General features: G+C 39.2%; 1 protein-coding gene across 1 annotated transcript; it reads right to left on the reverse strand.

Annotated features, from left to right (window-relative positions):
• Positions 1–4,425: 4,425 nt before the first annotated feature.
• STT3B (STT3 oligosaccharyltransferase complex catalytic subunit B) lies at positions 4,426–51,684 on the reverse strand. Its single transcript, XM_065753153.1, has 16 exons — positions 51,401–51,684; positions 32,002–32,110; positions 29,977–30,264; positions 28,222–28,287; positions 24,870–24,969; positions 20,773–20,871; positions 19,030–19,176; positions 16,442–16,490; positions 14,677–14,831; positions 12,742–12,953; positions 11,919–12,106; positions 11,256–11,427; positions 8,823–8,996; positions 7,810–7,923; positions 6,883–7,095; positions 4,426–4,953 (listed from the first exon to the last, which is right to left on the reverse strand). The coding sequence occupies exons 1-16, from the start codon at positions 51,637–51,639 to the stop codon at positions 4,873–4,875; spliced, it is 2,406 nt and encodes an 801-aa protein (XP_065609225.1). The 5' UTR covers positions 51,640–51,684; the 3' UTR covers positions 4,426–4,872.
• Between the last annotated feature and the right edge of the window lie 20,405 nt (positions 51,685–72,089).

The raw sequence follows: 72,089 nt of genomic DNA on the forward strand, positions 1-72,089 counted from the left end.
ACCTTTCTTCTTTTTTTGCTTTTTTTTTGCACATTAGAAAGACTCATGTTCTGAGTGATTTAAATTGTATTTTTTTTTTTTAAGAAAAATGTGGACTGATTGAGCTTAGTTTTGTAACTGACAATTTAAAAAAAAGAGAGATCTTATTTTTAGCTATAGTTGATGTTTGTCTGTAACAGCACCGAAGTGATGCAGTTGTGGTAATCACTGAATACCACCACAGGTATTGTCAGGAAAATGCATTCATTGCCGCCTGCCAGCAGTACGCCATCACGGTTCTGCTCTTGTTTTAGAGGTCAGTCTGGTAGGTAACTACAGCTATCAGTGCAGTCTGTAGCATCATCACAAAGACCACTCTAAATGCAGAATGAAACGCATGGAGCATTTCCCCCCAGAACCCTGACTGTCATACACCAAAGAACAAGCCACGCGCTCGCTGGAAATAGCCATTGGAAACCTCTTGGTGAGGTGCCTGGCCTCTCACGGGTTTGATGGCATGACTGTTGCAGCTGCAGAGCTGCTGTAGTCATTCTCTTAGGACATTTGAGTAACTTTATGCTTGTAATTCATTGAAGAATTTTTTCTGTCTGCATGGTTGGTTGGTTGTGCATGCTGAGAACATTCCGCTTGTGTTCTGATAAATGTCTGTTTTGATGCTGAGTCCCCTGATGCCATCACTGCTGCTTCTTTTCCAAAGTAACTTGGGAGAGACCAACATTAAACAGTCTCTTATTTAAAGGTCCCATCAGTAGGAGATTTCAGAATGAGATTCAGAAGTGTCACTTTATTTTTCTGACAGTCACATGTTCAGTGTATTTTACGGGACCGAAAGCTAAGTATTTCTAAGCCTTATTCTGTAGGTTGTTCTGGTAGCTGTCCTGGACTTTCAAGTGATTATTTTCCATTTTAAGTAGCTGATGTATTCACTCAGAAATGTAATGTAATCTGTGTACTTTGGGTTTTTGTTGTGCACACCTGTAGAAGCCCTATGCAACTTTTTTCTCATATTAGAAATGTTCAGAAAGAAAATTTTTACCTCCATCGTTTAAAACATGCTCTGGCAGTCTCTTCTCATTTGCCTTCCTTTCATGATTTGTGAAGTTAAAATGACAATGCTCGTGAATAAAAGCTGTTTCATTTAGTAGTGGGACGCCCTCTCTCTTTCCATTGAAGAATTAGTTACTGAGGAGCATTTATTCACAGGTCCAGGTCTGCTCCAATGCTGAGGGCACGTGATTTGTTTTCGTGGTTCTGATAGGAGGGATTTGTCAGCAGCTTGTGCCTTTTGTTTATGTACTTAAGTGTTTCCTCCCCGTTGTTACTGCTGGACACTGCACAGCTGATGCTGTTTAACTTGGACAATGTTATGCAGAGAACACAGGGCTGGGTAGCATCAGTTTTGGAAAGGCTGGGCAACACAGGCCTTGTTTAGGCAAAGAGAAAGGAAAAAGGTTAAGATGTTCCCGCCGTTCTGAAAATCCTTTCATTTCAATTTCATCATTAACGGAGATTACCTTAAAATGCAACTCTGGATTTGTGCAGCACTGGACACCGGCGTGTTCTGCATTTCTCAGACGCTGGGTAATGTGAGTCTGGCTTATTTTAAACATCCATCCACATTGTTGGGAGGCACTGTGCCAGAGGACTTCGTTTTAATGTGCAACAGAGACCAACCCTGGCTGTAAACGAGACAGGAAATAGTTCAGTCACTCAGTCACGTTCCTCACCTCTCACTGCATTGCTTCAGGGCCATGGCATGTTTTAAGCGCCTTTACTGACAGCTTTAGTCACAGCCAAATGGGATTTCATTTCAGTTTTCACTCCGTGGCATTGATAGGTACAGGGGGCCGAGTCAAAGCATTTAACTGCTTCTTCTGAGAGTAAATCTGTCAAGATAGATACGTAACTAACAAACAGCTTCCCCCTCCTCTTTTGGAATTGCTTCCACAAGTCAAAATGTTTCTGCTGGGACAAACAACAGTAGCGGTGCCCAGGTGAGGCCAAACTTCAGCAGCACCAGCTATGAGAGTGCAGGTGTAGTTCTTCAGCAACTGAAGCCTGGCTCAAACATTTTTTCCCTTCAGATTTTGACTCCTCTGTAGCAATTATGATTCGAACCGTTGCTCTTCTGAGGTCGAGGGCTGTACAGGAGGACGGCTGTGAGTAAGGAAGCGCCCTGGCACGGCAGGTAGGTTTGAGAATGATGCGAACTGAGCTGTTGCCCTTTGCTGGTTCAACTCTTGTAAGAGCGCTGAGAATGGGAGAAGTGGGCACCTGCAACGCGCTGGTTCCTGACAGACCAAGGAAGGTCACGCAATGGCTGCTGGTATGTTGTAAATTCTTTCTTTTCTTGTCTTCTAATGATGTCAAAGCTAGTAGGACTAGTAGTAAAAGCCTTGAAGTTAAATTAGATTTAAAAATGCTCAGGTAAGTGGCAGGGGAACCTGGGTCCAGGCTGGTTGAGATTCCTGGCGTTAGCTACTTGTTTCACGTTGCTTTAAAAATACCATATAATTAGTAGTTATTTCTGTTCTACTGAAGGAAAACACTGACAGCAAAAACAGAAAATGCCTTTTCACAGAACTGTAAAGATACTTGGAGATGGGAGGGTCACCTCTTCTTAAGCCAGGCTGCATTACTGCCAAACAACAGCTGGACCAGCAGCATTTGTTCAGCTGACTTTTGCACATTCTTTTCCATGCCTGACTGCTTGTTTCTTACCACTACTGAGCAGTCAGGGTGTAGATTTGCTTGGCATACTACACGTTATGCATCACCTTTCTGCTTGTAGGATAGCAATAGCGACAGCTCAAGCTTCTTCCCAGTGCAGTGACGGAGCAGTGGCACAGCTGCACAGAGAGGTGGTGAAGTCTCCTTCTCTGGAGACATTCAAGACCCACCTGGACGCCTACCTGTGCAACCTGGGCTAGGGAGCTGCTTTGGCAGGGGGCTGGATGAGATGATCTCTGGAGGTCCCTTCCAAACCCTACAATACTGTGATTCTCCAGCTGTGGCACAGTTCACTGCAGGTTGTGTTCCCTGAAGCTATCACAGCTGCTTTGGATTTCCTCACAGTGGAGGTCCTGTGTTGAACTTAACATCCTTCCAGCTGTAAAAAAAATGCAGCTGCTGTGGATTCACTGCAGCAACTTCCTGAGGTCAGTAACTTTGCATTACCCAGTCTGAATGCCTGAATTTATTGCTAAGACTGTAAGCACCACATTATGGAGTAACCACAACAAAACCGACACGACACCCTTATTAACACAAAACTTGAATTAACTTTATTTTCCCCTACAGTCAACAACTGGTCTGCATTGAGCTTGAAAGCAACGAAATAAAAATGAAATCTCCCACTGCCGGGGCCAGAAATCCAGATTTAATTACCTCTGTGAAAACGCTGCAGCTGTAGTATTGGTCTGTAAAAACCACTGAAGTTGAAAATGAGTTCATAAATCAAAAATATTCTACACCTTGGGAAAGAAGTCAGCAGTAACATTCTCGTAAGAACACTGTAAATTTACATTTTCTTCATGAAAGGTACATACTATTCTGCACTTTACATCAAATTGTTGGTGCAAGTTTTGCTTCTGTAGAAAGTTCCAACCTGCGGCAGGAAAACAAACTGCAAAACCCTTTCTTCCATTTTATCTAAAGAAAATGTTCAAGTCTGTATAAAGTTTTCCTAGAGCTGGAAAGTGAACACGTTCAATCTCTGTTTATATTATTCTAGTGCATTTAATGTGACAGTTTTCACCACCCTTTTTCTTTGAAAAGAAAAACAACAGAAAACAAACAAGAAATCGGTATAAAAGACGGACAAAGCAAATAGCGCTGGAGCGGGGAGCACTTCAGATGATGTGAGCACTAGGTAAAAATGCAGAGGAACAGAATCCCAGAAGAAACTTCTGCCCTCACAGCTGGAGGCAGGGAGAGGGGGGAGAGAGGTGTGCAACCCCCCTAGCACTGGTAGCCACAGGAAAGGGGTCGTATACCTGTCAACCTTTTTCTTTCCTAGCACAGGCTCTGCTTGTTTGAGCGATGTAAACATTTACCTCAAAGAGTTTAGTTTCAGTTCTGAAGCACCAGCCACCGCGCGGTGCTCAGCTGTACGTTTCTATAGCATTCACTGCTGTCGTTTCAGATTTGTCCAGAGGATGCAGGTTTAGCCCTTGTGTCTGTAACGTGCAAGGTCTGCCTCGTCTACCTGATGAAGCGACAGCGTAAGGCCGCAGTACTGCAATCACTGTTAACCAAAAGCAGCTCCTCCGCTCCGCACCGTCCCCCAGTTATCTGTCCTGTCAGCTCTGCTGGGAACTGCAGCTTTGCTTCTTACACCCCAGCTCACAACCAGCCTGCAGCGAGAGGAGAGGACGGCTGAAGAAACCACTGAGTAGCAATTATGGGAGGAACTTACTGTGAAAGTTTAATTTCAAAGACAGCTTTATTTCCTCGTAATTGTCGAAAACAAGTCAATTTAGATTTAACCATTCCAGTTTACATGCTGCTGCTCTTCAGCTGAACGTTTTCCAAAAAAGATTGACAAGTATGCATGTGCCAAGGACCAAATTACAGGGTTCTTTGGTGCAGTCAGTCCAAATTCTCAACCGATTTGAAGGATAGTATGTACCAATAAAAAAAATGCTGCTAGACTTGTATAGCAGCTCTGTCTTGCTTCACATTACAAATCTAAAACAGCTGTTCTCAATAAGCCAATATTTTTAATCAGACATTGCCTGAAAATTTTGTACAATAATCTGGACCAATGATGGTTCTGTACCCTCATGTTGCTGTGAAACATGACTTCAGCTAAAGGCAAAGACCGGTTATCTCAAGGACAACTGCTTCGTATTAGCATTCGGAACAGTGTATTTAAACTGTCTTCCTGTTGGGTCTCTTGCCTTTCTTTAAAATTAGTTTATTCTTAATGTAGCCACGCTTCCTTTTGGAGGTCTAAAAAGAAAAACAGAATACAATGTATTAGTTAACGATTGAATCTTGACTGCGATTTCACTGCCGTGCATTTCAATCTGAGCATTAGATTTATTTTTTAAAGAGCTTAACGGGTAAATCCTCAACTACGTATTTTCTGTTTATTATTTTTAAAACTGGGATTGTTAATTCATGCCCAGCATTGGCTTTTGCACGTGCTGTACTTCTAGAGCACTTCTGAAAGCTTGTGCTGAGGCAGAATTAATAATTAACCGAAGCCATAAAGCTCTGCTAAATAGGCCGAAGAGCAAAGTGAGGAGAGCATTGGTTGTGTTCGGGAATGCACCTTACATCTGTTGCCCTGTTTGGTTCTCTCTGAAGTTAGCAAGGTAGGTAGCAATATTTGTGCAAAAAATTGCTCTTCTAAAGGAAGAAAAATGGCACAGTCCTATTTTAGTCTTCAGTCCTGTGCTGCCTGCAGGCTCGCTAGTGCTTTCTGCTCATGGGTCATTAGCAGTGTGATTCCTCTTTTTGTTTTTTATTTTATTTTTTTTAATAAAGGAGGTAACAGGGAGAAGTATTAGTGTTAGTCCTGGCTCATATTGAATTCAGGATTGCACAAAGAAATGGTTAGCTCCCAGTGAGCAGAACTGCACAGTCAGTGAGCAGCTCCCACACCTGCTGCAACGTGCTGTGCATAGCAGCAGGCTCCATTAAGTCAATTCACTATGACTTTTTACCTTTTTGCTAAAAATAGCAGTGTTTTAAAGAGAGATACAAACACAATACTCAGACTTGCTGCTTCGCTGAGTTTGAGCTTTGTCACCCTTGTCCTGTCACTCCTCCATGGTAAGGACTGGACTGCCAGGAATGAAGCAACCATTTGAAAGCCGTGACTATTCCAGAGCCCTCAGCATGTGCTTAAGCAATCTGAGTTTGGACACTGGCCCCAAGCTCTTTCCTGGTGCACTGATTCCTTAGTAGCTGGTGCTACAACAGCTGGTGCTGGATCAGAGCTGCCTTTAGACAGAACTGGCACACCCACGGCTCTAGCGAGGTCAGTGCATCTACAATTACTATACACAGCCTGGCTTTGTCACCTACAATCAGAAGTTACTGTAAGCATCATAGGCACAGTAAAACTTCTCTTGTCTTTTTAAAGTAAGACTAGCTCCCTTGGCAACTCTCAAATACCTTATTTCACTTTAAATATGCAACTTTTATCTATCTTTTTTTTAAACCAGTCCCCTCTTCTTTGTACTTCTACAGCGCAGCGTATATTTATTGCCTGCACTAATTCACACACATTTGTTTCTGACAGGATTCTGGGACCCCTCTGGCAACTCCTGTCAGTATATACAGGGGTCAGACGCCACGAAGGACAGGGCTGCTGCGATTCTCCCGAGCTCCCTGATAACAAATCCTTCTTACCAGGCTGAAGTAGCGCGCCAAACTAACACTAGGATGACTTCAAACAGTAAGCAGCCAGACACTTAAGTTCCATCAACAAAAGATTCATATTTAATTTATTTCATACAAAAGTGCCATTTTTAAACTTCTAGGCATCACTACTTTCAAACAAAGTCAGAAAGCAACTTCCACATTATTTACTTAGTGAGCCATAGTTACTGAAACATGAATTGGTTTACTTCAGAGATTATACTTCCAGTTACATGAAGACTTAGGAGTTGTAACAGCCAGTGACACGCTCTATTTCCAGTTAGCGTTCTGCCTAAAAAAAATCTAGCCTTGTGTCTTCACATGCTTGTAAGTTAAGCAGACAGTAAAGTAACAATTAATTACCAGCAGGCAGGTCTGGTATTGGACACTAACATGAACAGTATCCGTAACATTCTGGCTAGTGGAAATACATAATTCACCAGCTACATGATTGACTTAAAAATAAACTGCCCTCTCCTGACCCTCTGAGTCACTTCAGTAGGAACCCACCTTCTTTGACAAATACTTCTGTTTCGGTACAATGTTGGTTACTCTAAGTTTATGGTCCAACGTCTCCCTGTTGTCTAGCTGTTTCACCTTGTATATTCTAACCAGCCAGTGCTCTGAGGTAAAGGCTTCCTCCAGATGTTTAAATTTAATGTCTTTGTTTCCAATCTCAGCGTTTCGTGTACGATCAAATCCTGGGGGTGTCCGAAAATCCAGCTACAAAGATTAGAGTTGTGTATTAGTTCAAGACAAAACACCACAAACTGAGGTTCATCATACCACATGGCAACCATTTCCACTGGTCTGGTCAAGAACCATGTGAAGAACACGATCCCTTGGTCTCAAGAGTTACAGCTGAAAAAAGGGTTCCTTGCAGACAGATCAGAACGAGGAGCCCCTGGGGCAAGGAGTAGTGGTGGGAACAGGAGAAAAAAAGCAAACCAGGCAGATTCAGCTACATACATGTTTGATGATCCCAAAGGACAGTTCTCTCTGAGTTGATTCCCTCCCCCCGTTACACAGCATGGTGTTGTTTAATACACCCGTGTGACTTGGACAGAAATTGGGTGGCTTCTGACAGATACTAAATAAAGACAATTATTAATAGTTCCACTTCTGTTTTGCTGTTATAAACAACAAATGCTCCCCACCAGATAAGAATGAAAGCTTCTCAAGTACTCCGCATAATGGAATTAGGACGCTCATCTGAGGCAAAGTGAAGGACAGCACAAAGCTAAGTGCCAGTCTAGGTTAGCAGTACAACTGCTTCTGCTAAAGGCTCTGTGCAGGAAAGTAGTGTTGAGGTGTTATAATAATTGGTGAAGATCACCTTCTTACTAATGATTCTACTGCTGGGAGCAGTACTTACCTTTAACATTTGTATCCTCACATTTTAATTACAATTTGGTAGAAGAGTTAGTTAGCACTGACCTGCATCTCTCCAAATCTGTAATAGGACATCTTATACATCAGGCAGTTGAGCAGTGTTGGAGAACCTGCCTTGTCTACCCGGAATTCTCCCTGAGGAGTGAAGTAATCACTTTCCTTTAAAAGCAAAAGAAGACAGAGTCAATATAAACTAAAGCTCTATGTAAGGTAATTTCTCATTCCTTTCTCCACAAAAACCAATGAAACAAACCACCACCACCACACCAAAAGAACTTATAAAGAATCTCAGTTGACTTCTGCAGGTAAAAAGCTTATTCAAGTCAGTCATGCTGGTGCTCACCGAAGGTAAAATCAGTTACAAACTACCTCACTGTAACCTAAAATGCTGTGGAACAATCTTCCTACGTCCCTATTCTTGTCTCATTACAAATTTTCCCACTTCACTGTAAGCAGTTAGTGGGAAACTGGCTTCAAACCGTACGAATCAGTTGGAGGATATCTACCAAGATTACTCTTAAAATATGAGAAGCACCATACTGTTAACATACAAGATCTGCAGTGTTACCATAGATTTCCTATGTGCAAAGTTGGTCAATGCAATTTTTTTGCCATTTTCACCTCAAGTCTGTGCTGTCTGCAAGTTTTTTGTTAGGCTTAAGCAAATATTAATACAGACTTCTGCAATCGGAGACATTCAAATAACTTACTTCAACTCTACACGAATATTAGCCCTAACTTGTCTCCTGCTATTACAGAGTTTGAAGAAATCTGTAACACCAGCTACTTAAACATTCTGAACTCTTCAACTTTTTTTTTTCTCAGTAATTAGTGGTGTTTAGTGAGACACACACAGAAATGATAGAAGATATCTTGTTCTTTTGTTACAATGCAAAAAAGAAACTGAAAAGCTTTTTGAGGTTACTAACCTTTCATAGCTAAAAGTTAGCATAGCAATAATGTTAATACAGGTGAAAAAGAAAAAAAAAGTGGAAGTAAAAATACGGAACACATTGAGCCAAGAACACTAAAGTTTCGTCGTGTGCGTTTCCACTTACCCGAATATCTTTGGGATGTTCCCCCTCTGCTATTCTCACCATCCACAAGAACTTATTGATATCATCACCAGAGTAGCCAATCACACCCCCAAAAATAATCAGAACGTAATCCACATCCAGACTTCGCATGATCTCGTATGCTGCCGACTCGTTGGAGGACATGGCCTTCCCCACCTGCATCGTAGCAAAAACACCCTCAGTATCTGCACAGCTGCCTACTGATCACAATCTCAGACCAAGCACCTGCAAAACCAACAACAGTTACCAACCAGACCCCACATTCTCCTTCTAGGTAAAGAAAACCAATTGTCTTTATTTAGAAGGCCAAAAGCTCAACCTAAACGGAAACGTCTTCTGAAATAAGCTGTAAAAAGCGTAATAAAAACTGCTTTCCTTTTGTGGCAGCTACAGATTTCTCCAGGGACAGCTGCAATGCCAAAAAGTTAGTGTGGCAGAAAATGCCTAATTGCAAATTATTTTCAAAACAGCCTGACATGAATACATTTTTTGAGATATCAGTGTTCTTGTTTTGCCCCCCTCCTCCCCCGTTTTTTTTTTCTTTCCTTCCTTGAGCTCTGTCCCTCACTACTGAAGCAGCCACGTCACGCTGTCCTCAGTAGCACCCTCGGTGTTGACTTCAAGGAAAGATTATGGAGAGAAAATACCAGAACAGAGCTATCTTTGAGTTAAAAGTGTAGCACTGGCAAGTCAATGTTTTGGCCCTGAAAGTACTTTTAAAGCTGTATCTAAAAATTCTTCCAGAACGTGCATTTTCCACACTTAAAGAATTCACTTAGGTCAGAAACTGGCATCAGTTCAGTAGTCCTGTTTGCCACAGATTCCCTTGTACTTAGAACTATAATAATGTCTCACTGTAGTAGGAGGGCGCAACTACACTATAAGTAATACTGCATCTTAATTTGGTAAAATTCAGTTAAGTCAAGAACTTAATTAGAAAATACTAAGCTTAGGCTGCAGTCTGTCAATAAAGAGCCTCAGTTTCTTGGCCATTATCCTTATCTGTGTGAAGTTATTTGGCAGATTTCCATTTCTGTGCAGGAAAAAGTAATCTGGCAGATATTTCAGGGCCATGCCTCATTGCGAACACAAGTTCAGAGATCTGCCACAAAACACACTTAGTGCTTACTTTCCCCCTTGTTCACAACTGGAAGCTGACAGTACCAACTCTCCAGTCATACTGGAGAGAATTCCTTATTAAAAGCCATTGTTAATAAGTGCTGTAACGTTCCTGTGTGTATGAAATCCAGGTGATTGAGCTACAGTCCATCTATTCACCTGATACATCTCTGTCCTGAAGGAATAGGCAGGTTTGCACACAGTATCTATACTACAGATACTGGCAACTGCAAAACAGAGCTAGCTGTAGAACAGATGAACAGACAGACGTTCAGTTTAGAAAGCTCTGTAACACACTGACTGTCAGGTCAACAGCAAAAAATGTGAAAAGCCTTATTACATGGGAAAGCTTGTTGACCAGTATTAACAGCAACGATTCAATTTCCCAAGCTTTCTTCTGGCTGATGCTAGCTCCCTGCCACTGCCAAAAGCACCTCACCTCACCCATTTTTACAGTAATTTGTATGCTCAAAGCGTAACTCAATTAATTTGTTCATTTTGAACACTGCTTGCCAGCACATCTGGTCCAACTGCTTCACTGGGTACTGACAGAAGACAGAAACTATTTTAACACTTTCCTCAAGCTCTTCCTGGCATTCTGCCCATGTGGCAGAACGTCGGCCTTCTGGGAAGAAGCAGGCACCGAGCGATGGCTGACTGCAGAGCACCTCGTAAGGCCACAAAGCAGAGCACTCCTTTGTTTCTGAAAAAAGGATGGTGCCCCTGTAAACACAGACAATGCCAACAGCCTGCCTTAGTTCCCATACATCAACGCTTACGCTTCAGAACTGGAAGAAATTAAATGCACAGATGTTTAATCAAACTGCAGATTTGAGAAGACAATCACACCAAGGCTGTGACACTTCCATTGCTATGTATAAGCTTTCTCAGATTTCACAGTGCCACTCAAAATCCAGTCAAACACATTGCTGAACTGAAATGATCTGTGTTTGGACAGTGCTGGCAGAGCAGTGGTACCAGCTGAGTTTTCATAGTGCTAATGTCAAGGGGAATGATTACACGACTTGATGCTGTCCATCATCCCTCAAAGACAACAAACAGGTGGAGCTGAAGTTCTGGAAAACCCAAGAACACAAAATGAAGAACCCAAAAGCAAAAGTGATCCCCTCCAGCCCCAAACTAACATAACTGCCAAGATACCTGCTCCTTCCACCTCTGTTTCCCTCTCCATGGAATTTTTCTTTTATTCATACTTTCCTTCAATAAACACCTTTCATATCTGTCCAGAAGTAGACTCTTCGGTGCTGATACTGCTCAGAACATCGCCACACTTACCAGAGCTATGTGGCTGTTGTTCCAAGTGTTGTTGTCAACCAGTGTTGTCCGATTGGCCATCCCTGCGATCTGGTAACCATAGTCCCACCACGACATTACTCTGGCGTGCTCGTCTGTGTTCTGTCTCAGCCAGTAGTAGGCTTCCCTGAAGTCATCCAGGATATTCCGAGTGCTGCAAAACAGAGTTCATTTTATTCACATCAGTACAAATACTGGCAAGAAATGGACTGCATCACGATAAATCCGGGCTCACAAACAAAGTCTTTTTTATGCTTTCCACTTCCTATGAGGCATTCAGTCCCTAGCCAGTACTCAGGAGTTTAAACTCACGGGCAGCTGAAACAGCCAGAAGCTGAAACTGCTTTTGAAGACGTGACTAAATGCATTTCCAGTTGAATATATATTCATTAACAAGTTGTGTGACCCAGATACATATTTTTTTAAACCTTCATGCTTACTGGCTTTGGATAGGATTGTTTTTATGTATTCATATTAAGTATTTCAAAAAAATATTTTGTATTTTTGAAAAGTAAAATATTAAGATTTTTTTTTTAATCAGGTAACAGTTCTTCCTTAATGTAGTTAAAAAAGCAAATTACAAATGCAGAAGAACTAGGAATGCTTTTGCCCTTTAATTATTTTCAAACCTGGTACATTACTTACCCATCATGGTTATAAGAAGCAAGAACAACACTAGGGCTGGAGTATGCATTGCTTGTTACCCACGTACAGTGGACAGCAAACATCATCAACAGCATCAGCATCAGCATCGTAACAATGTTTTTGATGTTGGGACCCAGTCCCTCTTCTGTTTTCTCCTGTTCAGATACATGTTTTCTCACTTTGCCTGCCTGAACAAACACAGACATAGCTGTTAAGGCAACCTCCATCATCCACGGCAATCCAAAAAGCCTTTCTATTCACTATGTGCACCCCATAAAAGCTGTGGGATACTGCAAAAATCAACCAAGTTCTACTGTAAATCAACTCAGTACGCACAAGAATATTGTGACAATGCAGCAACTTGAAAAAATGGGTTATTCTCCAAAATCCTTTCAGAAGAAAGGAAATCTATGATATGTGGGCAAGTACATTGCTTAGTTCAGCTCAGTGTGATGGGGAAGATTCAGGAATATGAGAGTACAGAAGTACCATCTCATAAAATATATTACTCTTTAATTTCACTCTGCCTAGGAGGGAATACAAGAGCTAGATGCCGAGTGACACAGAACTGCTATATTAAAGGAGGGGGAGCAACTGCCTGCCATGACCCATCCAGAAAGCTGAGTCAGTACTGCAGACTTCCTTTGGTTAAAGACTCACTGCTGATCAGCTAGAAGGCACCACTTCTGTACTGACGCCGACTTTCTTCTGGGGCATCACTTACAGCTTATTGGAGAACAGCACCTAGTTACTCTAAATTTCAGACCTTTAGAAAAGCTTTAAAAAATAAAAGCTTATCTTTACTAAACTTCTGCTCCCTCACCTTATCATACAGGTTGCCAGGGTTCCTTTTGTCATCCTCATCGCTGCTGTCCTCTATCGGTGGATTTTCCCTCTTCATATCATCACCCAAGTAACGCTCAAAGACATTAGAGAAAGCAATTGCAGACAGCATACAGACCACAGGAGTCAGAGTGAGCATCAGACGAACCATCACGCCAGCAAAGTAAACGGCACTGATTGCATACAGAGCAACTGCAGAGAAAAAAAGAAACCTACTGATGACATTTAGAAAGTAAGACTCCCTGTGACTGCACGCACGCATGCTCACCAAAAAAACTGCTTTGGGAAGTGGGCTGAGTATCTGTGTGTATAAAGGCCGGAGCGTGTATCTTCTTTTTAATTTACAAAGATAATTAATTAATGCTTATCCCTTGATAAGCCTGAAGTCCTTCCTGAAACTCATCTTGACAGCTATTAACAATAACACGACTCCATTTTCGTATTCATTAATAATGTGTCAGAAGATACATTATTAGTGAAATTTAATATCAAACACCAAAAATACTATTGGAGTAGCAGGTAGTTTCATTTGGTTAGAAAGGCCAAAGAAGTTATTAAATCTGAAAAAACAAAGAGCAAGGATTAGACTCTCATATAAATATCAAATTTAATTTAAATCAGAGACATCCCTGGACAAATTGGAGGCTTGTCTGCATTACAGTGCAGATACAGAAGATACTGCAAGCCCTATTCTGAAACAAGTTTTGCTGGATGATAATACTATCCACTTCTTCCCTTTGCTTCCCCCCATCCCTTCCTCCCCCCAAAACGCCAAAGAAAGCAGTAATAATAACAAACAAACAAACAAACAAACAGGATTTTTGGGATAGGAACATTCACAACACTTCACGGGAGGAAAAACAACAGGAACCCAACCTGCATGCACTGTTAGGAACATCTGCTGTTCATGTAGTAGTGGTTACTGCTAGCTTGCTACAGCTTAACAATACATCTTGTCAATGATTTGTGATTTGCCACAGAAATCATTAAGGGGCACTGCTTTATCAAATTACATTGTATAAACATTTTGCACTGGTAGAACAGTACTCTGCTCCTCTGTTCTCACTCATGGGTGTCTTTATGCTGACTGAGATGATGCAGCAGTAGGAGGCTGAAGGGGGTCTTCGCAGCACTGCTTTTTGCAAGGACTCATGTAAGCAAAGGAGCACAAAAGACTCCCAAACCACAAGACTGAACACAGTAAACGTTCTTTTTGCTCATGGGGTAATCTCAGTAGGCTGCTGTATTGGACTGGAGCCTCCTGCCTCCATAGAAGAGCAACTGAGTGCACTTCCCTCCTCCTTTTCAGCTTCAACTCCAAGTTACATCTTTAGAAGCCTCACTCATAGTCCTAGCAGTCTGCTCTCAAAGTAAAGCTTCATACAAATAAACAACTTGTTGTCACAGGCACAGGGAGACCCCACGCCTCTGCTTAGGCTTGTACCTCATCCACAGTGAGTGACTCAATTCACTAGAATAGCTGAACATCTGGAAAGAAAAGGCATTTTGCATCATCCTCTGTGGTGGGATGACCACCCGGAGAAAAATTGGGTGCCTTCAACCTTTGTTGTGAGGAAGGGTTGCTGCTCTGAGCTCTTCACCTGGATGTGAAACTGCACCTCAAACGTGAGGGGTGTGCAATCTGCACGTGGAAGAGCCACAGAACAGAACCACACAGGCAAACACTTTGAGCACACCTCGCAATAAGGCATTCCATCACTGTCCCACCCATCTCCACATGAACTGCATTTTTATTAACAGTTGTAAATACTACTGGATGCAGGAAACTTTTAACACTCCCCCTGAAACGTTCTAGAAGAGGTTTAAACACGTCATAAACCAACTCTGAGCAAACAAAAACAAAACAGAATCAAGTCAAAACGATTTGAAATGATTTTAAAATATTTTCTCTTACCAAAGACTCTTTCATCGTTGATGTTTTTGATACAGAACCACAGCCCTGCTGGGAAAGTACACACGAGAATATGCAGATCAAAAAAGAAGGAAACCCATGTTGTAGGCTGATGCTCAGACACAGAGGCAATGATCGGGATGTGAATTTTCGCATACCTTTTTTAAAAAAAATTCAGTTCAAATTATTTTGAAGAGAGAAAATTATTAAAACTTGTAAACATTAGGAATTCTGAAACTCATTTAAAAGGAAGCATTTCAATTTCAAATGGTAAATGCTCTATTTAGCAGAAACCTGATGAAACTTCTGTACCAAAAGATGTCCTCATGTCTTCTTGTATTTAGGAAGTATTTGGTGTGCAGAGCTACTTCAAACATCAATATAAAGGATTATTTCCATACTAACTAAAAGAATGAGAATTACAGACAATTTTGTTCTATAATGGATAAATAGGAAAGCCAAATTCACCAGAATGAAAACATCCAGCTATGGAAGCCATTGCTATATACCAAAGTGACAATCCACCGTGACTGTAAACTCCCTAGGATTTCAATACTGTATTTTGGAAGCTTTTTCTTTCTATACAAAACACCTTTGTTTGTTCAGTGCATGAAAGCAAATATTAAATACCAGAGGCCAGTCTGACGTCCCCACATTTTCTCAGATGCTGAAAATCAGGCCTCAACTACACTTGGAAATGCATGTTGACTAAACAACATGTCAAGCACTCAGTGCAGACACTGACAAAATCAGGTTCCACGTTCAAAGACAGCTCTGCATACAGAACTAATCTGATCTGAGAAGCTGTGTGCCCAAAGGGTGAGGTATCAAACGTGTCTTCATCAATATCCAGGTCTCACTTAGAATTGCAGTGATGTGTTTTAAACACGGTATGATTCTCTAATGTAGACAAGCCCTCAAAATTTTAATGCTTTGTATATACATATGTATACGCAGACCACTTCATTTACAGTTATAGGCAAGGAACAACATCTATATGTTTTTCAAATGAATTTGATGCTTTTTTATTGATACCTATTCTACTACATTTATTATAGGGTTGGTACAGAATCCTGTATCAGCTAGCCTTTGAAGCCTGATAAAAAGCTGAACAGCAAATGTTTGAAGTTCTCCTACCCCTGCTTTTAATCTTGAAAACATACCAGTTAAGACCCACCTTAAACACATCTGTCCTTTGGTTTTATTAAGATTGTCCCATTATTTAACCACCTGGCTAAAAAACTGAACACTGGATTTTTAAAGGTTAACTAAACCAGAATATTTATTTACAAAAGCACACATGAATAAAGCAATATAATTCAGAGTAGACATCTGTATACACAAAACAGATGTATGAACAAAACAAGCAGGCACCATGCAAGATCCCATGGAAAAACTCTCATTTCGTGCAATGTTGTGCAATGAGAACAGTGTAAGTTTGAGGTTCTTAGAAATTCTGCCCTCAAGTGCTGCCCTCAAACACTTCTGGTTATCTTATGCGGATAAACACTGATGTTTCATAGACAAACATACAACAGATATATGCAAAGACTTCCAAAAAAGTAAGGAACTTAATAAGTTAGTGATGAAGGTAAAACGGTTGCAAAGATCATGGAGCAGTTACTACCAATGCTCTCTTTAGAGAACCGATCAAAATCAACTGTATTCTCATTTACTGAAATACTAAATGGATTTGATAATGAGGAGAGCAAAAGATTATTAGTTTCCAGTAGAGTGCTATTGATAGCTAACGTTATCCTTTACTTACCCAGTGTCCCACAGTGAATAAAATCTGCCACTCCAAGGAGCGATATAACCTGAAAATGAAAAGAGGAAAAAAACCTTTTGCTGCCTAGGTATTTAAATGCAGTAATTTGTCTACACCTTTGTATTACAGCACAAAACTAAATACCAAAAAGAAATTTCATTACGTGTGTAGAATATGTGAACTAGGCCTACTGCCTTTGGTAGGAAGTCTACCAGTCATGAACCTAGTTTTAGCAATGAGGTCATACTGCACTAGTTCACTATCACTACACACCTCCAGAAGTTAAGGTGATGCAAAATAAAGTATTTCTCAAAGAATGACTGATAGTAACCTATGTTCTGTAAAGAAGTAAAAGAAAAAGAAAACAATAAGAAGTATTTAATTCTTCTCAAATGCCTAACCCAAAACAAAGAGAATGATCATTAGCCAAAGCACTAATACACAAAACACTTGTTTCATACTGTTTCTCTACTGATCTATCAATATGCAATGCATAACATAAAAGTTGGTATTTGACATGCTGATACATTTTACCTATATATATATATATATAATAAAGCTCTAAGATACTTGAGCACCATTAACATGAAAAGAAACAATTTATAAATATAAACATTATAAGATGACAAACATTGAAAGTTAAAAATTTTACTTCTACTTTCCATGCAACCATTTCAGCTCCCTCTACATACAGATAAAGAGAATCCAAAACGAGAACTTTATATCCCTTTTCTTATTAGCTAAGCCTTTGTGCATGATGTGCTAAGTCTTCCCACTGATAAATACAAATAGTATTAAACTGAAATAGTATAAAACTGAGGTTTTTTGCTTAATATTCTGTGTTTAAACACTATGTGTAATGTTCTCTGCCCAGCTATCTTCCCTTTCAGTCTTTGAATGCAAAGCTTGCTCCTAAACCACCACATGCACAAGTAAGAATGAGATGTCAGCAGATCAGGACATCTGCCTATTGTCTTCTCTGGATGCATCCAGAACATAGTATCAGATGGGAATCACCTAATGGTGCTGAAATAACCAGCAGCTGCGATAATTATCCATGATCTTGATCAGGGTGAAAAGGGAAGGCCCTTGCTGCCTGGAAAATGTTTAACGTTACACCTCTTAGAAAGACAAGAATGAATATCTAAGGGGAACTGCTACCCAGCAGCCTCAGTCCCTAGAAAGATCATGAAGGAGAACATCCTGAGTTACATTATCCAATGCCTTTAAACTGTTCTCCTTATTTCTCGACTGTAAGCTGAAGAAGAACAGATTGGACAAACAACAATGTGTTGAAAATTGGCTGCACAAAGTACTCAGTGGTTTGGTGTCCCATGGGTGGCTGGCTAGAAAAATATAAAAATATCAGAGAGGTGAAAACAGTGAATAGTGCTAAATTAAGAAGAGTGACTGATTAGCATTATGGCAGACAGGACTTCCATTCAAAGCATTAATTTTCTTTCAGGTGGTGCACCTGGTCCAGATGTGAGCAGCCTGTTTCAAGAGGACCATTAAGAAAATACAGAGAGAGCTGAGTGCCATGAGATAGATGGTCAGGAGCCTGAAGCATTATTTAAGTTTAGCATGGGTGACATTTATCTAGGACAACAGGTGACTTTTTCTTCATTGGAGGAAGAAAGCATGGTGGTAGATGACCAGGGAAATATGTCACAGAATCAGAAAAGGCAGCGAGGCATCTGAGAAACTCAACCGTGCAAAAACAAGCTTAATTTCATGAGGCTGGGTAGGGTTACCTTGAAAACTGGAGGCTGAACCAATGCAGAACTTACAGGCATACATTAATTTCAGTAATGTAAAAATCAGGTTCAGTTATTTCTTAAAGTAAATAACTTTATTTTGATTTATCAGTGCTATTCAGAACAGCTTAACTATGCTTATCTTCCTAACAGGCTTTTGCTGTAGTTATGTTCCTCATTCCAACCTGACTTCTTGCATCATACTATGCATTATGTAAAAAATTGCAACACCCATACAAAGTTTTGTATCCAAAATATATTCACATGCACACACTTTATTTTCAGTAATGAAATAATCAATCCTACACGTGCATGTTTTATAAGTTCGTCTTCTCCCATTCTTTAATTCTAAATGCACTCTTGGTATTTTGACTCAAAATTGATCTGTGCTCATCAGCTGATGATCTGTTGGATCTCTTGGCTGATTTATAAGTCTAAATATCCCCACTATCCACAAACCTCTGTCTAAATCTTGAATTGTTGTGCACTCAGCTAGCTTAAGTTTCCAGATAAACAGCCCTGTATCTGCTTCTGTGCACAGCGAAGCCCATTCACTTTACAACAAAAATGAAAGAAAAACCAGTTTGAGTGTTCATGATATTTCTGTTTCAACAGAGAAGTTTAGGAACATCACTGACTTTCCCTGGAAACTGACAAAGTTTCCCAGGAATTCTGCAGCCCAGAATGCAGAATGAATTCCAGCACACAGACACGTGAAGTAATACAGATGTTGTTTTGCTCTGGGGTTACCAACATCTACTTCTGATTTAACCAAATTCTGATCACCTCAATTACCTGCTCCAAAAAGAATCTGATTTCATGTTTATTTACCTGTGTACGTCAAATAGATGACACTCAGGAATACAATACCAGCAGCCAGTGAGACACCCAAGAAGAACAACGTTTGAAATTCTTGCTTTGTTAGTCTGTCTCTCAGATACTGCAAAAATGCATATGCCTGCAGCAATGCAAAAACACCTAAAGAAAGGCAAACATTTTTGTTTAAATGGTGAAAAGTGGTAACAGATGTAAAAAGTTGGCAAGCTTACACTTTATTTTAGTTAGAAAAAGGCACACTATGTATATCCTTACATCTGAAAACCAGTACAAAATTATTTTCTGCCAAACTGACTTTAATAATTAATAGAGATGATAGTTCCTCAGTTATTGCAAACATTCTTTGCTTATTAGACATTAAAAGCCACCTTTCTGCTCCCAGATCAACTTGGAGTAAGGGAGAGAAACATCTGAAAAATGAGATTGCATATAGTTCATTGAATTCATATAAATCAACAAAGAACAGTTTAATATACCTAGGCATTATGAAAAAACAAGATGCAGCTTTTGGCTAGTTTGAGTAATGAGTTACAAACAACAGAAAAACTAAGTCCAATAAAGAAACACATGGAAATAAAAGTTACTGAGCAAAACAGTAGGATTTAATGGATGAAAAAAGAAGAAGAAACCAACATCTAAGTGACACAGACAACTGAATTATACAAAGCCAGTGCTGAAACACCAGAATTGGCTGGGTAAGCATCCTGCACCGTCAAAAAGCTAGTTTCAAATCTAATACTGAGCATTTTCTGTTGTTTATTTCAATGTATATCATCACATCACGACCCAAAAGGAATAATTTATCAGTAACTGTCAGAAGGAAAAAAACCCACATGAACTCAAGCATATGGTGTTTCTCTAATCATGAAACTGTGATACATGATGTTGAAATTCACTAGTTTCAAATCTCCAGATAAAAGCAAATATCTCTATTCACTAAACTACCGTAAAATTATTCTGATGCAAACTATGGCATGATAACTTGTACTCTGCCCATTATATGAAGAATGTTTAAAGAATCTCAATACCAAAAATACGCTAAAAATATCTTTTTCTGATGAATTTTAATCAAGTTCCAATTGGTGTCCAAAATACCCTTTAAGTGACAATATATAACTGAAAAAGGAGTCATCTAACAAATTAAGCTGTACCACAGAACCAGTCTACGCTCCTAATAATTAATATGTATGCTTGTAAGTCTAGCAGACTTAGTAAAGGTTACTGCTGTCAAGAAATCAAGATGTCTGAACGCTCAACAGCTACTGAGAATAAACTCAGTTTAAGAAAACAAAGAATCAAAAAGATTAAAATCAGTCATTTAAAAATCAGCCTCCTGTATGTAATATGTCATCTGTAGTTAACTCACTTTGAAAAATTATCAACTCTAAAAACAAATGGCTCAATAAGAACTGTGTTTACCAGTAACGAATGTTTCAATTATGCAACACTTGAAAGCAACATTATATTGCAATACAGCAGAGATTATCAATGTGCAAAATAAGTGCTTGTCAGAATGCATTAGTGACTCAGCGTTACGGAGGCATTTTACTTCCATTAGCTCACACAAAGGAGGATAATGTGTTGATTGGAAGGAAAACTTCCCTACAGACACTAAATTGTACCTATTTTCTTCAACGATTTGGTTTGTTTGTGTTACTTCTAATACATGGAAAATGAATCACAAGGGTTGGAGGGATTTTTTGTGCTGAACAGGCTGTTTGGAAGCAGTTTTCTTACCTGCAGCTGCCATGTGTTCACTTGTTCTAATTGGTTGAAATCCCACAAAAGGTATCTGCATCGATAATATTAACCCAACAATGTAGAAAGTGCTATATGCTAGAAAAAAAGAGGAGAAAAGTACAAGAGAAAAGCATGAGCAAATGAGTATACACATTTCAAAGAGCACTGATTCCACTGATGGTAGAGCCATCTTACTACTTAGAAAATGAAAAAGGTATGCTTGCTCTATTTTTAATACAACAGCATGCCAAGAAACTGAAAAGCAACAGAATTAAAGCTGAATACTGAGTGTCTGTACTAATAGATCCACACCAGTAATGGGAATGCATAATCCCTCAGATGGTTGAGACCAAAAACACAAGAAGTAATAATACCACAAATCATTATTTTAACTAACACTATATTCATGTATCTCACTCTGACAGGATTTGGTTCCTAAATATTCCAAGGTAAGAAGGAGATGGAAAGACAAGAGAGAAATACCAACTATGAACAACCACGAGTCCGCTTACGTTGGAAGCAACTAGCCAGCTTCAAATCCAAATAAGGTTTTCTTCCCTCAGCAGCAACCAGCAATAATGTATATCTGAGATTACAGATCATAAACCATTGGCTTCATTATGCCTCAATCTTATGAGGAAATCCTTGTCCTCATACAAAACTTTAGTAAAAGAATAGGTTTGGGGGCCACATGGTATACTAGTGGTATTATTTTTGTTGCAGCTGTGCATTATGCTCCTACGATACTGTAATGCTTTGCAAAGATCACACAAATGACTGTCATGATGCTTCCGACCACTTCCAGCTGTCTTTGCTGCTGTGTTCTTTGAAACATCAGTATTCTGCTGTTTGGCCTCACTACTGATCTATTCCTAATTTATGCCACTGAAATATATCTTTGCTGTAGGAAACTTCATTTTTGAAGAGCTCACAACATAAATCATTTACTCTATCATAAAAGTGCTGCAACACTGCCATCCTGTGGAGGTTTAACGATGACATAAATCATTAGATTTCACACCTGTTAGGCCATTTTGAAGAATCATTTTTAATTCTACAACTGGTACGCTTCATATGCCCACATTTTTTGCACCCCTCGAAACCCACTTCTCTCAAGCAGCCATCACATATGCCTGCTTGGGATTGAAAGAACAGGTGGTCTGATACAGCTTTGTGAGGAACTTAGCACATGGAAGTGTACTGCATCACACTATCCATGCTCCATGCTTTGGAGGTTTTCAAGGCCAGGTTGCATGAGGCCCTGGGCAATCTTACCTAAATCTAGTGATTTAGTGGTGGGCAACCCTGCCTGCAGCAGGAAGGATGATCTCTGAGGACCCTTCCAACCCAAACCATTCTATGGTTCTATGATTATAACTTTGATTAGATCAAAAACAAAAAAAAATCCTGACCTTTTGGATAAACTCATTTCACACAATTTTACAGTTACTGTACACTGTACAAACTTGAGAAAAAAGCTACTGAAAACTACTTCAGAGAATACAAACAACAGTTTTCAATTAATGGATAATAATCACCAGAAACAAACACTTATTATCTTAAGTTTTAAAATACTTCGGTAGTTAGTAAAAACATATGATAAAATACAACACAAAAGCAAGGAATTATAGAAATTTAGTTTTAAATTCCAGCAGATCACGGAATTGTTTGAGTTAGACTAGATGACCTTTGAGAGTCCCTTCCAATTTCCCTGCCACGAACAGGGACATTTTTCAGCTTAATCTACTGATGGGGAGCCTGTTTTTAGGAGGGGGGTTGAAACAGATGATCTCCAGAGGTCTCTTCCAATCACTGCAATTCTGTGATTCTGTGATCTACAGAAAGATCAGGTTGCTCAGAGCCTTGTCCAAGGACAGGGCAGCCACCACAGCCCTGGACAACCCATTCCAGTGCCTTACCGCCCTTGTAAAAAAAATTCTTCCTTATATCTAACCTAAATCTCCCCTTTTAGCTTGAAACCATTTCCCTTTGTCCTGTCTTTAAGTGCTTAGTTTTGAAGTATACGAAATAAAATAAAATAAAATAAAATAAGAGTAGATTGAAGTGAAAATTGCCAAATCTCCCAAGTGTACGAGACTTAAATCTGCATCGGTACCTTTCCGAATGTAAAAGCATTCATGTTTTAAGCTTGTGAGAAACTACAAGAGAAACTAACATAAAATAATGGAAGATAACATCAACAGTTCTGCATTCAAATGAAGAGGTTATTTTTCTAAGATGGATGCACATTTTACTAGCTACTGTCATCTGTCAATAGGTTACAAAAAGTTACAGGCACACATTGGTAGCCTTGAGCATTAAGAGACTCCTGCACGCACACTAGTAATTGCTTATCACATATGGTCCAAAAATATCTTTATTTTCCCTACTTCAATGAGCTTTCATCTCATCTTATCTGAATATCTGGCAGCGAAACATACTTCCATATCTCCCCAGAAATGCTTGAAGAGTAATTCCTATCTGTTTTTACAAAAACATCCTGTTAAACAAACCTAGAACACACGCGTTGCTGCAAGATGTACAGACATCTGTGTAAGGCTTCCATGGAAGTTTAAATTAAGCCAGGAATAGCAAGGATACAGCAAGGCAGCAATCATGTTTTAATTCTGACAACTCTCCTGAAATGCATCTCCCGCACAGCTGAAGGATAATAACATCTCAAAACACTGTAGCTATTACCGAAACAAACTGGTGCCAAAAACTTTAATCATACAAACTGGCAAAACTATTTTCCCCTCATGCAATTAAAGACTAGTTCATTGGAAACTGAAAAAATGAGAGTACTTGCGCTTTATTGTTTCTGGTTACCACATCCTCTTAGGATTTTATAACGAATAAATTCCATTTGCTCTAGCCTAACTCATAGAAGCTGGAAAATGAAAATATTTAATAAAGTGTTTTTAAAAGAAAAACAAGATCGATTGCACTGCCTTGTAGTTATAAGCAAGTAGTTAATTAAAAAGTTAACTACTACTAAAATTAAAATGTGGGTTGGGGTTTCCTTCCTTTTTTTTTTTAAATTTACTTTCAGATTCTGAATTATATGAATAGATAGCTAAGAAGCAAGAAACAAATATTTGTACTGGGGTATAAAAATGAAAAACAGAATGTGAGTAATTATTATATATTTGAACTACCACGCACTGTTAATACTATAATTCCCCTAGTAGATTCTTAAAAAAAAAAAAAATATATATATATATGTATTTAGAGAAAATTAGTATTAAAATGGGTAACAAAAATATCATGTTTCATGTCTGTAAATATATCATAGTTCAATGAATGCTATGCTCTCAGACTATCTTTAGTAAAGGTTTACATGAAGGGATCAAAAATCTTCTAACATACATTTCTGAATCCTTGAATTGCCTGTTAATTATTTCATTCACATATCCACAATATGGCCAACTGATTTAACAAGTAATATCTCTAAACTGTTGAAAGAATATATAAATATCAGGCAAATCAAATAAAAAAAAAATCTCCTATCCAAACATTTCTGTAACTGGAAGCAAGGCTGACCCATTAACCCAATAAAATCTTAAGCAATAAAGTGGAGTTTGCAGATTCTTGTGCTGCTTTTTAGTCCATGTTATATAAAACTTACATGGTGGTTTAAAATTCCCTATTTATTTTCCTGTACATGTCACAATAAACTAAAATATTTCCAAAATTAATGCTGCAAAATGTTTTAAAAACAGCAGTTCTTTTATGTACTAGGAAAAGAAGATGAAACTTTTTTCTATTTATTTAGGATGCACCCACACAATGTATAAATTCAATATACTAACAGGATTTTAAGAATATCAAAACATCCAGTTATTTCCTTTTTTTTTTTCAGTGCACTAGAAAGTAGAAAATGAGTAAGCTGCACTGTATCTGAAATTTTGGAATGTGACAGTATGTCTTAACTCTACTGTTGCAGCCAGTAAGTGTCTATAATCAGTAATTCAATTAATAAAATGCCATCTGATGTGCAATTTCTTCATTCCAGCTAATTCAGAAGACATCAGCGTTACTTCATATCTTGTGACCTAGCATTCAACCATGACTGTTCAAAGAACAAAACTTACCAATGTAGACCCTCCTGCTGTACCTCTGCATCAGCAGCAGAACAAACACATGCAGGGGAATAAGGTTGATGATGAAAACATACCCACCCCATGCAGAGACCTGTGAGAAATAAAATAGGAAATCAGCTCCAAGAATATCTGCAAATTCTTAGGACAGTCATTGCTGACAAGATAACACAAAAACCACCTAGGCAAAAAGTCAGAACTACTAGCAATACTGTCAGAATCTTTCTCAAAATTTGCTACCAAATTAAAACAAAAAGTACAAACCAAGATAAGCAGTATCGAAGTATTAAAGATTTCTGAAATGAACTAGTGCATTTTCATGGCTGTCTTGCTTACAGCTGCACAGCTCCTCCCAGGCTAATTTGGTCAGGTTGGCAAACAAGAATGTGATGCTGGGGACTTTTCCTCACAGTGATGGATGCAGCGCATGGAAGCAGCAGTACTCCCATCTAGGATTCAAGATTTTCATTTGACATGCAGCAAGCACAATGCCCTGCACTTTTTGTCTCCAGACAGAAAGAAGAAAGGGAGCAAGGTTCTGCCAGTGGCAGAACTGGAGGGACAGTGCAGCAAAGGGAAGCTGCAGTGTAAGGAAAGAAACAAATGGAAGAGGGTAGATCCACAGGGAAGCAGGGCTGAGCACTGCGCAGTGGCGTACAACATCAAGGACACTGTGAAGCTGGACTAACTGCAGTGCTTGAGAAGCAATGGTAAGATATACTTAGAACGGAAACATTACAACGTTATCATTGTATCACTCACTGTTGACTATGATAAAGATTTAATGAGCTACCATTACAATCTGTTATCTTAATTTTTAATACATTAAGAAGGGCTAATATATACAGCAGGCAGTCTATATTTTAACACATCCTCTTGTCAAATTGTAGTCTAGACTTCTCCCATATGTACCAAGCCTACCCCAGATCTTCATTTTTAGAATGCAACAGCCATGTGGTTTTTACTTTAATTGTACTCCAAGGCTTAGTTTCATGTAGGTATTTTTAAAGCCCTAGAATCCAGAAACCCCAAAAAATATCTTCTATAGAACACATTCTAAAATAAGAACAAAGTTAAGTACTGCATTCTGATACTAATACTGCAAAACCAGGTACTTCACAATTTGGGTAGCTGATTCATACGATGAGAAACAAGTAGAAAAATTATGAATTTCCTAGAAAATAATTCCATATTATTGTCATTCTACTGCCAAATTAATAGCATGAACTATCACTGTTTACATAGGAAATATCATTTACAGAGAAAAAACATACAAAGACAGGTAGGATAGGGTAGAATGAGAACAAATGTGTAATTAGGACATTGGCATATTTGGGCAGAGGCTTGAATGATGCACATAGCAAGCAGTCTGTATGGACTAGAGACCTGCGTTTCTAATTAGCAGGTCTCTAATTATCAAGATATTGAACTAGATCTACATTGAAGATTGTACTAGAACTTTTCAAACATAGCGGAGATTTCCTTGCAGATTTGTGAAGAATACAATTATGCCAGTACTCTTAAAAGGATAGCCTCAATGTACAGTTTTATTTTATTCCTTGTTGTTAAAAAGCATCTGAAGCAAAAGAAGCTGACGTTAAACAAAGGCTAAAACATTTAAATGCAAGAAAGAACACCTTCTCCTTACGGAATGCAATGCTATATTGCGAGTCCAATCACCAGAGTGAGTTAGGTATACACCTTAAGCAGATTTAGATATTAAGCAAGACTTCTGCCAGCTCATGCAGTATCCATTTCCTTACAAATTGGTATTTTCCACATTCCACAAGCAAGGAATGACCCTCACTACCTCCAAATTATAATTTTTGACTTACACATAAAAGATCACTAATTCCACCAGAGGAAGACAAATTAACACTACATAATGCATAGAATGATTATGCTGTCCTAGAGATTTATCTAAGTAAAATGCCAAGGAAGATATCTTATCGAAATACTTTCACAAAAAGAAATACGATACGTGGAAAGCCACCAACAGAGATCAAGCAGGTGAGCTCTGTGAGCAACAAAATTCTCATCTAATCATTGACACTAATTTATGGACAGATAGATTAAATAAACAGATTAGATGAACATTAATTTACATTAAGGATTGAGCGTCATGATGATGAGATTGATTCTTTAAGTTTTTGCCACATGCTCACTCTAGATCACATCCTTTCATTCTTTAAAAGTTCCACAGACCAAGATGGTAGTCAGACTGAGATGAGGAGAAACCAATTCTGTGACGTTTTTAGATCCAAAACATGGCATCATACCAAACACTCAGAAGAAAACAACTCAGTCCCAGCTGAAACTAAGACATATTTACATATTTATGAACAACACTCTTGGAGGATCTTGCCATTAAAAAGGCCTAATATAAAAGATTACAACTCTATCAGTGCAACAATTCAAAACCTAACATACCTAACCTTGTACAGCACATAATTCTGCATCAAAACAACAGGTCTTCCACATAATGCAACATAAAAACAAATGTTATGTATAAAAAAAGATGCTATTTATTTGCTGACTCGACAGAAAGAAGGAGAAATGAGAGGAAATAGATGTACTCTCTCTCTCAAAAAAAAGTCAAACCAATTAGCATTAAAGCTAAGGAAATGTAGGCAGCAGCCATACAACCTCTGAAACAGTGCTCCACTTAATTTAAAGCACGCAAAATGATTCCCAAATTCCTTTTTTTTTCTTTCCTTTTTTTTTTTTTCAAGGCTAGCTAGCTGCCTGTGGAAAAGCAGTATTTGAGGCCTCAACATTAACACCACCAAGCAATTATCCCAACAGTCTGGGATACTGGTCACTTTGAAGCTAATTTATTTATCATACAGTCACAGAAAATGTTTACCCATTAGAGAAAAAAAAAAGGCCTTTGACTGATTCATACAGAAGAATACTGTGAATCTAACATTTCAGAAGGGGAGGAAAAAATTATTATTGCTGTATACAGTATGTACAATACGTATATATTGTACAGAACATATTCAGTAATAATGACACATATGCATGAATATAAAACTCCCACCTTCAATCACCTGGACCAAACCAGAAATTCCACTGAATCAAAGCACCTATTTGCAGCACAGGGTGGATTTGTAAGAAAAGTTATTGTATTTAGTGTTTTACAAGAACTTCTTTCATTGTACTTGAGCATTTTTAACTTCAAAATATTTACTATTTCTTCTAATTCATATACATAAGGTCTTAGTAAGAAGACAAAGGAACAATTTCACATTAGGATCCCAACAAAGACTAAAATCTCTTCCTGTCCTTCATCAACACGTGAATTAAGTACTACTCAAAGAGTTATTACATACAAAAAGCTTACCATGTAAAAGTAAGATAGACAGCAGCAGATTGTCCAAAAGACTGACCCAGTTTTCACCGACTTCACCTTTAAAAATAACCAAGTATAATAAACAAACATTGGAAAATACTACAAAATTCAATTCCAAAACAACTGTCAAGAGAAGTTCTTAAATACATATCAAATTATATTTGTATGCTTCTGAACTGATGTCCATAAAATCAAACCACAAGTGCAATCCATTCACAAACAGAACAGCTTACATGGATGTATCTCTCTAGATAATACACAGACAGGATGCACTGCAACTATCTGTTTCATGATGCAAGGTAGACAAATAGCTGCAACACTTTTATGCTGCATTCCCTGAGACATTAGAACTTATTATAATTGTTAATTGTAGACCATCCGTGGCTTCCTTTGGCTGGCATCAGACCCAACTCTGCAATTATAAAGAGCTACCCTGTAATTTTAAAAAACTCACTGGAGGTTAGTGAGAGCATCCAGATTTTACTAAAGGTATAGCAGGACCCATGAACTGGCTCAGGAATATGATTCTGTACAGAATGGAGAGTGGTGAAAAACTGCCATTAAACAAAGTTATGCAGTTATATCTGTAAAATATGTTTGATTCACACAGCTCTGCAAGAGCTCATGCAGAACACGACTGGCACTATGCAGCCTAGTTACAGACGTGAGTTCCATTAGAACAGATAACTGCTATTGTGTCTTAGTTATTAAAAAGTAACAACATAGGTTGATTCTATTATTATCCAAACCAATATACCTTTACAACAGCAATTTAAATTCAAATTAAGAAAACATAAAAACCATTAGCGGGCCTTTCTTCAGAACCTATACTTAATTATCACCAGTAGCTAAATCATGAAAAGCTTGAATTTCCTTCTACTATGTTCTCACGAACAGTATCCCAAGTTTGAAACATTCTAAAGCTAAAAAAACTGCAAGCATGCATTTATTTATGGAAACTAGAATTCTTGACAAATCATGGGAAAAGCTGTAATGACTATGTACATAGTCACTATGAAGATACATTCAATACAAGAAGCATGAGCCTTAAAGGACAGCACAAGGAACAGCACCATAGTGTTGAATCAACAATATGACTATGTTGTTTGTGTTATTTCCATCAGAAATAGAACAGTCCCAAAAAACTCCAGCTCACCTAAACCCCTTCACACAACACTTCCTGTCAGATGGAGTTCTACGTGCAGATTAAGGAATGAGAGATGAAAAAGCAGGCTATTTAAAAGGCATTAGACTATTAAACATTTTTTAAGCATGCAAACAGTATCAGTACCTTGCTCCATGGGCAGCTTTAGGTATTACCTTTGAATACTTAAATCAATGCCTAGACATACAGTCAACAGCTTCTCCAGAAGAAAATCCAGTCTGCTGCTTTTCATCAACTAAATATGGAGGCTCAAGCCTGATGCTCAAATAAACACCAAATATCTCTATAGCAAAAATAAGAAAGCAACCCTACTGTTTCTTCAAACTTACAGACTCATCATTATTACTATTACTACAGGACACACATATTCCAGTTGAGCAGTATTTTCATGGAACTGAAGAGCATTGTTATGGAGCAGTTCAGATCACATGACTTCTCAGTACTGCCTCACCCAGAGCCAAGGGGAAGAGAAATGAGAGGGAAGAAAATGAGATTTCAATGAATGCTAAGAAAAATCATTCATTTGGTTGGAGGAGGAACCAAAAAATGTTTCCAAAGCAAAAGACTCAGCAATTACTTACCCATAAATAGTATGTGAACTGCAGTGCAAAAATAGCTATGCCTTCATTGTCAAATGATCCTGCTACCGATCGAGATATGTAACCTGGAACTATGGCAATAAAACAGGCAGCTAAAAGCCCTGCTCCCTGGTTCCACAGTTCTCTGGTGAGCAGGAAAGTAGAAATAGCTGTAAGGCCGCTAAAAACTGGTGCTAGGAACACACATACGTCTCTTATATGGACTGTCACATTAAGCATATTTAAAATCCAATGTATAAGGCCTGCTGTCACCATCAGTCCTGGGTATACCTAAAGGGAGGAAAAAAACTTCACTGTATTATTGCAGAAAATGGTCATGGTAGGTTTATTTGCATATAATTTGCAAGGAAATGCAGTCATTTCTTAACCTGATACAAGCAGTGAGCAGGTAAAGTTAATGGAATTATTTCAATACTGCTTTAATCATGTTTTGACAACACCGCTGAATACCCAAGGTTCTTTAAATTTTACCCAAATGCTAACAATTATATATAATCCATTTTCTAAATGAATAAGCAGCACACAGATAATATCCTATCTTCCCTGACATTTATCACATAATGAGCAGAATTTTCAGTTAAGGAATCAGAACTCAAGTTTGCAAGAAAATTCCAAGCTAGCTAACAGCTTTAAGAAAATGAAAACAAATAAAAAAAACCCTGAAATAATAAGAAACCCCTCATCATTTCTCAGCCATATCCAATTTTCTCTGTAATACACCATGCTGTTTATTTATTTCTTGTTACCCGTGGAAAAATAAAATATGCATTGAAGTTTCTAAATTTAAAAACTGACTGACAGTCAGTTGAGTATTGTACATTTGCAAGACATCCGCAGACATCTTGGATATGAAGATTAAAAGGAAGTCCCACAAAACTGAATTAGGATGTCCTCCAGGAAAGAGTAGCACAGATACAAAACCATGCAGCCTATCACAGAATATTGGAGAACATTAAAATGTCCTTAATAGGAATTCTACCCCTCCACATTTATCAACATTAAAAAAAATCAATATGTAGTAGAAAACTCAATATGGCCTTCAACTGCCTTAGTTTCTTTCAAAATTTAAGAGCTTTGTGCTAAATTAACAGATGATGGGATGTTCTGCTTATATCCTTGAGAACAGGTTATCAAGGCAAATTATTAAAACATAATACACCATGTGGCTTCCAAAATGTGGCATACATTCAAAATTTTAATTCCAATTTCTAAGGTTTTTTTTTTTAAGTACGGAAAAATATATATGTAAGAAGTATGTCACGAGTATCTCTAAAAGACTTAAATGGTGATCTAATTATTACAAAAAGCTTTGTAAATGAATTTAAGTGGTATGCTCTATAATTAAAAAGTTTTAACGTACTTTCAAGGTTAGATGTGGCTGTGTTACTTAGAATTACTAAAGCCATTCTACTGAGCTGTTAATATTCTAATTGATAATACTGTTTCTTACAAGCTTCCTGTTTTGTAACTTGCATTGACATCAATCATAGCCACTCTTGATGCTTCATGTGTCTCCTGACCACTCCTATTTTAGTTATCAAGGATCTTTTTTCAGTGAAACCCTGAATACGAATTCCACATTCAGATGATACCCACTCAAGATACATTGTTGACTTAGCATTTGAGTCATAAGAGAGTTAGATAACTGTTTTTCACTCTCTTTTCTTTTGTAATGTAACACTTTGTAATAGTTTCTCTACAAAGGAAAATCAAAGTTACAGGAGTCATAAAATCCCCACTTATTATTACAAGTTCATACGTTAGATGGCAAAACTCAGTTCTGTTTTCTTTTTCACAGCATAGTGTTGGATAGGGTCTAATGCAGGCTGACTTAATGTATTAATTACTGCAGCTAAAAATCAAAAACATCTTCGTACTCCCTCCACAGCAATGTGACAATTAATAGTGTTTTCTACCAGGATTCTCCCTCTATCGAGGTCAAAGTTGTGTTTAAAGTTCGACAATATTACCACAAAGCCAACTGTAAGTTATTATTATAATACTTACTGTTCCACCAACTATTCTTCCCAGTGGATACCATGCTCTTTCATCAAACCAGTTTAAAAATTCATAAAACCCATGGGATGCAAGATGATGTGTTGATCTATAGTTAAACCTAGAAAGAAAGGGAAGAATAGTGGGAAGGGAATAAAAATCAAGGACCATACGCATAATGCAAGTCCTCTTTTCTTTAAGATCTAGAAAGCAAATAAAGTTCAACATTTACTATACAATGGTCCTCTCAAATTTTTTAAAGTAAATTACTGAGTTTGCCATTATTAACAACCACACTGTCTCCGTTTCTATGGCTAGTGCACATAGCTGAAATACGACATCCTTTTGTCTTGGTAAACATTAAACAGTTTTTTATGACCCTGATACAAACCTATGTCACTTCTGCATTCCCTTTTAAAGCTAGTAGACTCTTCAACAATTTACATATCCTATCCGGAATACCACTTAAGTAGAGTGAAGACTATGGAAGAATTAACGCAGGACTTCCTTTGGAGTCAAGATAGCTACCCAGAACATCTGCTACTCTATTTCACTCAACATTGAAAGATGAAGCAATGCAATAATATGAAATAAATGCACTCTGTTTGTTCACACCATATCAACCTAATGGTCCTCTGCATAACTTTCTTCTTTCAAACAAGAAGTACTTATCTACATTAAGATAGAATCACTGTAAATGAAATTATGCCTTCAGAGTTTGTACATATTCTCTGCTGCAGAAAATTCTTTGCACAATTAAAACCCTTCTGTGCATATCTTCACTTCAGTCTTCCACGCTGCCCATGTATCATTGATAAGCACACATGCATCACTATCAATGCAATAATCTTCTGATTTTCTGGTGAATAATTAAATCTTCCGATGTCTCAAACTTCAGCAAGAAACATCTTACAACTATTATAAAACTCTTCAAATTAGTTCAAACTGCAACACATTTTACCCAAAACAGCAACAAGGGGTATTCGGAAGCCAAACCAACAAAGCCACAGGTGTTAATGCTGAACAGGTTTGCAGAGAACAAAACAAAAATACATACATACACACACAAACAAAACAACCAACAACAAAACTAAGAACTCAACAAGCAAACCTTAGCCTTTCAACAGCCTGGGTAAATGCCTCTTCTAAAACAAGCAACTTCCTTAAACTCAACCCTCCTAATAGATATTCCAACTAGTACTTAGTTAAAGTGTTAAACATTACTTCTTTTGCGAAAAGTCAGATGACTAAATGGAAAAGTGTAACAGAGAAGAGGTCAGATGGATAATCCACCAAGAAAGTCTTTAATACAGTTTGCATTCAAGACTAGAAAAGCTTACACATTTTTTTATTTCTCCTATTTCCTGAAAGTATCTATTTACATAAGTAATAAACATAAATTCCAACTCAAATTTAAATACTACATTAAACTCTCTTGTAGACTTAGAATCCCCAAAATATCACTGGTTCACTGTAAATAAAATTCATTTCAACAGAAGGAAGCTCATGTCACTCAAGACTGCAAGACTCATCAAGCTCCTGCTCATTTAATCAGTAGAACAAGGCTCATATCTGAACTACAACCATGAAGAGGTTATGGGCAGTTTTTGTGTACACAATGTAAGAACAAGAAGAACTGAAATTCAAATCCAGATGCCAGCAAATCTGCATGGTTCCACTCACTGAATTATAACAGTATCAGTCAAGTGACATAAAAAAAACAAAAAACAAAAAACAACTACATATAATAGTGCAGTATTTTCAGGAAAATTGTCCAACATTATCATTTATATATAGGATACACTAACTGATAAAACTGTAGTCCTTCTAAAGTAATTAGCCATGTTTATATAAGAAAAGCTACATAAACATCAGCCATTTCGACCTAGAAATCTATTTATCAAACAGCAATGTGACATTTGTTTTTAATAAGCCTGCAACTATTCAGATTTGCCTAGATTTCTAAATATGAATTAATTCTCCAGTTCTGAATGGCCAACTATAATACGATTTACAAAATGCTGTACCTGTAAAATTAGCCTCTTATCTTAGTGCAGCAAAGCATTTTGTTAATTTGCTTATTGCCAAGAGCCTGCAGCATCGTACAAGACCAAACAGGAATCTGCATGCTCTCCAGCCAGTTGTGGTCCTGACTTAAAATGCACTGAAAACCCAGTCAACATTGCTATCCTAGAACACTAAAAAGCAAACAAGAAAGATAATGCATTTACTAATATGGACTAATGTCAAATTTTTAAGTCAGGACTCGAGCTCACACAGGCTGCAGATGTTTACCCTTACAACATTAAAAGATAAGTTAAAAAAATGAAACAGACAATAATACATATTGACATTCTCCTCAAGTTTCAAACGAGTAAAGCTTCAGAACTGACTTCAGAGGGAAGAGAGCAACTGTCTTGTGCTTTGGCTGCAGCCCATTACGTACATAATTAGAATGAATTACCACTTAAAACTGAAACCCCACATAACAGCATTTATACTTTTACCACTTAAGATGAATGAATTTAATCTTCTCTCCTAATACACTTTCTGTTTGATACAAATCTATTGATCCCTCCTTTTGAAAGGTGATTGATTCTTTTGCCACCAATAAAAGGGTATAGGTAGGATAATTTTTCACTGTGAGGAGACCTACAGCTAGAGCAAGAAATAGCATCCAGACCAGAGAAATCTAAAAATGTAGTATTTAGAAGCTTAACTACAGAACCTCACTGTGACTTCAGACAAAAAAAAAAAAAGTGCTAACTTCCCCTTCCATCAGGTTAGCAAAATAATATATATGAATATAAGCCTATGCATACATAAGGACAAATCTGCTGAGTAATGCTGTGCAAGGGACAATTTTAGGCACTGACAAAGCAGCAGCAGGCAGCGTACCAGACAGCTGTACATGATGCCAATATTATGCTTTGATACTACTTCCCTGCTTCATAGTGATCTCCTACAGGGACAAGCTTGAACCTTGTAAAACTGTTTCCCTTTTACCAAAACAGAGAGAGATGATCACAGTACGTACTACAAACAGTACTCCACATGGCTGTGGTCAGCAGCTATATGTCAAAGTGGAGGCCGTTCACAAGTGGTGCCTCCCGGGGGTCCTCATCAACATCTTTATCAGTAACACCAAAAGTCTAGTTAGTGGGATCAAGGGCAAGTTTGCTAATGACACCAAGGCAGAAAGAAGGGATGCTATCCGGAGCGACCTGGACTAGCTTGAGAAAGAGGGCCTACGAGAACCTAATGAGATTCAACAAGGGCAAGTGTAAGGCAGTGCACTTGGTTAGGGCAATCCCAAATACATGTACAGACTGGCAGAAAAATAAATAGCGAGCAGCCCTGCCAAGAAGGAATTGGGGTTCCAGGTGATAAAAAGTTGGACATGAACCAGCAGCATGCACTTGCTAACAGTATCCTGGGCTGCATCAACACAGGGGTGGCCAGCAAGGAGAGGCAGGGGATTGTCCCCCTCTGCTCTGCCCTCATCAGGTGACATCTCAAGTATTGCATCCAAGCCTGGGGCCCCAGTACAGAAAGACATGGAGCTGTCAGAATGGGTCTAGAGGGACACAAGGATGGTCAGGGGGCTGGAGCAACTCATTTACAAAGAAAGGCTGAGGAAGCAGGGCTTGTTTAGCCTGAAGACAAGAAGGCTTTGGGTACTTAAAGAAAGTTTATAAACAGGACCAACTTTTTACATGGTCTCATGCCCTATCCTGGAGGTGCTCAAGGCCAGGTTGGATGGTACTTTGGGCAACCTGATGTAGTGGGAGGCAATTCTGTCCAGAGCAGGGGGTTGGAATGCTATCTTTAAGGTCTCTTCCAGGCCAAGCCATTCTATGGTTTTACGATCACACAACACTCTTGCCACCTTGGCACTTCACAAACTGTGCTACACAGTGGTACAGTGGTATCTACAGATTCTACAGATGACACATGTAACTACCTACAGGTTTCTCACAGGGTGTAAAAAATCTCAGGGAATATCAACAGATGAGCTTTTTTGCTCATGCCCACATCCCAAAAGTTGAAAGGTGGCACAACTCAGCCTCGGTATCACCATCTCCACCATTTCTTCTACCCCAACAGATAACAAGGACTTTTTTTTCCAACCCTCTTTCTGATTGGATAGAGATTAGGCACACCAGCACTGGAGAAGGCTGCTGGTTACAGCGACTGAAGAGTATGCAGTACTATGTGACAGCATCATCTTAAAGAAAGGATCTCTTTACTCTCATCCCCAGCCACCTGATCTGGGGGTATGGGAAGTGTTCAACCATCTCCCAAGATTCTCTTCCTCTCTTTGAGGAAGTCAGTATGAGAAGAATGAAGAAGAAAACTATGAGAAACACGTCTCATTAAGAACTTAGCTTGAAAGCCTGAGGTGAACATTCACGTCCTCAACCCATATTGTGAATAAAATACACATTTACTATCTGTTAGCAAAGAAGAGCTCTTAAGGACTTGACTGACTGAATAGGTGTATGTGCTGACTTTTCTTATTTTAGCCGACATTCTAAAAGGAAAATGATGCTCTGCTGTTCTCCTTGCCTCTTTCTATTACATCTGTAGTCTGAACTATCTCCAAGCTAATTTTTGGAGGAATCAAACAATCCTCTTGGTACGTTTCAGAATTAGAAGTCTCAGCCACCAAATTAACCTAGTTCGAACCTTTTGGGGAGTACTCCAGCCTCAAAAAGATGATACCCTATGTATGGTACTATTAATTTTCTGGTAACTATCAGAGATATCTACTATAGGTATCTACCTATTATATTGAAGAAATCTCTATTATAGTAGGTACAGTAGAAAACTAAAAAAAGTTACACATGGTTTGAAAATGAGAAGTACATTTTAATTTCGGCTTGCAGCTAAGCACAAGCAGCAACAGCAAAATAACTGAGTGGAGGCAGCATTTCTAGTAGTAGCAAAAGTGACTTGAAAACTTAACTAGGAAGCCTGCAACACAAAGCCTGTGGAGCTTTTATTTACATGTTACATACTGCTAATACCAAATCCTAACTAACTGTTCATATTTGAGTTTGTCTTTTATTCCACTCTGTGATCTGCTTTTTTAATGAAACAGAGTAATGTCATAAGATGATTAGTTAGTCCTATTCACAGCGATGACTTGCTATATCCAGGAGCTATGGAACTCTGCAGCATATCACAGCAACAATTACTGCTATATTTGTAAAGAGACATCTTTGGCTTTGATATTTCTAAGTTGGGTACTTCTTTGACAAAAGCACTATTTAAAGTGAATATACTGGAGACGGGAGCATGTGTGGCAGCAGTGTAGTTGCTTCATCCAGATCTTCACAACATTTAAGGCAAATTACATGAATGGTGATCAGATTCAGTTGACCGTCCCATTACAACGGAGGCTAAGATCAGCATTGCTTTTTGCAATGCTGCAGCCAGAAATGCTATCAACTTCATGCTACTAACGTCCCATCATCTAGGTATTTCATCTGGCATTTACAGTCATTTGAGAATGTGTTAGCTCCTTACCCGAAGAATTTGTTGAAATTATTCTAAGCCTGCATTTATAAAGGCTTCTGTGCGCTGAACGACTTCAGCTGCAGGTGCACAAGATTCTCACATCTGCAGACTCAGAAAAATGACATGATACAAACTAACTGTGAACATTACAAGTTATCTAAGCAATTCTAGGAGTCAGATTTTAATGCAAATGTAGAATCAATTCTGCAATACAGCATCTAATTAGAGACTGCAAATCTAGATTCTTGAAAAAGACCGACTCCAAATCTGACATATTCTTTGCATCTTAAGGAAGAATTTATTCAGCACAACACTTGTGTGGAAAGATCTAATGAGAAAGTTCAGTAACTTCCACTGCAGTGAAAAAAAAACACATACACAGTATTCAAAATCAAATTTTCAAGCACCTGCTTGCCTATATATTATACTACAACTACATCATGATGAAAGTCTTATTGTGAAGCCTTTATCTTCAAATTGAGAATTAGCACGATGAGTTTTGCATGCTTTTTTTTTTTTAATGGAAGTACAGTACTTGAATCAATCACGTGATGATTCAATGCACTACACAGCAGTATTATTTTTCACCAAAAAAATGCTTACTTGTGCTGAGTTTATACCTCTGAAAGAGCGTACACAGCCATTTAAGCCAGTTTCAACTAATCAATCAGAACTTTGTACCAGAAATACCTACAGACAAACATTCATATGACAGATAAAGAGCCTTCCCTCCTGCCAAAATCAAGGCGTTACAGACTTCACATTAAGAACTGAGAAAACACGCTGAAATGTTCAAGAGCAAGAACCAGTCAGATGGTGGGTGGTCCTCAGTTCACCTGAGCCAAGGCAGACAACATTCTGCAAGACAGAAGAGCAACCATGCAATTTCATTTCAGAAAAACTCCCATGGTTCCTTCCTTTGCAGCTCACAGATGACTGTCAGCTGAATGGTTTTATTAGGTCTTAGATTTAATACAAATAGAAGACACATTCCACAAACTGCTCCCATTTAGAACATTTACATACAATCAAGTACTTAGGACATCACAAAGCTTTTTCTGGTAGTTTATCTTTGCTCTCCTACCACAGTTTTGTTATCCCCTTGCACACTCAACTTGAGCTTCTACACCTCATGGGAACACAAACACGCAGAAGTCATGAACACATTAACTCTAGCCAGTCTGCCACTGAAGATGTTTGCACAGTTCTTACTCAAGATGACTGAAAATACTAATTATTAAGCAAAGTTTGCCAGATAGTAGTATTTTTGACTGAAGTACAGTTTGACGGTGTCCTAATTTTATTGTTCCTGAGGGGGGAAGGGAAATAGGATCTTTTTTTTTCCTGTTTAAATCCATATGATTTATCCCCAAAGATATGGATATGTAATTACTCTTCATATTCTGAGATAAGCCACAACTAAACCCAAGTATTCAGTGGAAGATCTCTGGAGTGCCCCACATTTAGAGACACAACTGACCTCTGCAGTTTTTGTTGCAAACAGAGCCTTTTGAAAAGAGAAATACACATCCTGCAAGTTGTTGCTTATAATTCTTGTGCTTGATTTACTGGTGCAATAAAATGGCAGGATGAAGTTCTGCAGTGATATGGCCATGTACATTCAAAAATGATTAAGAAACGAGTTGTCTTTTTTTTTTTTTTTCCTGTTGCTGGAATGCAGCTTAGCAACTTAGCTCCTCCTCTCTGTAGTATCATTAGACTAATCCCTGATGGGGAAGAACAGTGAACAGCCTAAGCAAAAACAAAACCAGATGGCCTAACTAGAAGGACAGCTAGTATTTTTCAGGTGCAGTGTTCAGCCACGCTCAATGCAAATCCTGAATACCAGAATGCATTCAGAATTATCGTTAAAAAAAAGACCATTAAGAATATCAGAACTTCTCCCAAAGTGCTTGAGAAAAATTACAGTACTCCTACAGCAACTTCTTGGCATGGTATTTTGACTGCCTGAAATAACACATCACACTTAGCGGGTGCTAACATCAGGAATTGCATCCTGTCAACAGCTTAATGATACAAAATGCTAAAGGTAGCATATAGCCCACTGTTTTCAAAGAGCCCAGGGCATCTTCAGTATTTTTGCTTAATAACTGCAAGCTTTTTAAAGCATTCCACGACCACTCCTTATACTTTCACACAATATACTACATTTGAAGCCACAGTATGCATCCCATCATCACTGCAGCAAGTGGATGTCTGTCTACAGTTTCACTCTGATGCCTATAAAGCTTTTTCATGACCCTTTTTCTGTCTTGCTTTTGAATTATTCCATATCTAAAGGCAAAATATTAAGCAAAGAGATAGTTTTAACAACACCAAAAGCTATACTTTGCCAGAGGAGTCTGCCTTTCATAACATTTTGCAAAATTTTAAACCTAATAAGAAACTGATGATTCCATTTTCTCCTCAGATAGTCAAAATTCCCAAAAGGTTTTGATGATAATTTAAACAGAATCATTCAAAATTACTGCAGGGCACATTTGAATGTGTTTCTTCTTCTCTACTGGACAAATACTTCACTGCAGATACTATGCTATGACTGACATCAATACTGGTGGTGATGCTGATTCTAACAGTAACACCTGCTTAAGAGGCTTCACTTCTCTGCTCAACAGCTCTCACAAAACAGAAAAGCACCAGAGTTACGTTTTTGTTTATTTTCCCCCCAAGCAGTACTGGGTTACTTTGTAGTGCATTAGCCTTGCATCATGCACCTCTGAAAGCTTTGCACCAAACTCAAGAACAGGTTTAAGGATGGTTCTTCCAGATGAAGCAGGCTTTTAACATGGCAAAGGCTGCTTACCTTTGGAAGCTTCCAAAATAGAGGCTGGTACATGAGAAAGAAATTCAAAAGGTAATTAGCTTTGAGAAGTAAAATATTTTTTCCTTGCGAAATGTGACACAAGAAATCAATGGGCTTAACACAAGTACACAGAAAGTGACTGGAACAGAGAGGATAGCTAGCTCACAGGGCATTCTTCATGGTCTTCTAGTACAGAACAAAGCAACATTTCACACCTAAACAAAGGTAGTGGACTCTTATTAAGGTGTGCTACAACCTACTACCAGTTATTCCGTAGCAAGATCTAATACATAGTCAGAAAAGAATGCCAATGTCTGTAATAGTTTGATATGTAGAGTAAAATAAAGGACAGTTACTTTAAGAATATTTTAAACTCTTTGAGAGTATATATTACTTTATTATGTAGTAAAGATTAGGACTGTAATCTATGCACTACGATGTAGCAGCAGTTATGGAAGTAGTACCCAAACAAAAGAGCAGTTGAACCAACGTCATGATCACATCCCACTAAATGAAATAGTGAAAAACATGAAAAGTAGTGAAAGCCAGGCTGGATCCAAGGTGATATGGCAGGTTCTCTGTACTCTGTAAAATTCAAGACAAGGTTAGAAGTAAACAGGACTCTCAGAAAGGCTGTGCCTCCAAGGTTACTTCAACTTCCTTGTAGCAATTGTGCCAATACACTTTATGAACTCTAAAAATCTAAACAATATGAGGTGTTATGGTTGCATGTCAGCAGCCTAACTCAAGTTTAGCAAGTAAGGTGGCGTATCAACCAATACACTATTCCTTAAAAATCCACTCTTTAGTATAGGTCTTATTGCATCTGCTATTCCTCCTACTGCAATCAATTCTTAGTTACCTGAGTTCCCTGACTATGCTTTTTTTTCAGCTGCCCTCTCCGGCTGTAGGTTCCGTTTAGTTCAAGAAGCTGGATCTCTCATAGCACACCTGTTCAGCTCCATCTGTTGGAATAATGTCTTACTGACTTCTATGACAATGGATAGTGAAAAAATAAAAAGTAATGTTTTAGAGTGGATAAGACAAAGCATCAGAGCAGAACCAGACTGTCCATCTATCCTGAACAATTTCAGTCCAGTGACTGAGGCCAGAATAAGAGACCTAATTTTATTTAACTCTACATGTCTGCTTAAATTCTGCTGAACCCTTCAGTGACTCGATATTAGTAAACAAATGTTGCATTAGGTAGACAGACATAGCTGTCTGCAGACCAAACTCAACTGTATGTCCAGGATCTGAAGAAACCTGGAGATAAATTTAATTATGCCCTAATTTAACAAGCTGAAAAAAGGCATGAACACAGTCCAAACTGCAAATGAGCAAAGAAAGGTAAAAAGGCAGTGCACAACTCTAGAATGCCTTGTACTAATTACACACCCAAATTTAACTGTGGCAGTTACCCTTCAACTGAGCTTTGCTAGTTAAAAGTCATGCAGAAGTGTTCTTAATCTGCTCCAGTGCCCAAATCAGATAATTAGCTTGAATCACAGCTAAAAGCATACCACTTTAAAGATGATTTAAACTATTTCACTTGATTTTTTTTTTCCTGAAGCAGACTAGAAGCACTCCCATAATCCACTAACACAGGCCAACAGAAGAGATGGCAGCCTCTAAATGAGGGCAGAAACCATTCCAGCTGCTTGCAGAGTGACTACACAGATATTCTCACACTGAAGGAAGTCAGTGTGGGAACAGGAGGTCACCAATAAGATAAGCAAAGACAAGGAAAGCAGACAACAAACAGTGGTCTTTATCCCTCCCTACAATAGACAGGCAGGAATTTATCTTTCAGACTGTATTTTGCATTCCTGATCCACATTCACTGTCAGATTTATTGTCAGAAGTAAGTATGGCAAGAAGAATTTAAAATTACTTCTCCCCTACATCTATTTTATATCCTTCATACTGTTTCCAGTAAGTCTAAATGCAAGTTTTCACAGAATTTTATTCAACATTACCACTATTTCTTTAAAGACTATGCATAAGAATCACAGAAATATGATAATAAAACACGATTTGCTTCTTATTAGGTAACCTCACAGAAGCATTACAGATTAAGTATACCACAGTGACTACAGTGCTTAGCAGTTAAGAGAGTAGTTATAATTAATATTAAATTCCTGCCATGTACAATGTGAAATTAAAGTTGCATGTTTGTTTTCTCATTACATGACTGACTTCTAGTATTCTTTTGCCTTACTATATTGTAACTATTAACTTATTTGACTGTGTCCCTCCCTTGCTTTAGATAACCAGCCAAATCCAGTTCATGCTTAAAAAGTGATCTAAAAGGTGTCCTTAAAAACAAACAGAAGAAATGGATGTGTTGCAATAGTTTTAAAATGAGAGGCTTAAAATTACAGATACTCTTTGAAGCTATGATGCCTGTCACATAATACTGTTACAGAAATATTCAGACTGTATTCATCTTTCCATCATATGCCCAGGAGCACGTTCCAAAACGCATCACCTCCTTGACAGGTTGGGTACATTGTACTGTTTGGTAGTCATACCCCTTCTGTGCTATATCACTGAACAGTAGAAGAGATTAGAAGTTTAACTTCTAATGTCACTTCATTAAGTGACAGGACCTGACTTGAAGTGCCATGTCTCGGCCCTTCTCCCTCACTGCCCTGTAAAATGAGTTAAGGTAAAATCTACGTCTGGTTGCACATGAAACAGAATAGGGGTAAGGGGCAAGAGGATCAGCTGTGATTCAGACAGGGAAGAGAAGAGGTATATGGCAGGGGTTATATGAAAGTTGTTGGGAAGGACCTAGCAAAAATTCTCAAGAGATGGTTCTGAGGTCACATAATACTAAATCTTCTCTTTACTCAATCTCCAGAGATGAATTAAGTTGACTTGTTCAAGGTCTTTCCACACTTCAATCCTCACCAGACAGGATGCCCTCTCAACTCTCCATAAATGTGTATTGCAATTAGAAGATGAGAATGACTAAAGTTAGCCTTGCTAATTCAGAAAAGGGGCTTAGATCTGGGCGTCCAACATCCTATATAACCATTCAAGCAACAACAAACTTATTTCCAGCAGAACATTTAAACAGCACAATCAAAGAGCTTTAGCAGAAACTACTGATATGCTCACCCCTGAATAAACAGCTTGTTCGTCAGAGAACTCATGGATACTTTTGAAGCTGGATAAATCATTCTAGTTACCTATATAAAACAAAATAGAGCACTGTAGCATTACACAGCTCTTTAGAAAACTCAATCACTACCTTGGGCTTTAATGATTCTTATTCTACAGTGAAGCAAGTCAAAGAGGTATCCATTTAACTTCTACTGTTAACATTATGATGCCAAAGCTACAATTCTGTTTCACTGACTTTCGAAATTAGAAGAATTGCAACTTTAAGGCATTTTATCTACTGCCAAAGAAAAAACTAAAGGCACTTCGGAAGGCCTTTAATAGCCTAATAATTAACTTAAAATGTTTCAATTGAGAAGATGAAACCGTCTTTTCCAAGATACGCATTTGAAACAATATTTAAAAAATTCCAAGTTATTCAGCTGGGCTTTCCAATATGTCTATGATAAATTTAGAATAGGAAGGAAGCACGTTCAAGGCACACAAGAGACAAAAATAAGAGCTGGTGCAGAAGACATGCAGAAAGGTATTTAGGACAAGTAGGCTTGTTTTGTTCTGTTTTGCTTTTGCATCAACAAAACGCATTGCTGTATTTTCAAATCCTCTGCTTGTAGCAGGCAAGTATTCAGGCCAAAATGTGGTCTTTCCAATCCACTCTGTAATCAAAAGGTGCTTTTCACACCTTTTTTCCTTCAAATATCCCTCTATTGTGAAGATAGAATAAAAACCAACAACAACAGAGACAACAAAACAACATACCCCTCTGAGCTAAACAAGAAGTAAGCTACAATTTATAGAATAATAATTGAAAGAAAAAAAAATTGGCAATTCAGTGGAGACTAAAAGAAGTCACATAATGTAGGTTGCCCAGCCACGTATGCTAGAACAGTTTAAAATGACATAACGACATGCTATTTTTCCTTTCTTCAAAATTCATTTACCATTCAAACAGGATAGATGCTACTCATGAATGAGATGCATTCAGCAAGCCACTTTTCTAAACAAATGCAAATAATACTATGTAAAATAGCAATTCTATTAAGAGCACCACCAAAAATCCACAATCAAACTAAACTTGAATCCCCAGAGGCAATACTGTCTCTTGAGGGTTTTATTTGCTTGTTTTCAGTGAGGAACCTTTTGCAAAGGTTTATTGCAACTCTATCTCCATGGATTATCAGCTGATCAGAACTCTGGAAAGCTCTTTAACAAACTAATCTGAACTACATAAATAAAATGCCATAGAATATGGTGTGAGCAACACCCAGAAATAATTTTCATCACAGTTCACATACTCCAGTCGTTTCTGTCAGACAAGCTTTTTAAAAAATAACACCTGACACTGGACTTGGGTCTCCCACACCAAATACACACTTTAAATGCCACTTTCTGCTCCATGAAGCTCTCACGCACAAATACCCAGTTACTTCTTGGTGAGAAGAGATGATTTCTTCTGCGAGAGCACAGGGATTTTGCCACACTTAATAGCAGGAATTCTGAAGTGTAGGAAGAGCTTGACTTCCCATATACCAAAGGAGCTTTAAACCAGGGAAAGCTGCAGTTAAGTTGAGAAAATAGGAAGCTGAACTGTTCTGTTTGTATCCACGGTCATAAATTAATTCCATCAGCAGTTTCAGTTTCTGTAAGGTGTGGTGTAATGTTAGGGTCCATTTAGTGGTACCTCTCAAACCCAGACTTACCAGCTACTAACATTAAAAACACCTCTGCTTGACTCCCAGCAACAGTTCAGATAAAAGATCACAACCTCTGCTCAACTGTATGGCTAAAAATGAGTCTATCTGTTCGCCAGGCTGCAGAAGTAGAACACAGAAAAACAACAGCAACAGTCTCACTTCTTATTTGTCCCAAGTTCACTCTACAAGCACGTGGTAAATCTGATGGCTAGAAGTTTCACTAAGGGAGTTTACAATAGTAATAAAAAAAAATCTGTGCATGCCCTGCTACAGAGTACAGGTTGCAAAAGCAGCAGCTTTGCCAACTCTGTTAAGTAGAAAGAAGCCCTCAGGACTGGCGCTAAATGTCAGTAGGAATGTACCTCAAAGTGCTTGCAAGAACAGAATTCTCAAAAATTAAGGAGGAAACTTTCTGCAGCACGTTCACAGGCATCCATTAAATGGGAAAGAAGCCGACTAAATCAGGAGAGATGCTTGTGGAACAGCAGAGATATTTAAACCCATCTATCCTCAAACCCATTTATAAGCTATTAGTACCTATGGGATTTTGAATTTCCTGCTAACTCTGCTGTCTAAACCTGCCCCTCTGAATCCCCACCTCAAAGTCAACATGAGTCAGATTTAAAATGTGAAGATTAGGATTACTTGTTGCCAAAACAACAACTGTTAGAGAGAATTCTGATAGGAAGCAAAGAAAACCTTTAAAAGCCACCTGTGTAATGAAATCATTTTTCTGTTTAAAAAACATACGAAGCTGCTCAAATAACAGAATACCTGCTAAGAGAAGTCCACTCAAGGACTTTCATCATAGTGGTCCCTCCATAACACCTAACTAGCTACAGCATTTTTGAAGACTTTTTTTTTTCACAAAAAATCACAGTATTAAAAGCTACACTCATCCGTTCAGTTGAACCCAGCCTACAAAACCATCCTGATACATTTCACTTTTCAAGTTTCATTCCACAGATCAATAGAAGGATGGGCACTGCGCAAGCACTCTGTCTCACACCCCATCTCTCCCAGGGTGCTGTAAGGACAGTCTCTCTGCACACTCTCTCTGTTTTACCAATGCTGTTCCTGCTGTTCCTCTTACCTTCTCATCCATAACCCCATTACTGCAAGCCTTCTCTCCAAATAAAAGTTGGGCTAGTGGGGAAAGAAACAATACCAACTAACAGTAAATGCGAGAAGACAACAGGAGAAATGGAACAGAGCTTTGATTCTTACATGAATGGCTGACACCTTGAAACCACAAGTTGCTTTTAGCTGCACCGGCCTACAGCCTGATAAAACTTGAATTTCCTCACTCAGTGTCTCTCCGTTACACTTACAAACTTTGCCCAATGTGCCTTTGTCAGACTGTCCTCCTTCTATTAAATTTCTAATATTAATAATTTTCTTCTGCTTAGGAAATTGCAGAAAAGTCCAATATGCTCAGTTTCACATCTTGATTTGCTTCCACATCAACCTTCAGGAAAAGGTTGCTCTCAAATGGCCAAGTACCTAAACATGGAAAGGCTGTACAAGTACCCTGGACACGCAGGACTTGCAACCTCTCCATCTAGAGAGCACTAAAATCCAAAGGCCATTCCTACGCTGACAGAATTCTGAAATATATTCCCATCAAGTGGAAATACACAGAACATTTCTCGTTACACAGAATCAAAAAGCTTTTGAATGAAGAAAATAGAATAAGTTTTTAATACGAATTTCTTGACATTTTCCAGCATCTCAAAATCAATCCAATATATCAATCCAATTATGTTAAACCTGGATTGCAACTAAATGTTTTCCCAAGGACTGGAAGTTGTCAAAGATTATAAACAGGAGGTGGCTGGGAAAAGAATGCTAAAGAGGGTGGGAAATGTTTCCTAAACAGATCTTCATTCGTGTGCTCACCTTCCGTAAGATTATGGGATGGAGTGAGAGCCTCCAGAATGGCAGCAGTTTGGAGATGACTGTGCCCACCACTGCTCAAAAACAACCACCTTTGTCATTTGCTGTCTGGTTGCCCAGCAAGAAGAGCCACCAGCAGTTGAGCAAAGGCCAGATGAATTACCTGGGTAGGTCACATCCACTCACAGCCTACAGACAAAGCACTGTTAATTGAGATTATCTACTTTTTATAAACACAATATCATTCTCCTAATCTAATTTTTCCCCTTTATGAACACTTGTTTAAAGTACACCCATTCACTGTTACCTACTCCTCTTTCATCAGTCTTGTTGCTCCACTCATAGCATGCTGTTTCTACATGTACACACCTCTATCCTACCACCCAACTTGATTTTATCATCTAAAGTCAGTTGCTATTTGCATTCTCTCCTAACACTCATGTTTTTCCTCAAAAATAAGAGACTGAAGTGCAGTATAAAAACTGATTGTGGGCAGGTTTGGATAACTAAAATGCTACAGTATTTTGACAATTTCCCTCATTGAATCAAATCACCATGAGTGCTTTAAAGCAAGCACAAAAGAAAAAGCAGGACTGCACTGTAGGTGACAGGAGAACTCCTACTCCAAAAAGCAACCATCAGATCAGCAAGCTACAGTATAAACCTACAGTCTCGCTCTCTCCCATTGAAATCAGTACATTAGCATTACTCCTGTGTTCGATCAACTCTATACACCTCTCATGTTCGCTTGAGTCACACCCTGGATTTTAATGAAGCTTTCATATTTTAGATAAACGTGTTAATATGAGTTCCCATTAATATATATAAAAAAAAAGTTCCTAACTGCTCAAGAATCCATCAAGCATACAGGCCTTGAGCCAAGTGAAACATTTTCATCTGCGCTCAAGATAAAATCCTTATTTCCCCTCAACCTGTCTGCCTCTGAAATGCCATCGCGTTGGCCTTACCCTCATTTCCACCAGTTTACTGCCAATCACCAGAGTCCACTAACGGTAGCTGATGGTATCAATAATGAGAGAGTAGACTGTTATTGTGTATACAAACCACACTTCACCCTAGCACAATTATGTGAGGTATGATAAACAATGGCTGCCCTGATGACAGCAGGTGGTTTGAACTGATCAGTGGTGCCAGGTTGGAAGAGGCAAAGATGTGCACGACCTGGCTGCAGTGCTGTTCAGCACCAGAGCTGGTAGGACAGTAGGACACAGTGTGCCCGGAAGCAGGAGGCAAACCTGGCTGACAAGATCATGCTGGCGCTGCACGGCACAAGTGAAGGGGTCTCATGCACAGGTACAAGAGTTTCTGCACTCCAGTTTCCTCCAGCTCTTCTACAGTAACTGAGCTTCCAAATCTAGTTAAAATTCTCAGGAAAGACAAAAGTTTGACTTAATGCCATGGGATATGATTAATGATTCAGATATGCTTCTCACACGTGACAGCAGTGAGAGCTGTGCAAACAGAATGAATGGTGCTGTTTTGATAGCACTCACCGAAGACTACTGATGCACCAAAGGTTGTTCCTGCTTTAGTCAGCAGCAGTACCAGTGCATGACAGGATGCCACCATACCAGTAGGTCTATCTGCCTCACACGTATACACACTCAGCTTAGAGGTTGTTATGAGTATCTGTGATGTGAGTGGCTACATGACATAGCGTAGCAGCAAGCTGTGGCTGTGCACTGGACACAAAGCAGCAGCTAAGGGGTGCAGCAGTCCCTGTTACGGCATTGTAAGTCTAGTTGCCTTGGTTGGGCAGCCATGGTGGCACTTAAGGCAACACCTGAAAGGAGGGAGGAAGCAGCTGGACAGCTGTGTTAAGCACAGCTGTACTCTCATGAACACAGCTCACTGAACACTCACAAGTGCATAGCACAGAAATGATGCTTTTGGTTCACCCAACTGCCAAGACCAGCCAACCCATGAACCAAACTTTAAGGCAGGAAACCTGTACACCTGAACCACTGTCCAAGTTTTGAGTTCTTAATCTGATAATGAAGTTCTGAAGTCCTGTGACTCTGTGCATCAGCTCCTGATCTAGGAGCTGCCAAAAATTACACGTTTTTCATGGTCCCTGGACCAGCTCAAGCATGGGAAGTAAACAAAGCATGGGAAATAGAGTGGCAATACTATTTGAAAGAGATATTCAGCATGAAAGAAAACAGTAATCCTAGCAATGATAATCAGGCCACAAGTTTGTAGGGCAGCATGGTTACAAATGTGTAAGGCAGCATGGTGACAACAAAATACCAGCTCGTTTTTCCCTCAAACGTGTGCTGTATTGTGACGGAGACCAAAAGCAAATGCTGCCCTCTGTACTGCACTGGACTGTCTATACATTTGGATCATTTCTGGAAGAAATGACACCTGAAGTCTCAGAAGGAAGTTGTACAGAACAACTGCCCCAGCCCCTCCAACAAAAACATCACCTTACCAGCAGAACCCCAACTGGAAGCAGATGCTACAGAGAGTATTTAATCCAATTAACTTGCTGATAACCCAAAGCCAGCCTCCCTTTCCTCCCACCCTAGATTTCCTATGTTTCTTATGAGCACAGGGGAAAAGGGATTTCCTAAGTAAAGGAGAAAGCCTCCTACACCTCAGTGGCAACAGTGTTTTCCATTCCAAAGATTAACAGATTCGCTTAATGCTCCTGATTTTACCACACAGACCACAGCTTTCTCTCATCACAAAACAAATAACAGAGAACAGATGCGTACGCCGTATACAGCCTTGACAGAAAAAAAGCCAAAGGAATGGGAAATAACATAGAACTGTTTTACCGATGCCTAAAGGAAATCAAAAAGCCATTTACCTGCACAATCTGCTAAGGAAGTGGTTAAAAAAAATAAAAATAGGGCACTGCTTCTAATCTCTTTTCATAAGCGCTTTTCCCACATCAGATTCAGGTTTCTAAGACCCTTATAAGTGTGAAAAAACACTAATTCCTCACCGCTCAGCAGTATTTGGGAACATCACTGTTCACTTTCTCCATCAATTTCACTGCTGCAATAGAGAACACACTTCTCTTTCCCCCAGTTTCTACCATTTTAGGTTCTCTTTCCCACTAATCAACTTAAGTGCATTTGCCTGCACCGTTCCTGGCGTGCAGCAACATGACACTGGCGTGGTTCTCGACATCTCTTTGCTTCCCACAGACCTGCACTAAAACCACTGAGTTCTGTCAACTTCGCTGTTCCCCACGAGCAGAGCTCCACACAACAGCACAGCAGCGGTGCCCTGTTTGCACACGCAGGAAGATGACTGTGCATCCCGTCACACTGCAGGTTATCTTCACAGCCATCACTGGGGCCACAAACTAAGCTCTCCTGGCACGTTCCTAACGTCCTTCAAGGGTTAGCAACGAGAGTTACACAACCCAACACTGTGCAATTTCCATTCATTCAAGGATGAGCCTTGATTAGAGAAACTAGATAAAGTTGTGCAAAGACGTCATTTGTATCAAGTTTCCTCCACCACATTTTCTTTTTTTTTTGCTTAGATTTAGATCAGAAGAGTCTTAAAAACTGGACCCCAGGACACGACCCTGGGGTTATACGCTCACTGCAGCTGCACATAGCCATGCTCCCCGCTGTTAACTTTATTAATTAAGAGTCTGCATTCCTCCCTTCTGCGTTTGCAGAGAAGCACTTAAATTTTGGGCAACTGCTCGGCGCTCTGCAGATATTTGGCTTTCCGATCACAAAGCACGGATTGCTTCGTGCAACGCTTTAAAAACAAAGCGATTCCTTGTTCCCTCCGCCTGTTCTGTGCCACGATTTCTGAATGGATTACATGAGAGACGGGAGGGGGGGGGGAATAAAAGGCAAAAAAGAAAACACACACACACATAGGAAAGAGGAAGTTGTGCTTTTGGACTACCACAGCGGAGCGCACGCTTTGCAGAAGGGCTCTAGTTTCAGCAACAATTTTAGGTTTCGATGATCTTAACGCGGATTTCAAAACAAAGCGCCTCCTTCCTTGGCTCGGCAGCAGCCCTAACAGACAGGAGGACGTTCAAAGGAAAAAAGACGGCACTCGTTACCCCGACCCCCCCCTCCCCCCGCCGCACGCAAAGTTGCGGATAACCGCGGTCGGGACGCGGGCACGTCCTCGTACAGCGCTGTCACACTGCCACTAAGCCGGGGAAAGAAGGAAGGAAGGAAGAAGGGAAGGAAGGAGGAAGGAAAGGAAGGAAGGAGGGGAGGAAAGAAGGAGGGAAGGAAGGAGGGAGCCCCACGCACGACGCCCCGCTCCCTGCCCCCTCCCCCCTCGGGGGGCGCTGCCGGGACCCCGCGGCGCCCGGAGCTCAGTGGGCGCTCACCAGGGGTCGAACTCGTGGATGATGCTCTCGAAGCGGATGACGGCGAAGAGGCGCGAGCTGAAGCCGGCCAGCCAGGCCAGGAAGAGGATGGTGAAAGAAAGCAGCGACTGCCATCCCGCCGGCTGCGACAGGCCCCCCGACAAGCCACCCCCCTGCCCGCCGCGGCTGTTGAGCGGCGCCACGGAGTTGGCGGCGGCGCCGGGCTTGTGCTTGCTGTCGGGGGCCGAGTGCTCCGCCATGTTGCGCCCGGGGCTCCCTCGCAGCCGCTCCGCCCGGCGCGTGCGGGGAGGAGGGAGGGGCGGGGGAAGGGAAGGGCGGAGGGAGGGAGGGAAGGGGCAGAGCCGGCCCGCTGCTACCACCGCCGCCGCGCTCCTGGCGGGCCGCTCGCCTCGCCGGGCTCTGCCTCCCGCCGCCGCCGCCCTCGGCAGCCCAGGGGCGGGCGGTGACGAGAGAGCGGGGAGGGGCTGAGGGCGCGCGGCCGCCGCCGCCCGAGCAGCACTAAGGTCCCGCGCGTGCGCGTGAGCGCAGAGGGCGGGAGCGCGCGGGCCGGCGTCTGGCGGCTCGCGGGCGGTTTGACATTGCCGCCCTCCGGCACGGGAGGAGCTACGGGGGCGGAGGCGGGGCTGCGGGAGAAGGCGGGGACAGGGGAGAGGGATGGGCCAATCGCCGCGGTCGCCCCGCTAACCGGAAGTCGGTGACAACCAGTCACGGAGCGACAGGTATTTAAAAGGGGCGGGGCGAGGCCCGGCGGCCAATCGGAGTGGCGAAGGGGAAGGCGTGGCAGAGCGCGGCGGAGTGAAGACGACGCTCGTCGCCAGCCATTGGCTGCTTAGGAAAGGGAGGGCGCCGAGTGGCGGTACTGCGTCCCAATGGGAGCGGCGCGGCTCGCAGCGGGAAAGGCGCGTCACCGCTGGCGGCGCTGCAGCGCGCGTGGGCCGGCGCGGCTCCTGTTGTCCTGTGCGCATGCATCGTCGCGTGGGCAGCTGGGAGCCGCAGTTCGCGAGACGGGGGCGTGACTGCCGCACGAGGCGAGGTGCGGCTGCCGCTGCTCCCGCAGCTGTGACGGCCCCTGCTGGGGGTGGGGGTCACGCGCGTGTAGTCAATATTGTACGTGCGCGGCTTTCACCAGCGGGCTCCGAAAGTGATGCCTCCTGTTGGTCTCCGCGGGGGTTGCAGCTCTTGCTCTGCTCCACACGCGCGCCCGTGTTAGACGCCCTCTGCCCCTCTGCTGCCATCGGTCACACGGCGACCACGTGTAACAAAACATCGGTGGGAAGGTTCTGCCTTCCCACCAACACCTGCATCTGCTGCTGTGGGCCAGCGTGATTAAACAGGAGGCGTTACTTTTGGAGCAGCCGTCATGAGAGTTAAGAAAACTTCCCTAAAATTATACAGTTGAAGTTTGCTGAATCTGTCTCTTAAAAAGCTGTACGCGTTGTATTTTTTCCTTACTACATTGTTCTTTCCTACTCTCGTTAAAATAGGTCAATAATACATTCAAGAGAAATTAAGTTAGACATTTTCCCCTTTTCTAGCGCTGTCTGTGAGGGTTTTTAATGAGCTGCCCAACTGGCATTTCAGGTGAAAGATTTTCTTTTCTTAATTGGGTCATGAACAAAGAGTGAAAGTGGCTAGAAATTCACAGCTATCAGTTGTTTTCTAAAGTGCACTGACTGATTGTACAACATGCTCAGTCCTGGTCTGCTGTTCTGAAATGACTTGTGGTATTTCCATTCTCACAGTTGGATCCTGTCTTTGGTAACAGCAATTCAAGGTTAATGATGCAGTAGGGGAGCAGCTCTATGTGGTGCTGTATGTAGAATACCTTTGTCTTTTCTTCCCCTGCACCCAAGACTCTGTGCAAAGAAGACAAAATTGACTGATGATGCACTGAAAAAAAACGCAGACCAAAACTGTTTATGCAGAATTTATTATCAGTGTTAACTTCCCTTGATTAAGAATCTGCTTTATTTAAAAATCATTGTGGAACATGGTATGGATGAAGTTACATGGTATTCACTTCAAATTTCAGTGCTATAACTTTTAACTTCCAGCAGGGAGCTTATATCATTCTGACTATAGTGACAATTTTTTTGAGCGTTGACAAGCTCAGGCAGAACTTGATTTATTTGAATGCTGACTAATGGTAAAGTGTTTCTTTGTCCTTGGTAACAAACGATATTGTTGCCTATTCATTTTCAAACTGTTCAAAAATCTGTACCGTTGAATACATGAGAGCTTGGATAACAAAATTTAGTGGTAGCAAAAGCGCAGTTTTATTACAAACTTTTATTAATGTTTCTGTAAATACATTGTCAAAACTTTTCTGTGAAATAAGGTTTGGTAGTCTTACAGTAAATCTGATTAAACAGTTGCACTCAAATGAAAATTCATAGAGTCATACGGCTGGATGGAAGGAGTCTGTCATTTTGACACTATACTGCCATGACAGAAATGGAAAACACTTCTGTGGAGGTGGTGTGAAGCATGTCAACTGAACGACTGCATTCCACCTCTGATTGAAATTTTTCCTTCCCCATTGCCTTGTAACATGATGGAGCTATTGGAGCAGGTCCAGAGGAGGTCTGCAAAGATGACCAGAGGGCTGGAGCACCTCTGCTACAAAGAAGGGCTGAGGGAGCTGGGTTTGTTCAGCCTGGAGAAGAGAAAGCTGTGGGGAGACCTCATTGCAGCCTTCTGGTACTGGAAGAGAGCTTATAAGCAGGAGGTAGACCAACCTTTTACAGTCTGATAGTGACAGGACAAGGGGGAATGTCTTCAAACTAAAAGAGGGGAAGTTTAGATTAGATGTCAGGAAGAAATTCTTTACTCAGATGGAACAGACTGCTCAGAGAAGTTGTTTTACCCCCATCCTTGGAGATGCTCACGGCCAGGTTGGATGGGGCCCTGGGCAGTCTGTTCCACAGCAAGGGATTGGGGCTGGGTGGGCTTTAAGATCCCTTCCAACCTAAGTCATTATATATATATATATATATATATATATATATATATATATATGTATGTATGTATGTATTTTTCCACCTCCCTTATCCTTGTGTTCTTCATTTTTCTTTGTTTTAAGGTAATTTGGTTTAACTTGTTCCACTGTGTCTGGTGGTTTATTTGAAAACAGAATAACCATGAAAGTATCCAATTTAATGTTTGAGGTGTTGACTTTGCATATTGATTATTAACCATTTTGCATACAGAAAATGAGTTTCCTATTCTGAGCATGCAATTAATATCCAAATGCCTAAAGGGGGGGTGGAAAATCCCATTTTATTTTCAAGCTTCCTCAATAACGGAATTGTTAGGAGGCTAATGCCAAGTATGGAGATTGTGTTATGACTGTACAAACTGAAGCATCTTGAAAGGTGTAGATCTGTGTATAGGAAAATGTTAGATGAGAGCTCCGCACCCCTCAGCGCAGCTACCGTGTGTCGCTGACGTGCAGCCTGCTGCTGTAAGGATGTCAAACAGAATTCAGACAGAAGAAACCAGACCCATCCATGTAATAAATGATTAATCAAAAGTACAAACTCATGATAGGAGGGATCAGTTCATACCTTTTGCCAAACTTTATTGGCAACAGTTCTAGAGTGTTCATTAACAGGTAGTAGGTGGCTTAGTTTAGAAGGCCATAGATAGCAGGTTTATGGTAGTAAGCAAGTCTTAAACAGTCCTTTCAACTTTTTGGTCCTGCAGATGAACATGTTAGTAAGTTTAGAGTTAAGATTTTGAAGATGGCTTTATAAACTAATGAAATTGTACTTCCTCAACAGTAGAACAGATCATTACTTAACGTGCTGGATGATGCCTGATTTCACTGAGCGCATCACTGAAATCCCTGGATGATCATTGTTTAAAAATGTATGGTAGTGTTTAAATGAAAGAAGTCACAATACTACTGCATAATAATTATCTTTGAGAACCTGAACTTTAATGCATTTAAAAATAGCTATATATTAGTCTCTGCATTAGATAAAATGTCATGAAATTAAAATAATTTAAAAAATCAATTTATTTAAGCAGGTGCGACCTTTTGTGGATACATGCAAATCACTTTAGCTAGTTATAAACTGGCACAAGATTGTCTGCAAAGAGCTTTGCACCTGTGGAACTTTAATGAATTTTTTAATTGATTTGAATTAAACTGGCACAACTGTTGTGTTTAGACAAGGCCTTAACCTAGCAGTTAATTCAATTATAACAGTAGAAACTGGCTTGACTTATTTCTGACAGTGTTTTGCTGTGATTTCTCCCTTTCCAAGAATTTAAGCACAAGTTGCTGTTCTTTCTCTGCTCTCCTGTCTTAATTTCCCTGCATAGTTTCCCTTTCTTGTGACCTGCAGAGTGATAAAGGTTGTTGCAGTTTGCACAGGCTTCTCAGAAATCACAAGAGGAATGGCAAGACTCAGTGCATCTTTTCTCACCCTAGCCAGCCCCTGACATACTCTGGTGCCAGCACCTGTTGTATCTATCATCCTTGTCTTTTGCTTCTTCGGGGAGAAACAGGACTTTTCTTTCTGGCACGCTGCTACCAGCTCTGCAAAATTCCCAGCCCTTCTTAGAATAACAGAGGTAACACAGTGGTCCTTCTCTTTTTTAGAAGATGACAAACAAAACAAACAGCAAAATCCCCCCAAAACTCATAAAAGCCACATGCAATAGTTTTGATGTTTATATTCTTACCTACTTGCAAGTGCTGTGCAATGTAGAAAACCTATGGATTTCTGAAGTACCTTTCTCAAGTGTTTCTCAAGTGTTGTTTTGTCATTTTTAGTGTTTTGCATCTTGACCAGACCTTGGTTGTTCTTGGCAAATGCTGCAACAAAGCGTTTATGCAAAATGTTCATTTTTCCTTTCTGGTGAGAACTAGTATGTTGCTTTTGGATGAGAAGTGTTTAAAAAAAAAAAAAAAAGCCATTTTCTTAAGGGTTATCCTAAATGGCCTTGTCAGACAATAGAATGGTGATGCTTAGCATGTAAATTCTGAGTCCCCAGAAACTGTAGATACTGGATCTCATTAATATATCATGTTGGAACAGCAGAACTGCTAAGGGACACAGCTGGAGGAAAAAGCTAGTCTCTGGGGAATGCAGTGAGAGCTGTGTCCATTTTAAACATATGAGATCTGGTACTGCTTTGTTGAAGTGAGGGGCGAGAGCAGAATACAGGAAAAAAGCATTCTGCTTTTAGCTGTTATGCCAGCTGCATATTACAGCATCAGAATAAGATGTGTGGAAACTTAGCAGAGAAAAGAGGAAAGGAAAGAAAGAAGATTTTATTTATGTTGTTGCTTAAAGCCTGTTGAAATTGGCAGAAGTTTTTTGCCCATAGGATTTTGATCACCCTTTAGTTGTATTTTTCTTCCTTGTCTGCCTTCCCAGAACATACCACACTATTGCTGATTGGAATTGAACATAGGGAAAAGGGAAGAGGTATTGGCATTTTGTCTATGAACTGTTACCATATTTCATCAAAGTTTAACTCTTCTGATTTTATTTTGATGAGTAAATTTAAGAAGGGTTTTTAAGTTGGAAAATTTGACAGTGTTAAAGATATTGTTTCCACTGCATTAGATGATTCAGCAGGGGAAAAGAGAGAAAGATTATGTAGCACATTATCAGCAAAGAATTCCCCATGCCTGAAAATTTTTCTGTAAGTATTGTGCAGTATTTTTCCGTAATTGGGTTTGTAGTCTAAATGTGCCTAGCCTTGAGGAAGGAAGTTATTTTACAATGGATTGTTTCTAGTGCTTTTCTGTTGTTAGCATTTCAGACTAGTCATTATCTTCCTTTCTATTTTCTACACTGCTTGTAGATATTCTTCTAGTCATCTGCTGCATTAATAACTGCATCAGAATTGCAAAAGAATTTAAATGATTTTGTTGTGGAATGAACTGTGCCGAAACTCACAGTGCATTACAAAACAGGAGCTTATGTGTGCTTTGGGATAGCGTAATTTCAACCCATCCTCACATTCAGATCTGAAGGATTCCATCACTGTCGAGAAGAAAATGCAGCAGTGACCACATTATGGATTTATATGACTTGAATTTTTTGGCTGCTGCAATGGCATCAAGAGATCTGACCTCTTCAGAAGTGCAAAAACTGCTGTGTTGCACTAAGAGGACAGAAGTGTACTTTTGGACTAGTAATTAGTAAGATTATGTTCTGTGATATTTCATCTGTTGGTCTTCAGTTATTACCACAGGAATCTTTTCATCAATGACTGTAGCATTTGGATCCCAGATTTATTGTCCAGTTAAATTCATGGCAGAGATTTTTTATTCTTTTTTTTTTTAAACTGTACATCTATCTGGAGCAATACACCTTGATATTTGAAATCCTAACCTGAGGAAACGGATCCCACAATAATTAATCTCTACTGCTCAACTCCTGCATTTCTTCTTTAACAATCTGTACTATTTTTCTAGATCTTACGGTATTGAAATCCCTATTGGTAGTTTGTGTTAGTTCTTGATATGTGCTCTCAGAGTTAAAAACCCAGCTAGTTTTCTGGATTGCTTTCATAGAAGAGAATTTCCAAATTTCAAAGGAAAGCAACCATGAATCTGAGGAAAGAAAAAGGAAAAAAAAAAAAAAAGATGCTTTTTGTTTTGGCTGTATCAGAAGTAGTGTTGCAAAAACAGAACCAGAGGACAAATTCTGCTGCCAAAGCACCCAAGTCTCTGTTCAAGCTGAGGACAGCACAGTGTGCTCAGGTTGTTCCTACTATCTATGTTCATATGACATGCAACTCAAAGCATGGATTATGTTATTTAAAGGTGTATCCATTATGATCTCCATCACTGGTCCTTTTGGATCAGATTTAATGTTATATAGGGATCTGCAGTGCTCCAGCATGAGTATGTCCAAGGATTACCGTCTCTCTGGGGAGGACCTGCACTGGTGCACCCTTATCTGTTGGCCACAGTCCATGTCTTCAGAGGTATATCTGTACCTGTTTTACCAATGGAACCCTTTAGGTGTATGCTTGTTCCAGTGTGAACTTATCTGTGGGCCATGATCCCTTCAGAGTTGTGCCAGCTTCAACATGGACATATTCATGGCCACAGATGCTTTGAGATATACCTACTCTGGTGTAGGCTTGTCCCCAGTCACAGGTGTTTTGAGGTGTACCTAGTAACTCATGGATGTATTCACAGCTCTCAAGTGCCTTTCACTCAACTTCTTAGTGGAGTTGCAGTCTGTCCAGTGTAGGAGCACAGGAGCAGCAGTTGTGCCTTGGCCATTGTCATTCTGCATATGTGGCCAGGGAAATGTTTCCAGGTACAGCAGAGTAAGACAGGGTGTACAGCCCCTAGCAAGCACTAGGCACGTTTAAGGCAAGTGAGCCCCGTGGCAGGCACAGAAGCCTGTCAATTAGCAGCAGAACAAACATAAATCCAATCTAGCATGCTTTGATGAAATCTGTTGTTTTAAGCCCCTTTAGCCCCACATTGGGTGCCCCAAAAGAGGCTGTGATGGTTTAATCCTGGTATACAGAGAAACCCTACACAGGCACATACTCATCCCTTGCAGTAAGATGGGAGAACTGGGAGGGTAAACCTGTAAACATTTTTGGTTTGAAATGAAGGCAGTTTCATGTGTAAAGGAGAAGCTGCATGTGCAAGCAAAGCAAAATAAAGAATTCATTCACTACTCCCCATCAGCAGGCAGATGTTTAGCTGTTTCCAGGAAAGCAGGGCTTCTTCATGCATAACAGTTACTTGAGAAAACAAATGCCTTAACTCCAAACGTCCCCCTCCTGTCTCCCTCCTCCTTTCATCCAGCTTGTATTGCTGAGCAAGGCAACACGTGGTGTGAAATATCCTTCTGGTCAGCTGGGGTCAGCTCTCCTGGCTGTGTCCTTTCCCAGGGCTTTGTGCACCCGCAGCCTGCTCACAAACAGAAAAGACCTTGATGCTGAGAGTGCTGGTCAGCAGTAACTAAATCATAACCGACTTCTCAACATTGATTTTTCATCACAGATACAAAACACCATAGTAGCCACTATGAAGAAAATTAACCCTATCCCAGCCAAAATCAGCACACAAGTGCACAAAATTATCATCTTATCTCCTGTTCACTTTGAATGTGTCCTGACATTTCCTACAACAGTGGAGTTGTAATGATGTCTGTTAGGAGCTGTTGCTGTAGCAGCAGAGAGGGCAGTTCAGACTTTGTTTTGGTTATCTTTATTACAATTTAAAGGGAGAAATCAATCTCGATGTGATTGCACTGGGAAAAAAACAAAGCTGTAAATGTCGCAGGATCTTCCCCAGGCAGTCATTAGGGAGAGGAGGTGAAATCTGGGAACTATATTACTACATCTGACCACATCTCTACACTTTGTCTGGTTTTCTGGTGAGTTGGCTTTGGCTGGCAGCTAAAATCCCACCCAGATGTTAACCCTCAGGGCAGAATAGTGGAAGAGACTGGAAAAATAGGAATGAAAAAAATTATCAGGGAATATGTTCACGAATTTTTAAGTTATAGGACACCCTCCCCCCTTATTTATTTATTTTTTTAAGGGAGAATACTCCCTTTATCTTGACATACAAGATTCTTTAATTTGGTGAATTGCTTCTGCTTACATCTCCTTCATGTGACTTCCACTTTTATCAGAGATACACTCCATGGTTTTTATTGCAGGCAGATGGTAAGATTTGTGTGGAAATCATAGGCAATTTTTATTGAGCTGTTAATTACTGACATTTGCATTATTAGGCATGGTAATCTTTTCTTATTTCTGCAACAATTACCCTTCTTCCGGAGAGAAAAGGGACTTGCATTAGTCTGTGACTTTCTTGTTTTCTTCTTTAATTCAAATTGTGTTAGATAACAACAAGGAGGAGACTGTTCAAATGCTCTTTCAACGGCATTAAAGTAATTTTGTCAGGCTTGGGAAAATGCAGTGTCATTTCATTGTAGTACCTCCGCTCTTCTGTGCCCTGTAGCTTAGTGTGCACTGTCCTAACCTGAACTGTCAAGTAAAGGTTTGATGTGGCTTCTTCTAAAGTGGTGGGAGAAACTTGCTATTAATACAGTCACTACTGGTTCTCATGGGCAGAATCTAGGAAAGCTGTGAATATTAAGTACAAAGTCTGACTGTCTTTTACTTAATGCTCTGTTTTAGTTGGGATAGAAATACGCTTCTGAAGATCAGGCAGATCCTCCTGAGTATTATAAGTACTGTCTGTCAGCATAATACAATTATGTTTTGGAGTCCTATAGAGACTCCTAAAAATTCAGAAACACAAGGTCAAACCCTGAGTGCTTTTAGGTGTTCACTCCCAAACCATATTAATTTATGATAGCAAGAAATTGTCTCTATATCTGTCACATAGTAGAAAAATCTGAACTACAGATCCCCGTTAGGATTAAAAAATGAAATATCAATATTTTAGTTCCTCTATCTCCGTATGCTATTATCTTTCTGTTCATATGGCACCTAGATCCTTGATAAGGGAACAGCCCTATTCAGCTTCTTAAGCACCAATGCAGGATAGGTCTGTAAGAAATGTGTATTGTAAGCTTTCCTTTCCTCCAGAATGAGAGATATATTATAATCATAATTCGTTCTATCCATCCTTACCTGAGAAATGAATACTTCTCGGTGCAGGTTTTTAATGTGTTAATTAGACATTTCTGCATTTTATCTTAAGTTCATTTTGGAAGCAGTGCTGTCTTCATTCTTAACCATCGCTTTTTATTAACTGTTGGGAAGCCACCCTATTGCATATTAGGAGATTAACTGTAATTAGATCCCATCTTGCTAAAGCACTGCTATGTAAACCAGTTCACCTCCTGTTTAATTGAGAAACTGAATGTGGAGAGGCTTTATGTTAACAAGGAAAGAATGAATATTTAAATTGGCCAGAACGGTATTATGGCTCTTCTGAGTCTTCTAAGTACATAGTTATTGGCATTACCTCCTTTCCTATGCTTATGTAGTCCTTATTTTCAGGATGCCCAAAGCTTGAGAAATGCTCTGGAGTCATAAATAATACACTGGTAGCAAAGTTGAGATGTCAGGTGTTCAAAACAAGCCCATCAGCTTATATATATCATGAGCAAATAAACACCGTGTGTTTCCTCCCCTGTGTCTAGTCAATTCTGAATCTGTGTAAAATGACTCTTTCTTAGTGTTTGTGGCAGAGCTTTTTCCCATTGCAGGGGTGGAGTCACAGGGTCGAGCTCCTTTGATGGCAGTGTTGTTCACAGATTTCAAGACATGGTCTGTAGAACTCTATCATGGGTTTCTTTAAGGAATTTGCAAAAGGAGGCCTTGAATCAATGACCTTAGATTGACTATAGAAACCTCTTGAAGTACCTCTTTACTGGAAAACTCTTTGAGGTGTAAACTTGAAAAGGAGGGAAAACAACTATTTTGTTGCAGTGTTTATACTGTTCCTTTCTGCAGGGTCATGTACTGTGAGCAAGGAGATGCCCCAGTTCTGTCTGCTGGCAAATATTTTACACACTGACTAAAAGAACTCTGAGGATGCTACAGTGCATTTTACCTTTTCAGCACTGTCTGTTTTGAATATCTGCCCCCAAAGCTGATAAAATCTGGATTTCCTAGAGTAACAATACTGCAGACTGACAGATGTCTTGGTTTGATGCACAACAAACTTCTGTACGTACACTGTTAATATTAAATAGTCCTAAGTTTCTTGCACTTCAGCTGTGTTTCAAGGCTACCAGCTGCTACACCTGAAATAGAAAGGAAGAAAACGGAAACAATAATTGTGGAATACTTCAATTCTAGACAAACACAACAAGTGTTTTAAATCCTTGACTCTTATTCTGTGACTATGGTGGAGGGAAGAGAAAATTGTCTGTACCTTAAGAAGCACATGTCAAATCCTAATGAGTGGGAGCGTTCTTGATGCTTAGCTACCTGGTTAATTTAGGCAGCCTGCCTCCAGTAATACAGTTAAGCATCTCTTGCAGTGAGTTTTCAAATTCTTTTGTAGATGGAGTTGTTTGGATTCTGACTGGACTGAATCACTGATGAAGATTGGAGCTACGAGAAGAGACAGTCTGTGGATTTTCCTGTTAAGGTTTCCATCTAGGTGAGGTGAAGTGCTGGCAGAGCACACTTAGAGTGATTTATCTGTTAGACTTGTGTCTTTTATGTCGTGTTCTCCCAAGAAGCCAGAAGGGTGATTATTAACTAGAAAGCTCTAGACAGTCTTCTAGGTATGTTTTAAATCTCATTTTTCTAGGAAAAATTAACAGAAGAGCAGTGATTTTAAAATAAACAAATAAATAAATCTCCCTTTATCATTTGTAGTTTGCTTATATGTCTGGATATAATAATAGAGATAGATTTGAGGACTCTGTCTAGCAATGGCTGAGATGAGAATGTCCCTGCAGATTTGGGATGATGGGAGGAAGGGTGGTTGCAGGTTGGGAATATTTTTGTAAGAACTGCTTTCATATTATCTCTCAGCATGTTTTACTTGAAATCTGTCATTTAAATTTTGTTTTAATATATGAGCCTTGAGTTGAGCACATAAGCTAAGTATTTCACTGTAGGCACATGTAAGCCTCCATTAAAGTGCATAGAGCTAACTTTATGCTGAAGTATTTTGCCAGGTCAAGTCCCTAGATAGTTCAGTGTAAATAAATATGCATCTAAAAATGAGAACTGTTCCCAGATTTTGTGAAAGTATTTTTGCTTTCTATATGTATGTAAATCTTAGTGTAAGTCTCAATTGAATGCAGTTTTGATATAATGCTGATGTTCAGCAAACCAGATACAGGAAGCATACCATAAATATTCTTCCCCCTCTCCCTCCCTTCCCCCAAGTTACATGAGTGTATGATTGCTTCTGTATATTGGTGCTACTATTAAGAATTTAAAAAAAAACTGAGTAGAAGTAAGATACCTTTCTTTTCAACAGCCTAGGGGCTGGATTTGTGCACTGTTCCATGCTGTTATATAAGAAAAGAGACAGTGCAAGACATCACCTGCCTTCCTACTCCAACCCAGCATAATACCAGTCATTGTGCTAAGAAACTCTATTATCACTCTGCAAATAGGATTAAGACACTGTTCTCAGTAAGAGTTATTCATAGTTAGTTTTGAAGGAATCAGCCCACAGAAGTGGATATCAGATTCTTATTTTTGGTGATGGGGGTGTACCTTGAGTGTGAGGAACCCAAAGTTCCTCAAAGCCCAACTGGCTCTGGTAAAGAGTAAATAGCAAGGGTAACCAGAACCCAGTATGGTTGCTCTTTCTGGTCTGTAGGGAACATTGCGTAGTTCCACAATTACTTTTCTGTTCCCTGTGAAAAAAAAAAAAAAAAAAAAGCAATTGCTGGGACTATATGTCACTACTGGGTCATCCTCTGCTTACTGCTGTAAGGAGTGAGTAGTGGGGTCACACACAGCATTAGCTGCCAGTGTTTCCCAGGAAGGATTTGAAGTTGGGCTCCCAGGAGCACCTTGTTGGAGCAGGTGTCAGTAATTGAGGCCCCGTCTTCATTCTTTCTTTCTTTTTCTTTCATTTGGATGTAGGTGCCCTGAATTCAGCCCAGAACAGCTTTTTCATAGGGTGAAGGTGCAGCTCAATGTGATATTATTTTTAGGCATTTCAATACTTATCCCAATTTAGGCTGGGAAAAATCCAGGTCACTGTGTCTTGCTTCAGGAATTTTCACTGATACGATGAATTGTTTATTTCTCTGACTTGACCTGTAGAGTCACAGCTCAGATTGGGCTTAAATACCTGTTGTGTACCTTTGTTTTGTTTTGTTTTATTTTGTTTTGTTTTATTTATTTTTTGTTTAATGTATGACTTCGCTATTTTCCTTTCCTTGGGCATGCAGCAAGTTGTATTGGACCACAGACAAATGTAAACAAATCAGAAAATATAGTATTTAGAAGTGTGATGCAGTGGTTGTGAAATGGTACTTATAGCTAAATAATTGATTTGCCTTTGTTGCAATTTTAGAACCATTAGTGAATCTTTCAGATTTCTCAACCTTAACATCTTCCAGAAAACTAAAAGAGAGTTTTTGTATGATGCTGTGGTTGTCAAGAAATAATAATTTTATTTCAAAAACAAAAACAAAGAAAAAACAACAAGGAATTGATCATCTTCACATATAGTATATGAATCACAGAATTTACAGAAAGTAAAAAGCTATTGGATTACATGGTTGATCTTCTCACCACTGCAAATTGGCTCTGTACACTAAATTTTTCCAGTGTTCTGTGCAACTCGGTGTTAAATATCTTTGCAAATAACAGCATTTTGATCAGTTCCCTTGGGAAGCATTGAACAGTTTATTCAAAACTATCACACGATATTTCATTTTATATTTATCATGCATGGATGTATAGGTGGATGAATGTAGACATATTTTAAAGGACAAAATTTTAACTGATCTTTTCTGGGGTAGGTGGATAGAAGAATTTTAAGTATTTTCCAGTGCCATATGTATCCAACCGTAAAGGTTTTTGAATTTTCATACATGTTTTGCTACAGGAAGGGGCCCTCCTGTTGAGAGAGAGAGGATATACCATTGAAAAAATTATTTCAAATAGGCCCTGATTAAGAAACAAACAAAAAAACAACCCATAAATGTTCTCCTCTTCCCGCAACCTCTCATCACAGCTATTTCATGCACTGATAACTGCAGCATCAGGTAAACAAAAGAGTAAGAAAAATGAGATTTGTAAATGATATCCCTTTATTTTAAATTGATTTCTATTTCTCTTTATTGCTGTCCTTAGTAATTCTTGTCGCTAGCTACTGTGGATCTTTGTAGCAAGTCCTTCTAAACTAACAGTGTTATCATTGAAACTAACTGCACAGGTCTTGTTCTTTTCATCTTGTTACATACTAAAGATCAAGTAAAAAATAACATAGAAACATAAAAAAACTGGCATTCACTTTCGTTTTGTTTCACTCTTTAATGAATCTGTTACTGTGCCTGTTGGAAGATGCAACAGAACCAATTTATTTTGTTTTAAAGTACATTGTAGCACATCTGTTTGCTCATAAATATAATGATTTGCCTTCTCTGTGTGTCAACTGAGATGATAACAATGGCTTACAGTGTAAAAGTGCACCGTGAAAAAATGATTAATAGAAATCTCAGAAATGAACACTGGTCAATTTAAATAAACTTGAAACATTGCTTGATAAACTATTTGTATCAAACTAGATTTTGTATTCACTCTAATTTCAAAATAATAAATATACATAATATTTTAAGTATTTAATTGATATTTTATTCATTTTCTGAGTAGTTAGAATTTTTAATAATAAGTGAGTTCCAGTATTTCTACTCTTAGGAGTAGATTCAGTCATGGTTAAAATTTGCCATGCTCAAGTACCTTAATTAATTGTATCTTAAGGAAGTAGCATTGTTGTCTACATAGCTATTGATCTGTTTATGTCCTAACAAGGGGATTTTAAACTCCTGTGGTCTTTGTTCCTTAACTACACACAGCATGTTCCTGATGTTTTCCCTCTGTAATGATAAAGCCTTGAGAAAAAGAGTTGCCCTCTTTCCTTCCCAAAAGTGTTGTTGGGACTTTGAATGCCAGTAAGTACTTAAGTGACATAAAATAAGTTGGATATTTCATAGAATCATATAGTGGTTTGAGTTGGAAGGGACTTTTAAGATCATCTATTTCCAACCTCCCTGCTATAGGGAGGGACGCCTACATCTAGACCATGTTGCTGAAAGCCCCAGCCATCCTGGCCTTGAATGCTTCCAGGGAGTGGGGTATCCACAGCTTCTCTGGACCACCTGCTTCAGTGTCTCACAGTAAAAACCTCCTCCTAATATCTAGTCTAAGTCTACCCTCTTCGAGTTTAAAGATTTGTCCTGTCTACAGGGCTACACGCCCTTCTAAAAAGTCCCTCCCCAGCTTTCCTGTGAGGCTCTTCAGATACTCTTCAGATACTGGAGGACAAACCCTTCAGGTTTGTCTACATTCTGTCCTGGTAAGGATGCTAGTTTTGTATTGTAGGGTGCCTGCGTGGGTGTTTTGCTTAATGAAAGTAAAAATCAGAATTAAGGTAACAATGAATGTGTAAGGAAGTAGTGCTTCCAGCAGAAGGAACTTTTGTGGATTTTGCTCATAAAGTGGACAATCTGTTGCTCAAGAAGTGAAAAATAGAAATCCTGAAAATTTGTGTGGCATTTTTGAGAAGGACCTCTTAGACTGAAGTTAGTTTCTTATGAGAGATCTTTCCATCAAAGCTTCAAATGACAGAGGAAATGTCATGTTTCCCTATTTGGGAGTTTTCTGGATAACTAATACAGGTAGGAGCCAAAGTCACCCTGAGTAACTCTGATCAGATATTAAAAAACTTTATACTGAATTTTTCATTAATTGTGTTTTGTGTCTAAGTGATAATTTCCAGAAAGTAAAATCTTATTTCCTTTAAAAATTAGTCTTTGTCTCTCTCCTGCTCTTATCTTAAGCATTTTTAATTTTTTTAAAGCTGATGAATATCTATTGTCATGTATAATATGAGACATCTACACTGCTATCTAACAATGTAGTGAGCTGTTTTCAAAACAGCTAGCTTGGGTGTCAGGCATAGTGCAGCCAGACGGCGTCTGGAGCTCCATTTAGGCTCTTTAATGTATTTAGGCTTTAATAGTCTTTAGAGACCCATTCTGTTCTGAGATGTGCTTTTCTGGGTCCCCAAACAAGTGAATTAGAAGTCAGCTTGTATACATACAAACGACACTGCCAAGTGGCAAACTAGAGTATTCCTTATTCTTTGTGATGTGTGAAGTGTGATGTGTGCCCAGGTCCCTGGTGTTGAGAGTCCTAGCTTGTAAATGCTCTGATGTGGCTTCCAACTGAAAAAAAATATCACTATACCAGAGTTGCATCACTGTTTTGAGAGTTTATAATGTTTGATTTCTCTCCATGAGAGATGCATAAATGACCAAGTTCTGTCAGAGCAACTGATTTGGACAAATCAAGCTTAACAGAGAATCTTACGACAGTATTGAGCATTCAGCCCAATCCTCAAATCATTTAGCATCAAAGCAATCAAGCAAACCAACATCAGTTTCTTATATAATTCACATTCTCCTTAGATTACTTATCTGAGATTGATTTTTACAAGTTCCTTTTTATGGTATATTTTCATTGTCTTTGAAAGAAAAAAAAATACATTTTTCAAGCAGAATGTAAGAAGTGTGCAGAAATGTAAGCAGTGTGGTACCCTTCACTCAAGACTGTATTTTATTGTTTTTTGCTTTGCTTAGTGGTAGTAAAAATAATTTTATTTACCACTTTTATGGCACCCCAAGTATTGAAAAGAGCTTTGCTGCATATCTTCTGTAGGCTAGCAAATGTGTGTCCATTTTAGAGATAAACTGAGACAGAAAATCACGGCCTTTGAAAGTATCCAAAATTGTTGGTTTCCAAGTTCTCTATTGTCCAACTTCAGTTTCCAAACTTTCTTGGCACACCTTCCTTTTTTTGTTACCTTTAATGAAAAGAAACCAAACAATTATTACTCCTGAAAATGGGAAGAAAGATAATTGACAGCACGTCTGTGTTTGATTAAGATGCTATTTCCTCATCTGTGCATTGTGTCCTTCAGTCTGCGGCTGTTTCATACCATACCCAATGTATGCTCCATCCAGCATAAGAAAGACATGGAACAGTTGGAATAGGTCCAGAGGAGGGTCACAAAGATGATGAGAGGGCTGAAGGAACTCTGTTACAAATAAAGGCTGAGGGAGCTGGGCTTCTTCATTCTGGAGTAGAGAAAGCTCTGAGGAAATGTCACTGCGGTATTCCAGTACTTAAAGGGAATTTATAAGCCAGAGAAAGAGAGACATTTAACATGGTTTGATAGTGATAGGACAAAGGTGAATGGTTTTGAACTAAAGAAGTGTGATATAGATTAGATGTTGGGAGGAAATTCTTCATTATGAGAGTAATGAGATATGGGAACAGGTTTCCCAGAGAAGCTGTGGATGCCCTATCCCTGGAGGTGTTCAAGGCCAGGTTGGATGGGGCCCTGGACAGCCTATCTGGTGGGTGAAAGTCCTGCTCATGATATGAGGTTGGAACTGGATGGACTTTAGGGTCCTGTCCAACCCAAACCATTTTGTGATTCTATAAACTCCTCAAATATTTATTAAGGCAAATAAAAAATTAAAAAATAAAATCAAATCTCAGACAGACTTCTGAATAAAGGTATACTATAAATACAGATAGAAAAGGACTTTTTTTTTTTCTTCTTTACTGAGCTTCAGTGTATTCTAGTAAAATCTACAAATGATTATCTGCAGAACAATCTTGACTGATGTCTCTATCCTTCAACCCAAATGATTTACAGTGCATCTTAAGAATTTCATAATATTCCAATATTTTTATAATAGAAGCTTTAAATGTTGACTTTCACAGAGAACTCCTTTCTCTTTTAAATTTTCAAGTGTGATGTGTAGTCAAAAGAAGGTTCCTTGGCAAAGACTTAAGTTTAACTGCACAAGCTGTTTTTGAAGAATGAAAACTGAAAATAAATTGTTTTCATTTTTTACAGCAAAAGACCTTTATTTTTGAAAAGCCACATAAAAATATCTTATTTGAAGAGTTGTCTCTTTTGTCTAGTGTAAGAAAGCATCAGATTTATTACTAAGTAGAAATTTTTTGCTGTAGGTCTGTATTCAATGCATTGCAGCTACTACAAATACTTGAACAGCAGTTAAAAAGAAGGTTTTTTGCTAAATCTTGCAGTACTTAACAACTCTTTTTACACATTTGGCAGAACTGTGCCCCTGGGAAGTGAAGGAAGAGGAAAGGCAGAGAGGCTTGCCTATGTTCAGACATAGTACTTGGGTATGTAAACCTGCAGAGATGAGATCTCTGAGCCGGTTTAATGATTTTCTACTACTAACAGGAGGATTTTAGCTTCTGCCCTCCTCTGCTTCCTATTCTGTACTCCCTTACTTCTACATCCATGGTCCAACTTTTTTTGCATGTGCTGTTGTTTGTTCAACCACTCATGAGCTGATTCAACTCATTAAGACAGCAGAAAGCAGGGTTGGGCTATGGATATTATGTTTTCATTTGTTTGTTTGGCTGAACAAGGCAGAGTTTTGCCATTGTATTCATATTGTATTTGGCATGGAAGAATCTGGATACACACATAACTAAAAGACAATAAATGTTCTGAAAAACATATAGTATTTTAGAAATCAGTAGAATTTAGGTATGTGTTTAAGCTACTGCTAGTTCAGGGCTCAAATAAATAAATAAATAAATATTCCAGTGGAAGATAAAATCAGGATATTCTGATATATTCTGATAGGCAACAATGTACTGGAATCTCAGAACCATACCTTCTCAAATTCTGCAAACCCAAGAATAATTGAGAAGGAAGTATTTTCATTTAAAACTGTTTGGTGTTTGTAATTTTACAGACACTAGGGAAGACAAGGTTAAATTGGCTTCCTCTTCAAGTCTAAAGTGGCATTCTTTCCCCTCCTTAGCCTCTCTGATTTTAGTCCCTTGTGTTTTCCAGAACATTGAGAGAGGTACTGCTTTCTCTACCTTGTTCATAAATGCAGCCTCTTGCCCTTAAACTGTTTTTCTTTTGTCAGTTTTTAGTTTGATCTAAAATAGGTGAATTTTGTTTACTCTTAATTGAAAATTATAATGGGTAAAACATCAGGAATTATTAATCAAAATACTGGCATTTTAAATCCATATTGGAAAACAGTAGAAGTGGTAAGCTGAGCTCCACCAGGACTTTTTAGTTTTCCAATTCATTTAGCAGTTCTAATAGCATTAATATTGTTTCAGGTCATAGTTAATGATGCTTATGGAAAAGCATTGGTTTCATTTCTGGTACCAGATTTCTTTTTCTTTAGTTCATTCGAGTGAGAATGCACCCTATCAATCTTGATTTTTTAAAACCTGATTGTTACTGAATCAACATGTTGTACTTTATTTCTGCAACTGTACAAAGACATCAGTAAAATACTATCTGAGAATAGTAAGCCTCTCCAAGGGTCTTACGTAGACAACATCCAAGTAGGTGTGTTCAAGAGTTTAATGTTTTAGGATCTACATTTTAACCTACAACATCTTTGCTATCAGCAGCAGAGGTCAAGCCTTCTCATATTATTCTGTGCACAAGGAAGATCTTGGAATTTGCCTCTTTAGGGGCATGCTGTGGATGCTTTTACCCTTAGCTAGTGTCAGAGGTGAAGACAAAAGGACTTGAACCAATGTTTCATTATCTTTTAAATTGTTTACAGCCTTTTCTTCAAATCTAACTATAGATATGCCCTCTGAAAGCAGTAACTACAGCCAATCTACAGTGATATGATGTTCCTTACTGCATAAGGGACTGAAGGGACTGAAGGAACTAGGAAGGAAAGGGAAAAAGAAGGAAAATCTTTTTAAAATGCCTGATATTAAAACCAAAATGCATATTCTTGTATTACATGTCATTAGAAAAGTGGAATAAGAAACTTTGTAGAAATAAAGTCATGGATATCGTAAATCTAAGTGTCTGTAATAACACTTGTGCTGTAGATGATGAAAGCACAGTGTGTGCTCTAGAAGCACAATGTAAGGATAGCAGTAGTAAATGAACTGAGTTTACAACAAACTAACTAGTGCATGATTTGAGTCAAATATCAAAAATATTGCTGAACAATGTAGTCTTTCCTGTGTGGAAACACAGGATATTGAGTATCCATAAAGCAGAAAGATAAGTAATGCCATTTGTCTCATTACTTTTCTAGTAGCATACAAGAAATAGATTGGGTAGCAGTTGACAACCATGGCATATATAGATTAGAGAAAAAAAGGAATGAGTTTGTGGTTTTATTTTGTTCTTTTTGCCTCCAGCAGTTGAACTTGGAATGAAAATAAAAAAAAAAAGAAAACTTATTTCTAGATGTGGTATAGGTTACATGTCTTCAATTATAAACCTTAACCTTGGACTAAATGCCTTCCAAAATGATCAGAGTTTTCTAAAATCTGTGATGTAAGACTAGCTGGACAACAGTTCCAGAGCAAGCAGTTTTCAGTATAGAATAAACCTCATTTGGGCACTGTCACAGTACAAAGCTTTAAGAGCCGGTTCCTAAATCTTGTCCTTCAGTATGCAGATCCAGAGTCAACGTGATTACTTACTGTTGCTTTTGCAGATGAACAAGCTGTTTTGCAACCGTTTTTAAAAATGTTTTGCTGCCATTAATTTAGCAGTCACTTTTTTTTTTAATTTTGTGGGATTTTCTAATTTCAGAACTTGAGGTTTATCTACACTGTTCAATTCATGAAAATTAATGCAAGTCAACGAGTGATACAGCTTAGAAATAGATCAGTTAAACATCATTAAAACCCCCAAGGGCCTTCTTATCCAGAATTCAAGTGGTCCTAATTTAATTTAATTTACTTCTACACTGAAGTTAGATCATTCAAATGTAATTCTAAAGGAGAACATGCACATTAGAGTTTAATGCAGTTTTACAGCTTCTCTTTAAAGTAACATTTTTAGTTAATTCACTTCCTGATTGTCTCCGTATAAATAAATCCCTAATCCCACAAGTGTTTTCAGTTCTGGCTAATCCTTGACACTTCTTAATAAGGGACTGCATAATCCAGATAGCGTCTCTACCAATTGCTGAGCTGGAAACTATCCAATTTCCAGAGTCTGCTGCAT

Source organism: Cyrtonyx montezumae, unplaced genomic scaffold, assembly GCF_038088225.1.
Source record: "Cyrtonyx montezumae isolate F1298 unplaced genomic scaffold, pur_monq_1.0 scaffold_8, whole genome shotgun sequence".
In the NCBI taxonomy this organism is placed as follows: Eukaryota; Metazoa; Chordata; class Aves; order Galliformes; family Odontophoridae; genus Cyrtonyx; species Cyrtonyx montezumae.

Excerpts from the sequence above, each read along its gene's own strand:
- STT3B (XM_065753153.1), bottom strand. The coding sequence starts at position 51,639 with ATGGCGGAGCACTCGGCCCCCGACAGCAAGCACAAGCCCGGCGCCGCC. Across the intron at positions 11,428-11,918 it reads GCTTCTTATAACCATGATGG|CACTCGGAATATCCTGGATG; the intron begins GTAAGTAATGTA and ends TCTGTTTTGCAG. Across the intron at positions 8,997-11,255 it reads ACAACAGCCACATAGCTCTG|GTGGGGAAGGCCATGTCCTC; the intron begins GTAAGTGTGGCG and ends GCTACGATGCAG.